Below are 60,948 nucleotides of genomic sequence, written 5' to 3'. Positions count from 1 at the left end.
GGACAGGTAAGGCTTTCGTGGTCTGACTTCTGCCTGGCTCTCCATCTCTAGCGCCCTCTGTCTGTCCTTTGCTCTGCTGTTCTGAGCTGCTGGTGATGCCCTCCTCACCTGCTGTATTTCACACAAATATTGACCCTCTCGTGTGCGTCTCTCCCTTCCTTCCCAGCCTTGCGTGCTCTCTTCCTTTCCTGCCCTGCATTTCTGGGAAGCTGGCTGACCTCACTGTTGAAGTCTCAACTCAGGCATTCTCCAGAAAAGCCATCCCTGACACCTTTTATCCACATTCTTCTTTAAACTCCAGTGCCTACTGCTAAAGCAGGAACTCAATAAGTAATTATTGAGTAAAATAAATAAAGACTGTTTATACAAAGGTACTTTTAAGAGTTTGTCCTCTACAGCATAGGAGCAAAGAGAATAGACATGTAAAGAAATAGTTTACAGTTCAGCTGGTGAAGATACACTAGAAAAATCTGTGAAGTACCAAGGTAGCTCCGAGGAAAGAGATCCCTGTGTCTCCGTGGAAAGACACCTGTAATCAAGGAGGACTTCACAGAGCAGCTGAGTCTTAAAAGAGGAAAAGGAATTTGTCAGAACAGTAGAGGGAAGCATTTCAGATTAAGGCAAGATAAAAGCATAAAAAGTAACTGTAATTTTGGAAACCATGAATAACATTGCTCTTAAAGCTTGGTATGTTGTTAAAAAGGTACTGTTAGGAGGTAGAGAATAGAGTCTATCGTGACTTTGTATATTTCTACTGTAGTTTTAAATTTTGTTTTGTTTCTCTTTGTTTTGCTCAGGTCTGGTGGATGAATTTGTGAATGAAACTTTGAGATGTTTGTATGCCTTTAACCTGGTAACATCTAGTATTTCCCAAATATTTTGTTGAAGTTTTAGATAATTAGAAGTATTTCTTAAAGAGGTAAATATCCAGCTAAAGATTAAGCTTAATTTAAACAGCCAATTGATGAAATGCTTTTTATCTGTTTTTATAAAGATGATGCCTTTCATCTAGCTGTTCTAAGTAGTGAATTTTAACGTAGCATATTCATTTTTCAGCAGACCTAGACTTACAAAGGGCATCTGAGGAAGAGCAAGAAAGACGTGATGGGAGTGAAAACAACCTCTCACAGGTATGTGAAACTGTAAATTTGAATTTCTGGTTTAATACTGTTTTCTGTGCTTTAATAACATAGTTCAAAAAAAATTGCCTTTCAAACTAGACTTTTAGAGTCAATAAATAATTATTTAATATTTAGTTTTTAATAGCATTTTATCTAGTTATAAAGCTTAAAGTATTGTTAGGGTCTATAATAATTTGTAGTAAACTTTATCCTTGGAATTGAGGCAAAAAACCTTCCTGAATATTGTTTACTTCTTCCATTTTTATAACTTCCTCACGTGATAAAGAAGGTGATATCAAATATTAAATCATGTGATTAAGTAGTTGAAATTGTAAGCAATATAGCAGTGATGGCCACCGAGTTAGTTTCATGTAAGGAACAGTCATTCCCAGTGGTCCAAAATTTGCAGTTTCAAATTGCAAGTCATTGATGCCAAGATGAAAGATTTCTTCTGTCTTTGTGATCTCTATGTAATTGATTTCAGAATCTACAATCAGGGAGAGAATAGGGGTCATAGAGTCAACCCAACTGCCTAGTAAGAGAATCAAACCTTCCAGGATTGGACCTTTGCTGTTAGGGAACAAAAACTTTCTAATTTATTTCATTTCAGGATAGGAAATCAGTAAATATTATTAAAAATTCTTTTATTCACTCTCACTAGTGAATATTAGAGTATGATATAACTGGATGGATGCAGAGAATACATATTGAGATAGATCACTGTCATAGTATATCGTTTGCATTAAAATTTAGGAATTTGTTCCTCTTTCCGATTGATGTCAATTGATTTTGGCACCTAATAATTTACAGTTTGCCTATTCTCCAGTTATTAGTCCTTTTAAAAAATCTTTACATGCACTGGAGGGGCTCACTATTTAGGGTATGAGGTGAAATATTTTTTAGTGAGGAAGCCTTTGTAATGTTAAAAACCTAATCTCTAATTCTTGGTAGATTTAACATGTATGAATTGTTTAGTTGAAACAAACAGTGACAAAGTTAGGTTTCTGAGTTCCTGTTTTTCTCCTATTTCAAGGCTAAGGCAAGTTATTTTTCACTTCTTAGTTTGTGAGTAGCCAAACGTAGATTAAGAAGTTTGTTAAATTTTAATTACTTTCTAATTTTTACTTACCCGTACTTGACTACTTAAGGATAAATGTGTTTTACAAGCATGTACTGTGAAAGAAAAGAAATCTGAAGATCAAATCAGGCAGAGTAATCTTTCACTTGTGCATCTGCAAAAAATGCCTGGAGAACCAGGAATGAATAAGGAACATGACAGAAAGGACATACCTGTATCTTCAAAACATTCTTGTGTGGAGAAGCATGAGGACACGTGGGTCAAAGAAGGCAAATTAGACTGGAAAAATAATATAAAGTTTATCACAAAGAAGTTAAATCAGAAAATCAGTAAAACCCGTGAAAAATGCAAAATTACTGTTCATTGTAAGGTAGTGTCACTACATGACAACTCTGAACTACATGGTGACTTAAAGGAACTACCTTCCAATGTGACAAATAATATATTTGATTCTGAAGAAAAAGATGCACCTGGAGCCTCTGTCTCTGTAGGATTCCAGGCGTTCCCTCAACACGAAGAGCCCAGTCTTGAAAGTGTTTTTCCATCTTATTCCAAGTCTGAGTCAAGAAAGTATGGCTGCCAGTCATCTCCAAAACTTTCTTTAAATGAAAATAAGTTAAGTGAAAATGATAAACTGGACACTGAACATGTTTTTAACAAAAATGAGGAGGGTTTTTATACTGATAGAGCAAATGAAGTAAGGAACCGAGTTCCATTTAAAGTAAAGAAGACCAAGAATTTGATACAAAAAGAAAACAAAAAAGGAACCAGAGTGCTCCCTGGAAATCAGACACTGGGCACGCATCTCAGGTAAGTGACCCAGAAAGCCTTTCTGGCTTGTGGCCTTCCTGCCCTGGTGAGATGAAACACACGATTCAGATAAAAAGCCACGCTATGTCTGCTGTTTCAAATACTTATAAGAAAGCCAAACCAATACAAGACCAGCTCCAGAAGCCATTGCTTGCAGATATCTGCGGTGCTAGTAACTCTAAAATCATGGACCCCGAATTAGGAGATGTGAGTTCTTCGCCGTCAAATGGTAACAGAACATCCAAAGTATCTAAAAGAGTTACACGAAGATATGCAAAGGTTTAAGAATGAGGTAGACATGTTACAAGTAGAATTCCTGGCTTTGGAGAAAGAAAATTCAGCTTCAAAAAAAGGTAGAAGTTTCTTTGCTGCTACTCTGGTTTTTCTCTTTATCAGTAATCTCTTCCATTCTGATCCATATCTGATCTGATTTTCCACTTATGAAAATAGCTTATGTATAAAACGGGGTCATCTAAATATGTAATCGTGTAGAAACAGACTATTTCTGCCATCTAAGTAACAGGAACTCAGGGAAGTGTTTTCCTGGGTTTTGTTCCTTAATCAACCTAAGTCTCTGTGCCAGTCTTCCGTATGAAGTGGGAAAGTAATTCAGCTGTGTGCCACGTGACCTTCTGAGCCGGAATAAACGCGAGTGAAATGGCTTAGGAAATACAGTAAGATCAAGGGTTTTGTTTTGTTTTCTTTTGTTTTAATCTATTGGCTTAAATATAAGTTGCACTTCCATAGAATGGGAAGGAAGCAGTGACTGAGAGAAGGGATATAAGCACACACTCCCACTAAGCTGAGCTGTGTATTGTGCGTTAGTGAGTGCGGGCTTATCTGTCTCACTGATCACTGGGCACTCAGAATTCCATCATGGCCACTTTGAGATATTCTTAAGAACAAATACATGTGCTCCCACTCCCACATCTTCCTGAATCACCACTCTTGGGTGTTTCTGTTGAGTCAGACCCTTACTTTATATTATTTAATATAATGTACTAAGTTTTGACATGTATGATTTTATCATACAGGTAGTATGAACCCTCAGCAAAAAAAATTCAGTATTTATCTCCAAAGGAGAAAACTTGAATTTTGAGATGCACTGGATGGGTTTTTTTTACTTCTAGTAATAGATTTTTAAAATGTGTTTGTGCTTTTGTGTGAGGTGCAAAGAGTGTGAAAGATAGACAGAAATCTGAAGGTGTTCTCCTTTAATAGAAAAATGAGATGAGCCCTGTCCCCAACTTTGCCAAAGTCACACTTTTAACTTATCTGATCAATTTGATGAATTTATTTGGTAGCGTATTAGATTCAGTGTTACAGAAGTGTATCATCTCTTTTGACACCGTGAAATGCTGGAGATTGCTGCTTTAGGGGCTTTGGACAAATCACTTAACCTTTCTTGGTTGTGTTCCCATTATCAGTAGACAGTGGGGCTAAGGTAGATCACTCATTACTCCTATGCTGTCTAGCTATAAAATGGTCGTGGTTATTGAATGTGAAATTGGGGAGCATTATTCCTTTTGCAGAATTCCACACTAACTGGCAATTCATCAGTTTCACTCTGCTCCTTTCAGTAAACTTGGGTTTATATGTTTTATTGAACACCACTTTTTTGATACCCCAGGATCCAAGTGAAACAAGAATTATAAAAAGTAGTGGGGGAAGGATAGCTTTAGCACAGAGAGAAGAATGTTTCCTTTCTGTTACTGAAGCACCAAGGTGTGACATCTTCTAAATCTGGCTGTTTAATACAAAATCTAGGTGGTAAAGACAGAAGAGGACAAATTTTATGCCTTTGTCTTTTTATTTCTCTGTCTCTGCCATTCACGTGGGGAAGAGTGGATGTAACAGCACAACATTCAGAAAGTCCTTTTTTAAATTTTGGAAATTCTGTTTCTTTTCCTCAAACAGAAAGAAGCAGAATTTACAAACATTTCAATGACTTGAAATGATAAAATTAAAATAAGCACAAAAATATTTTAATCAATTGAAATCAGGGCAAACTCTGAGTCAAATGATAAAGTGAGCAAAAAAGTCTTTACCATGAATAAAGTAATAATTACCCTTTGTATCAAACTTTCACTGAAGGTTGAAGTAGAAGAGAACAGGAACAAAAGTAGTGAACTGAAAGGATCAGAAACCATGTGTGATGGCAACTGTTATAAAGGACTAACTCAGCAGAGGAAGAGGGGAAAAACTGATGACCAGCAGTTTCCTGCTCTGCAGAAAGGAAATTCTGATAGGTAAGCCTAGATCAGTATTCAACAGTAGGTAATTATTATTTTCCTAGATATTGTTGAGAATTTCTTCCCAGACTCATCTCTCTACTTGCTTCCATGTATTTTGCACTCTTCCAGGTTCCGAGGACACACCTAGATGCCATGTGCCTAATCTTTGTGCTCACATTCTCGTCTCTTAAGTAGAATAATTTCCTCCTGACCTCCTGTTTTGCTCATGACCTCCTGTTTATTTCCCCTCTTCTGTAAAGCCTTCCTCATACTCACTTACTACTTTCCATATGTCAGCTCTTGCGTATCACATTGTATCATAATTGTATATCTGTCTTTGAAGCAAGAGTTTGTGTTTCCTTGCCTATGGTTGGCACTTGATAACCACTTTGTGAATTAAATGACTGAAGATGGGTAAGATTTGGAATTTTACAAAAATTGTTTTTTTTTCAATTTATCAGTAGAATTATTTTTAAAAATTGGCTTTTTAATGGATTGTTTTAAAGTAGCTGTCCTGGCTTGCATATGAAGGAAGTAAAGAAAATGAAAGTGGAAAACGGACGTTAAAAGCATCTGTGACTTCACATGTATTTGAGAAGACTGCCTAACTAGCTGGTGGTCTGCTACCCATGAATGACAACAGCCGTTTAAGTGAAGGAGATCAAGGTGGTGGCAGGGAAGATCTGCAAATTCTTTATTTGTAGGTGAAGACGTATTAGCAGTGATTACCTTCTCTGGAAATAGAACAGCAGCATATGTGCAAAGGCCAAGGCAAGAGGATTCTCAGCTGTGTGGGAGGAACTCTGCCGAAAGGCTAAGATGAGGACAAGTGCCTTTGACCAGAAGTAGTTTCAATAATACGTCTCCATGGAAGCCGGGCTGCAGTGAATCAGTGTGAACAGCCCCTTAGAGAACATTCCCTGGGAAGGCAGGAGAGGACTGGGCGATAACTGAAGGGGAACGTGGGGCTCGTGGGGGTTCCCTTTCTTTTCTTAATGATAAGATGGTAGTTTGTAGAGCACGTCTGTATGCTGTTGGATGTGATTCCATAGAAGACATGTTTTTCAATTTCATCTTGTTTGCATTTCCGATATTAGAAAGTGTATTAATTGTATTACATTATCTTTAAAATATTGTAGTAAACTTCTATTCATGTATGGTTTTGTTGTAAGGGCTTATTCATTGGTTCTGAAGCGTAATATTCTTACACAATTGAATATGCAGATAATGACTTTAAAGTTACACCATTGTACATAGATTTTTTTAAATTGTATGCTCATAATAACTATACAAACACTTAGGCCATACTGAATAGGGTTTAATCATTCCTTGATGATTCTAGATATTATAGTGTCTTTGACAGTATCATCATGGGTGGCTATGGTTTTGTATGCTATTGTAAACTATCAGATTATATTAACTTAATATTTGTTTAGATTCTAGGAAGAAGGGGAAGATTTTGTTTATATACAATAGAATAATAAACTGTTAACAATCTATCACAAATGATTACTTTTGGATTACTAAGTTCTAAATTACAGAAGCCATTATTCCTGTACCAAAAGTGTCTTAACATGTTTTGTTTGCTCCATAAGGACATGTCAAATGCATGAACAAACAGCTGAATGGACAATGAATGCCACTGATTAATTTCTTTAGCAAAAGCAAATCTTTACTGAAAGTAGATTTCCAGTATTGCCTAGGTCTTAAGTCTTTTTATTTTTAAAAAATAGGTGTTAAGATTCAGAAATTATTATTATTTTAACATTTTTTATTGAGTTATAGTCATTTTACAATGTTGTGTCAAATTCCAGTGTAGAGCACAATTTTTCAGTTATACATGAACATACATATATTCATTGTCACTTTTTTTTTTCGCTGTGAGCTACCATAAGATCTTGTATATATTTCCCTGTGCTCTACAGTATAATCTTGTTTATCTGTTCTACATTTTGAAGTCCCAGTCTGTCCCTTCCCACTCCCCCATCCCCTTGGCAACCACAAGTTTGTATTCTATGTCTATAAGTCTGTTTCTGTTTTGTATTTATGTTTTGCTTTTTTTTGTTTTTAGATTCCACATATGAGTGATCTCATATGGTTTTTTCTTTCTCTTTCTGGCTTACTTCACTCAGAATGACATTCTCCAGGAACATCCATGTTGCTGCATATGGTGTTATATTGTCAGTTTTTATGGCTGAATAGTATTCCGTTGTATAAATATACCACATCTTCTTTATCCAGTCACCTGTCGATGGACATTTAGGCTGTTTCCATGTCTTGACTATTGTAAATAGTGCTGCTATGAACATTGGGGTGCAGGTGTCATTTTGAAGTAGGGTTCCTTCTGGATATATGCCCCAGAAATTATTATTTATAATTATACCTAGACATAGAATAATAATAGAGATTCATTTACTATATTAGTTAAAAATACTTAAATAGTACTTTCTTAGCATATTGTGAAATGCAGGTATTGAAGCCAGATTGCCTGGGTTGGAATTCTGGGCAGACATAGGGGCTTCGGCAAGTGACTTTGCCTTCCTGTGCCTCATTTTCTTCCTGGGTAAAGTACCTAATGTATTACCTACCTCCCAGGATTGTTGTGAGGATTAAAATGTCTTTAAGACATGTAAAGTGCTGATAGTAATGCACAGCAGTTGCATACTCAGCCCTTGAAAAAGCTAATATCATGGTTATTGGAAAAGGGTTCCTTTCATATAAGGACTTAAGTAGTACTTTCCAAATAGGTTTTAGTGCCATAAAAGCCAGTTTTTATTGAAAATGACAACGAGAAAATCCTGGTATATTTTTTCCTATCAAATAATGCAGGTAATGTTATATTTTTCCTTTTCCTTTGCTTGTCTGCTTGATCTAAATTTAATACTTTGTTAATAATATAATTGGTATACTTTCTTTGTCCTTTCATGTTACTGTTTCCATTTTTTGTTTAATACCTTTTATTGAAAATTAATTATTAATGCAAAGATTTTATATAAAAAATAATAGGTTTACATATTTCTTGTATTTTCAATATTTAGTATTTGGCTGAAATGAATTGCTTTTTTTTTCCTTAGGTCTTCAAAGAAAACGTCTACTAAGAGGGACAAGGTATAGTAAAATATTAATTATAAAAATATTATCCTGTAGTAAAAAATAACTTATAAAAGATAGAGTGGAAAAACAGAAAATTCTCCTTTGTTGTAGACATTTACTTAAAAGTAATTTAGAAACACTATTGATAAAGTTAGCCTTTTGACAAAAATCGGTTCTTTGAAGAAGTGTCTGTGTTTTTGCTCTCATAAAAAGATGGATATTTATCACTTCAGTACACTGAGCATATTTTATAACTACGTTGGAGACACTGTGAAATAGCATTATTTATCTGTAGGTCACAGAGCAGGTGAATTCTGTGGATGGCCTCGATGACTTAACTCTGTCACCGGAAACGGCTTCCGAGGACTGCGAGTCGCTTTACCCTAACTGTAAGAACATCCTGAGGCTAATCGAACGACTTGGCCTGGAGAGTAAAGGTAGGACCCCCGTATGACTACACAGCCTTTTTAAGTATCTCGTGGTAACGTGTGCACACCTAGTACTGGCCCAGGGAGCGCGGCTACGTTACAGTCCACTGCGTCTCAGAAACCTGCTTTGTGTTAAAGCAGAATCAGACGTGTTGTGCGCTGCCAGCCGGGGGCTGTGACCGTTCCCTCTCCCTGTGCTTTCTGTTGACTCTGCTGCTCCTACGCCTTCACCCAAGGTCAGGGTATCACTACTTCCCTCCTAGAATGCTGAAATCACCTCAGGACTTTCTTCTCCACTGTTCCACCTCCTGGAACCTTGGTCTACACCGCAACCATGATTACTAGATAGTTTTTAAAATTCAGATCTTTGTTACCCCCTTGCTTAAAATCCAGCTCCTGCTTCTCACAGCTCCGTGGTTAAAGGCCACAGTCCTCTGGCTTCATCTTGTTTCCTTTTATTACCCTTCTTTCCACATGAATTTTAGAACCAGCTTGTCAATGTGAAAAAATAAGAGTCTGTTGTGTCCTGGAGATTAGATGTAGATTATGTTGAATCTGTAGATTAACTTGGGGAGAATTGACCTCTTAACAATATGGAATTTTTAACCCCAAACAAAGTTTATTTCTCCGTTTATATAGCTCTTCCTTGATTTTCTCAGTAGTATTTTAGAGTTTTTAGTGTCTGGGTCTTTCCGTCTTTTATGAGTTTACCTGTATTTCTTATTTTTCAGTGCGGTTGTAAGTAGTATATTTTTATTTGTTTGTTTTAAAATAATATAATTTAAATTTTAGTTTCTGATGATAGAAATACAGTTGATTTCTGTATACTGACTCTGTGCCCTCCAACCTGACTGAAGCCACTGATTAGTTCTAGTAGCCTTTTTATGGATTCTCTCAGATTTTCTATGTAACCAAAGGTGGTCAAGCTTTTTCTTCTTTAAACTACTGTCTTACTAAAGATAGTTCACATTTAAGACTTGCAGCCAATAAATACATTCTCTGTCACAGCTAATCAGCTCTGTCACTGTTGCAACAAGAGTAGCCATAGACAATACACAAGTTAATGGACGTGGCTGTATTTCAGTAAAACTTTATTTACCAAAGCAAGCAACCCTGCCCACGGGTTGGAGTTAGCTGACTTGCACCATGTAATCATATTCCCCGCTGATTAGCAGATAGTTTTACCTCTTCATTTCCCATCTAGATGTCTTTTGGTTCTTTACTTTGCCTGATTGCACTGGCTCCAGTACAGTGCTGAATAGAAGGAGTAAGAGAAGCCATTCCTGTCCGGTTCCTCACCTTCTGGGAAAAGCATTCCGTTTTCCACCATTGCATATGGTGTCAGCTGTAGGGTTAGCACAGATCTTTGCCATAGTGAAGATGTTCCCTTGGTTCCTAGTTTGCCGGAAGTTTTTATCAGGAATAGATGTTGAGATTTGGGAAGTGCCTCTTTTTATCCACTGACATGATCATATGGTGTTTCTTTTTTAGTTTGTTAATATGATGAATAACATTGATTTTTACGTGTTAAAACAGCCCTGCACTCTTGGGATACACCCCACTTGGTCGTGACGAATTATCCTGTATTGTTGGATTTAATTTGCTAACGTTTTGTTTAGAATTTTTACCTCCATTTTCATGACATTAGTTTTCTTTCTTGTAATATCTTTGTCTGGTTTTGGGTTCAGGTTAATGCTAGTTTTATAGAATGAGGACATACTTCTTCCTCTTCATTTTTTGAGGAGAATTTGTGTAGAATTGGTATTAAATTTTCCTAAAATAATTGGGTAGAATTCACCAGTGTAACCATTGGGACTGGAATTGTCTTTGTGGTGAGGTCTTTAAATAGGACTTTCGTTTTGGTGTTTAAGATACAGGGCTTTTTAGCTTATTTGTTCTTTCTTAATTGAGCTTTTGTAATTTCTCTCTTTCGAGGAATTTACCCACTTCATCTGAATTGTCAAATTTATTTGCATAATGTTCATAGTATTACTTTGTCATTCTTTTAATATCTGCAGAGCTTAGAAGAATGTCTTCCACGGAATAGATGCTCAGTACCATCTGTTCAATGTATGGATGAGTGAATGCGAAATGCACAGTCCTTTATACACAAAAATTACTCATACATTATATTTCTATTTTTGCTTTCTTCCTAATGCAGATTCTGTTAGGTTATTCAAAATTCAGAATGCAGTTCATTCATTCAGAAGATTAATAGAACATAAAGAAGCTGACTATGAATTACTTAGAGGAAGACTTAAAAACATGGAAAATAAGGTTAACAGGCTACAAAAAGAACTGTTGGAAACGAGAGAAACGAATTCACAGTTGGAACATCAAAATGTGGCGTGGGAACAAGAGATCTGCAATGTGAGGTACTAAATTTCTTGGTTTTAAAGAAATATTTGAACTCTTTATATTTAATACCGTAGATACGTAGGAGAAGTTTTATCATTGCTAACTGACCTTTTGGGATTTTACAGAGGAGAAAATTTCATTAATATTGTGGAATATGAGACTCTTGGAAATAATACAGCTATATATACACACATATTCTCATTCTATATTTCTTTAAAAAAAGATCTTTGATCCTTATCTCTCAATTATCCTCCAGGAAGTTTATATATTACTTTACATTCCCACTTGCAGAATTATGAAATGACCATTTTTCTCAAGGCAGAAACTTAAAAAAAAAAATTATGCAGTTTTATTCTTAACATATGAATGGATGAATAAAAAGTAAAGTGGAAAGTGATTGCTGGTTAGTTTCTTCAGCATCTCTCTCATGCGGAGATAAGGTCAGTTCAAAGGTCTATGCTGAAAGCACGGATTACTCTTTATTGTGTAATTACTTACTATGGATCCTGCCTTGTTCCAAAAGGGATTTAAAAATGATTTACTAATAATCAACAAGGTAAGTTCAAAGTGTTGCAAAAGAAGAAACATAAAGTGTAGGGCATCAGGGAGTAGACTCCCCAGCCTCGCCTTGGATTATGCTAATTAGTGGGTCTGTGTGCTGGAAAAGACGCCTGCGGATGTTACCTTCCGCTGGAGATCATGTAGGAGTCCCTGTAATACTTCATGAAGTTGAAATTTTATTTCTCATGAACTTACAAACTTGTTTCTAAACAGCAACTTCTCTTTTAATTAGTAACTAAATTCTCTGTCCTAATGAAGGAGTAATTTATGACTATGTGGGGAAAAAAATGGTAATTTTCAACTCAAACCTTACTGAATAATTGCAAAATTTCTTTCCTCCACTATCACCAGAGTTACTCTTGACTGAAACTCAGTAACATTATGTCTCTTCATTGCTACTTTTCAAATATATATATCTTTATGAAGAGACTGAAGTGAGGAATTTAAAATGTGAGACTTGGAAATGAAAAAAAAAATTGAGAACATAGAAATTCCATTAGGGTAATAAATCGGCATGTGAAGAACCAGATCATAAAATGAACTTTTTATTTTCTAACAAAATAAATTTTAAGATAAGCATATTTCACTGCAGATTCACATTAAAACAAGAAACAAAGAAAAATGCTTACATATTATATGAAAAAATTAAGGAAGATTTAAAAAGAAAAGAGAAACAATACAATGAACAAGTTTACCGGAAACAGCAACTTGAAAGCACTGTCCGAGCACTGGAGTTTGAACTGAAGAGCATAAAGAATAAACCAAATCAGGTAAATTAGTCTTAGGTGAAGTTTTCATTATCTCTAATGCTGTTTCATCAATATTATTTATAATATGCCTTTGAATTAATCTATATTTTCATTTAAAACAAATAAAAAAAATTATCTCATCCTAAATATGAACTATGACATTTAGAGCTTAACTTACTAATTTCTTGGTGTTCTTGGCATCTAGTAGATGCTCTGTGTCTTTTCTGAATGAAGGAATGGAAGGTAAATTGAGCTTAATCATTAACATAAGGATTGATGGTTTTGGTCCATTCAACAAAGTAACAGTCTTAATTCAAATGCCTTATAAAGAAATTTTCTTTCACTGGGATTTCAAAATTTGTAGATACTGACAGGCATATGCAGAATAGCTAAACAAGATTAATGCTGTATGGCACAGGGAAATATATACAAGATCTTGTGGTAGCTCACAGCAAAAAAAAAATGTGACAATGATTATATGTATGTTCATGTATAACTGAAAGACTGTGCTCTACACTGGAATTTGACACAACATTGTAAAATGACTATAACTCAATTAAAAAAATGTTAAAAAAAGTTTTTCTTTCACGATACTACATCCCTTGTGTTTTTGCTCTGTAATAAATTTAGCTGTCATTTATATTAGAATTTGAGTTATTTATGTGCATTAAAAATCCCTGTGCTTATTAAAAAGGCTACTTCTTTTTAACAGTTTAAAAAAATTTTTTTAAAGATTCTCCTTCTAAGCTTTTTTTGAAATTTTTTATGTCATAAAACCCGAAACCTAACGAAATATGTCTCCAGGTTTTAGAAGAGTGAAATGATGCTCAGAGGCAACTTTCTCAAAAGCAGAATGCCAGAGTAATACAAGACGAAATCCTGGCCCATCATCTTTCCCAACAAAAGGAGGCAGAAAAGGCTAATAAGAAAATGAATGCTGAGGTATTTAGTCATTTTCAAATGTGTGTGTATGAATTTGTATATTTACGTATTTTAAAAACCAATACTGTATGTACAGAAAGTATAGAGGGTTTTTAAAGCCTATATATGTATATATTTTTTTCTGGGGGTTTCATTTCTGGTCCATTGGATAAAGTAATATTTTGAATTCAAATCCATTTGCCTGCAACAGTGACGTAGTGACATTCACAGTGGCCTCATCCAAGGAGAGGCTGTTAATATTTTCCATAGGAATTGATGAACTTTCCATAATCTCAAAACTGTTGCTAGTAACAGCAGGCATTCTAGTTTCTGGCAGTGATCTCACTCCCTTGATAGATGAATAGAGAGGTTACTTTATCATTTCCACTGATGGTAAGGAGAAAAAGCATCAATTACACCTCAATTAAAAAAAAAAAAAAAAGACCCAGGGCTTTAGAGCCGCTCAGCCCTGCACAGGGGCTTACCAGAGGGACCCTGACTTAGAAGGCTGCCACATGGGGGGACTGGCTCACACCCACCCTCTTAATGTTTTTCGCTCTGTATGGGCCTAAAGCTCCCTGTAAGAACCCCAGAGAAGTCAGCCCTAGCTGCTGGCCCTCCCACAGCTCGTGCAAGCTCTGAGGTTTTAGTGTTTTCCTTCTGCATTTGCTCCTAGTCAGTCATGTGGCTTCATAGTCACTTCACTTCTTTTAAGTCATCTTTTAAGGTGCAGTTCATATGCTCCCTCCTCCAGGAAGTCCTCCCTTAACACCCCTCCCAAGCACAGACCTTTCCATAGGCTCCTATTATATTTGCATAAATAACCGTTTCAGTCCTTACTATTGTCATATGCAAATTATTGTCTATAGTTTCACGTCCCCTTAAGTTGTGAGCATCTGGAAAACTGGACTAGAATCTTTTTGGTTTCTGTTCTTATAACTTTCACCTTAATACATTTTTGTTGAAAAAATTAATAATAGTCGCTAAGCATTGCGTTTCCCAAGCTCTTATTACACATACACATACACGACGCACATTCCATGTGCATCATTTAACATAATAATGGCAAACATTTATATGGTGCTTGCTGGATGCCAGGCCCAGTGCTGAGCATTTTACATGTATTTATTGACTTGAGGGGTAGGTGGCCCTGTTATCACCACTTCGCAGGTGGCAAAATGGAAACAGAGAGGTTAAGTGAGATGCTCTGGTTCACACAGCAAGTAAGTGGCAATGCAAGGATCTGAACCCAGGCTATTTGGATCCCTGTCCAGGCTCATCCACAACTTCTGTACCACTTTTCAAGTTGTAGAATAACCACAACAACTTTGGGGTTAAAAAAAGTTGCTCACCGCAAAACGCTTAAGAGTCATCCTTGGTCCTGTCTCTCTCTCACACCCACATCCAATGCAACAGCACCTCGGTCCTCTCTACCTTCAAGATGGAAGCGGACTCCACTGCTCACTCCCTCTCCACACCTCCACTCATGCCCCGTCCAAGACCAGCATCTCCAAAAAGTCTCTTATCAATTCCACCACTAGACCCTTTGCAAGATCATTAAAAACACGGTCTATGCACACCCTCCCATCAGTTTGTACCACTTTGCCTTATCCTTTGCCTGAAGTTACTGAGTTCCTCAGGTTTAAGCCATATGAGCAAACTCAAGAATTTGTGCTAAGAGGGGATAAAGGAAGTTCATTTCATCCATGCATCCTACCTCCTCCATTTCATTTCTCAATTAATTTTCACCCAACCTGAGGCATGGGTCTTTGCAAAGAAGTTTTAGGTTCGCAAAAGACATTTGGATAATGACTGGTGGATTATAAATAAAATACAAAATAAAATCAGGGCATTGAAAAGCATCTGCAGCTGTGAAACCATGAATGTCCGACATTCTGGTTTGTGCGTGCCTGACCCTCCTGTGATCTTTTTTGCTGGGGGGGATGAGGGACAGATGTGGGGAGAATGCGGCCGGAAAGCTAGAGCAGGAGAGGCAGCCGGATGCCAGAGAACTCTCCACTGAAGCCAAGCTCCCGTATCTTTAGCATTGGACCTGTGAACCATGGCATCACACGCCTGTCTGAGAAGGGCCTGAAGTCAACAAAAAGAAGTTCAAAAACCACTCCATAAACAGTTGGAAAATCTGCCCTTCACTTTGTTTCCTCTGCACCCTGAGGAGTTCTAAATCTTCCTTCATTCCAACATCCAGCCTGAGACGCCAGGCTCCCTAGAACTGTCTTTTGTTCTACGTTACTTCTGCGACATTCTGCCAAGCATCGGTGGGTCTTTAAAGGGACTGTGAAAAGGTAGCGAAGACATGTCTGTATGGCAAAGACATGTGGCACAGGGAAGACACACATGAATCAAAGCCAGAGAGAAGCCTGCTAGCAACCTGGAAATCAAATTGTGTCCAGAGGAAGGAAAAATAGGTTAGAAAGGCACTGAACAAGAGAGAAGAAAGGAAAGCAGCCCTACCAAAATTAATGAGAGGCAGAGGAGGCCTGGAGAGACAGCTTGAATGAAAAGGCTCTCGCACCTCTTAATGATGGGCGAGTGTTTCAGCAAGTGATGCTAACTCCTGCTAGGATAATGCGATGGCCGTCCATCTCCTCTCCTTTTTTTATGTGTTCCTCCACTCTCAGACCAGGGCTCGAGGCTCTGAAGGACATGCGAGGAGGAAGGAGACATGAAAGGGACGGGAGAGTGGGCACAGGAATTCAGATGAGCCCGAAACCTCTTCTGCAACATCCTTCAGGTGACCTCCAGCGCCCAGTCCCAACTTTGTAACTGCAGCACTGAGTGCGAGTGGGGCTCTCCAGACTGGGATGATGGAACCTGCCTCACAAGTTGTCCTGAGATGATGTAAGCAAAACGCCAAGTGCAGGCAATGGCAGAGTGGGGGACTTCACAGAGGATGACTGTCATTAGTATTAAGTAAAATTCAGAAGCAGTTGTGAAACCTCCCATTTTCGTCTGTGACATTCAGGCTCTGAGTGTCCTCCTAGTTCCTTCTCTCAAAACCCTGTCCTCCATGTCTCTCCTCTCCTCCAGGCCCTACACTCCTCTCTGCCAGTAAGACTCACCTTTGTAAGAAGGTGAGAAATGTCCTCCCATGGTGATGGTGATGATTCTAATCAGACTTCTTGATCCTGCATGGTCCTCAGGGAGCATGTATGACTGAGAGGGGACACAAATCCCAGTACACAAACTCGAGTGTTCTAGAAATTTAACTTCCTGTAATTTCTCAGCTTATTTGTATTTCAAAACTCCATTCTTCCCGGTGGCAGAAACTTAATCTAAGCCCATGTGGCATTCTGTCCCTGACCCCTGAGTAATAAGCATCAGATGGCTTGTAACGTCAAGGCTCTGTGCTTGGGCAGCTGTGCGAACCATTAGGTGGTCACGCATCGGAAAGACTTGATTCTTCCAAACACACGGGGAGGTTGTAGTTCCCTGCACGTCTGAAGTTAAGTGCGGCTGTGTGATTTGCTTTGGCAAATGAAACATGAGGGCAAGTGGCATTTCCGGAAAGAAGCTTTATGTGCCGGTTCCTGCTTCTTCCATTCTTTCTTTTTCCTCTGCTATAGAGACAGCTGTCCAGAGGACAGTGCTCACCTGGCCAAAGAGCTTTCAGCTGATCTGCAGGAGAACAGTGGTGTGAGTCAGAATTGAGGCAGCGTTGTTTGAGGCACTTAAACTTGCTTTTAGAAAGCCTGAGGAGGGCCCTGGGCATGGTGTCTCCCCTAGAGACTGGAAGATCTTTGAAGGCACAGACCATTCCTTCCAAGTATCCTGCAAATCTCCAGACTGGAAATTTAACAAACCCAGGAAGTAGTTAACTAGCAAATGACGAGTATCTTCTCATCACACTTAAGCTTTCAGCCGCAGGATGTGCTGTCTCGTGTCAGCCACTTAGACCTGAAAAGGGAGTTACTTTGCCGCCTGGGTGCTTTGGAAAAAAGCAGGGTGTAAATGTAGATCCCACGGGTTCTCGATAAGAGAGGACACAAAGCACTCAAAAGCCAATGCCTGAATGGGATTCAGCTCACGTAGTGACCTGGGAGGGTTTCCCAGGGTAGGATGAAGCAATTTGTAAAACAGTGGCGTCCCTAGCTCACACGTTCGCCGCCTGATGACACTCATTTTTCTTCTTATCTAGGCAAACCACTGTGTCTTGGTGTTGCAAAATGGGACAAGCCAAACCACTGCTCGCCTCCCTTAAGCCCTTTCATCCGGCCTTGCTAAGGCAAACAAACCTTGGAGCCCGCTTGCAGGTTTAGAGTCGGTCACCCCAGGCCCCAGCCCTCAGCTCCTCCGCGGGCGGGGCTCCAGGGGCCCGGCGGCAGGGTGGGGGAGGCGAGGCCTCTGGGCGGGTGTGACGGGGACGGGGCCTCAGGGGGGTGGAGTGACCGGGGCCAGGGTGACGGGGGGCGGGGCGGAGAAGAGTCCGATCGAGGCCTGGGCCCCGGGATCCCCGATCCGGTTTTGCCCGCAGCCGCGAGCGGTGCACGCGCAGCGGCCCGGCTCTCAGCAGCGCCCGCAGCCCGCAGCCCGCAGCGCTCGGCCTCCCGCGTCCGCGCGCGCCTCTCGCCGCCATGGCCGCCGCCGGCGTGCGGGCCTTGGGGGCGAAGGGGCCCGGCTGGCTGCGGCGCGGCCCGTGGGCGCCGCTCGCCGCCGGCTTCTGCAACCGAGGGCCGGCCGAGGCCGAGCGGCCGGAGCCGGGGCCGCGACCCACCAGCTCGCGGCAGCGGGACGGCATCAGGTCAGCGCCGGGCCGCCGGGCGCCCAGGCCCTCCGGGCCCGCGGGCGTGGGGGCCGCTCCCCGGGGGGCTGGCCGGCTGGTCCGGGACGAGCCGGGACGGGGGAAGCCGGGCCGCCGGCCGCGTCCCGCCGCGCGGAGCCTAGCGGGCTCGGCCAGCGGTCAGCTCCGCCCGCCGCGGACCCCCGTGTAGCCATTGCAGCCGATCGCGCTGGCTGGGGTGTCCGACGGGAGGGAATCCGCGGCTGCCGTGCTGGCAGAGGTCCCGCGGCCGGGCTCGGTGGCCTTTGGGACCCCGCGGGACTCACACGGAGGACTTAGGTGGGACCTCCTGGGACGGCGCCAGCACTTCCCCTAAACCCCCGAGGTCGGTGTGGGCAGCCCTGCTGGTGGCCCCAGCGTCGCTGTGCCTCTGAGAAAGCCCTTGCAGTGAGGGTTGTGTGCTCACAAACTTGACCTGGCTCCAAGCCGAGATCAGGCTTAGCTGAGCTGCTCCTTGGCCCTCACCCAGAAGTGCCCTCGTGGGGGCGGGCAAATAAATAGGACGGAGAGCACACTGTTCTGAGCTCTGCCCTTTGGCTCAACAAGCCAAAAACTCTTCAAGCAAACAACAACCCGGGCAGTAAGTGCAGAAGGGCCCCAGCCCCCGCGTTGGTCTGGCCAGGGCAAGGGTACAGGGGGAGGGGGTGGGGCAGGCTAAACAATGTGTCTAAGTACTTAGATGTTTCAAATCAAGCTAACTGCAAAACATGTTTTCTCCTCCCCTGACAAGCAGGCCTTCATAAACCTGGAAAGCTGTTTGAATTTAGGATCCTCTGGCTCCTAGGACCTCCCCCAAAGCGCTGGGGAGCCAGCTGCAGCCTGCAGCTCTGTTCTTTTCTTCCCACCCTGTGCTTGCCCCCTCTCACCTCTCTACCCGTCCCTCCTGCTTCTCTGCCAGGGGCTTGGCACACAGGTCTGCAGACGCCCCATGCAGCAGCATGCATGTAGTCTAATCCTGCTCCCCCTACACACAACTGCTCTTGGCCACCTGGGTCTAAGGGCGCCCAGGGAATCCCAGGGGCTCAGGTGACTGCAGCAGGGTTTGGAAGAGGGTGGTGATTTCCAGGTGATACCCCCGTCTCAATACCCCAGTGGACTCCTGGCTCGTTGGGAGGGCCCCTCTGGAAGAGGGCCTGAGCAGGGCTCTCCAGGGTGGTAGTGACGCTCCAGATGCAAGACATCCCGTGCTTTGAGCCAAGACAGCCACCAGGAGAGTTCAGGTCCACGAGATGTTCCGGAGGAATCCACCGGGGGTGGTGACCAGCTGAATGAGAAGGAGGAGAGGGATCGGTTCTCAGTGAGTTGAACAGCAAGCTTGGATGGCTTTCTGAGATCAGCAGAGAGGGGAGGGGCTGGTTTGGTCCCAGGGGGAAGATGCCCAAGGGACACCATGGCATCCCCGGAGAAGTCCAGGAGACATGTGGATGAACTTGTGGGTCTGCAGCTCAGGGAGAGTAGAAGGGAAGTAGTAGAGAAGTAGGGCAAAGGCTGGGCGGCGTCAGCACGGAGGTAGCGGTTGATGCCAAGGCCATGGTGAAGTTGCCTAAGAAGAGTGTACTGGATAAGCAAAGGCAGAAGAGGGAACCCTGAGGATCGCTGGCATCTGGGGGTGAGCAGAAGGCTAGGGGCCCATACAGAAGTCACGGAGGAGTGGTCAGAGGAACTGGGAGTGGAAGAATGTACTTCCAGAAAGAGCGCATGATACAATGGCCACTGGATTTGGTTCTGGCAGTTAGGAGCTTCCGGTCTTAACAGTTTTAGTGGAGTGGCAGGAATAGAAACCTTGTTACGCTGGGTTAAAGAGTGAACTTGGCAATTCAGAGCACTCTGGCAGGGTCAGAGGTCAAATGGGACATGTGAAGGGTCAAGGGAGTTGAGGGCTGGCATCTGTTTACACAATTTTGCCTGAAGCCTCAGAATCTAAACATGTCACCAATGGGGTGGCAACTTTTTAGGTTTGCTACAGTGAGCACACTCATTTTATTGGAAGGTTGGTTTCTCAGCAGTCTCTCACTACCACCCCCCACAACAGAGGTTTCCGGGTCTATCAGCACGTCAGCTACAAGTTACTCCTGTATTTGGGAGAGAACCTGTTATGAGAAACAAAAGGACGACTGTCACAGCCACCTGAAGATGGCATTCCCAAGAAAATGGTTATTCTTACTGCACCGAAGTCAATTCAGTCACCAAAGTGGCTTCGCAGAAAACAGTGACACGGAAGGCTTTGATGGAGAATCCGAGTTGACACACAGCAGTGGGAATGTCGTATTCCAGGAGGACTGAGGGAAGCTGAAAACATGTGGGCACAGACTGATGGGAAACAGACAGAAAGCACACAACTATCATCGGGTGTCTGGCTCGTTGCCCGGGCCTTGTAAGAGCAAAAATAAGACACTTCTGCGTCCAGGCAGTAAGATGACAATACATGTTGTTATAGTCAGCATGTGGGGGACCTTGAAACAGTGAGCAGGCTCTGAACACCCGCTTTGGGGGGGTGACGTGGCCAGGAGAGCCCTCGCGCTGTACAGTCCTGTCACTTTGTTTTTCACATATCGTCCTGTTCTCGGGCAGCATAAATTCTGCAGAGTTACAGGATGCCATGACAGAGAAGATGGGAAGATACTGTCATGCATCTGTATCGGCAGCTGCACCTTGGCCGCCTCTTCCGTGGGGCGGGTGGGAGGAGATACGGGGGCCTGTTTTTGTTCCTGGCTCCTTTCCTAACCTTATTTTTTCCGAAGAACAATGGAAGTAAGTTGAAGGTAGCACCGTGTGTCATGTCCCTCCGGTTCCCGCAGACTGACAAAGCTCGCAGCCTTGCAGGGTGGAGGGTAATGCTTTTGGAACTGCTGTGACTTGCCCTTCCTGTGGAGGTGGCAATAAGGGTTGTGACAGCAAATCTAGAGAAAAAGGGAAACATATCAAGGGAAGCAGGAGAAAACCCATCCGTGCTTCTGGCAGTCCCTTTGTTTTGTTAGCTGTCCCTCCAGAGAGTTGACAGACCCTCTCACTGGCCTCTCAGCTCCCACAGCTCTCTTGTCTGATGTTTTAAAAATAGCCCCCAAATTAGAAAGGAATTTCAGGGGTCCTCTCTTGTCTTGATTGGTGCACGACCCAGTAATTATAAAATGATCTTCGCAGGAGCATTGTCTTAAGCAATCCAAAGAAAAGAAACGCACTGTCGCTGGCGATGCTTAAATCTCTCCAAAAAGACATTCTTCATGAAGCCGAGAGCCAAGATCTGAAGGTCATTGTCATTTCAGGTATTTATCTGATGTCCATCCTCAGTGTTCTGCAGAACCCAGAGGAGGTGTCTCAAAATTCTTTGGTTAACCGGGGCATCTTCTCATTCAATGGGAGAATTGTTTTGGAGCTCCTTTACAAGAAATTAATTATGGAGAACTTGTGTGTAGTTGGAACTGTGGTCCTAACACTGTTGGCTGTGGAAATTACAGCGAAGATTACCATGCAGTGAAAATATGTGTCTTTTCCTTTTTGTCGGTTACTAAACATTGCCCCACGCGGTTCTGCTGGTCTCCCCATCAAAATCAGAGAGTTGATTTCCTCACGGACCTTCTCCAGTGGGTTTACACCAGTCCCTTTGGTGGACTGCCTGGAAGCTAGGACCAGGCTGCTAGGGCACTTGATTGGTTTGTCTCTCGGTTCTGACCAAGCTTTCAACTGAGAGCCGCAGTCTTGAACGGTGCCTGAAAGCATGCCCTATTTTACCCATTTCTTTCCTTGCTCTCTTTCCAGTAAGAACTTTTATCAAATTATCTGATGATGATGGCGGTGGTATAAGTAATAGTAATGTCAGTATTTTATTTTTATTATTTTTTTAAATGGAGGTGCTGGGGATGGAACCCAGGACCTCGTGCATGCTGAGCACATGCTCTGCCACTCAGGTCTTCCCCTACAATGTCAGCATTTTAAAGCATCTACAGACAAGAAACATGGATGATGCTCTGTGATGCTTTTTTTTTCTAATTAGGGTTCAGTGCTTTTGGAGAATGTGACCATCTTATCAGTGGTGGAACATACACTTTCAACTGTTCTATGTGGGGAAGGGAAAAGAAACAGAGCCGGTAGAGGTCAGGTCAGCAGCTGGGGGTGGGGGGAGTGGGGGTGTAACCCGGGTGCGGCCAAGGCAGCTCACTTCCAACCACACCGTCTCCTCACTTGTTTGAAGGGACCAACGCTGCCTGTCAGAACCAGGCCACCAAAGGAAACATGAGAAAGTGTTATCAGCTTATCAGTGGAATTACATTTTGTTGTTAATGACAACCGTGGCAATAAAACCACATCCTCCCATTTCTTGTTTATAAAATGAAGGGACTCTCTTCACGCTTTGACCTTCCTGATGCCAGCCTGAGGGGTGGCCGCGTCTGTAAACTAAATGGCAGGGCCGCTGCGGAAGGCTCGGTGGTTTACATGGCCCTGGATGAGTCCACACACTCAGGCCAGGCCGAGTCCAAAAACAAAAGATTGACACACCAAAGGGACAGCTCTGAGCAAAGTGCAGCCTTGGTCACAGCCTCCTCTTTGTAGACGCGCGCTGCCCCTGGTTTCCATGACTCCTACGCTGTCATCACAGGATACTGGCCATAGCTCTTTAAGCTGACTGGAACTATTCTTATCAAAATCTGGCCATTAACTCTAAGTGCCCACAGCACGCGTAGGCTCGCTCCCTCCAGTTACTCACTGGACAAGGAAGTGAACATCCACACTTGGGTTATTTACATCTTTTTCTTTTCTTTTCTCAATTGGAAACACTGGCAGCTGAGGGGCCTGTATTTTCCTCTGGGCATGACTTAAAGGAACTGACAGATGAACAAGGCCCAGATTATCACGCTGAAGTATTTCGAACCTGTTCGGAGGTAAGCCAGGGTGGCGGTCGACATCGCAAGCCTGGGAACAATCATCATATTAAACATTGCACTAGCCCCCTAGTTTACAGATAAGGTTTTAGCCAGGAGATGTAACCACTGCAGAACTGTGACACTCCTGTAGTCATTGGTGAGCCCTTCATCCAAGCAACTGTTTGGTTTGGACTTTTCATTTCATGCTTTCTATGTGCCAGGTAATATTTTGAGAACTCCAGATATGCTAATTTCTGTAATTCTCATGTTCTGTAAGATGGTTATTGTGATTATACCCATTTTACAGATGTTAAGATTGAGGGATGGGCAGCAAGGAAGTGACAGATGGGGTAGCAAACCCCAGCAGCCTAGTTCCAGACCACCGTGCTGATATTTCTCCTGGGAAATTTCATTGTAATGAGAATACAGCATTCCATGGCATGGAGATGGTTCAGTTTATATAGCCATTTACTTGTTTTTATATATTTATAGTTTTCACTATTATAAAATAATGATTTGGCAAGCGTCTTTATCCAGATAGCTTTTCACCCTGTTTCAGATTGTTTCGTGGAAGGAGAATTCCTAGATCGAAGGTAGGGATATTTTAATGCTGCTAATACAATGGATTCCCTAAGTAGTTCCCACCAGCTTGTGTGGAATCCCAGCCCCTCCTGGACTACAGACAGGAGACAGACTGTGTAACCCAAGTCACAGCCACAGCTGAGCCATACCTTCAGCTGGCTAGGTGACGCATGACACTCAGACCCGACACAGACCTTTTCTGTCTTTGCAGGAAGGCTTTACACGCCCCTGCGCTTCTCCTCGGTATTGGAGGTCCGGTGAGAAGGGGTTTCGCCCCTTCCCCTCCCCCTCCCCTACACGCACGGCCCCTAAGCCCACCAGCCCTTTGGGGTGCGGGTGTGCATGTGTATGTGCATTCTCCTCCGGGAGGGTCAGTTACCAGATTCTCAAAAGGCCACCCTCCAAAAAAGTCAAAAATATACTATATCCTCACGTAGATAGTTGGTCACTTTATAATAAAGCTGGCAAACACAGGGGTTCATGAACACAAAGATGAGACTTCTTCAGGCAAAATCTTCGAGTCCCTGAAAGTCGTTTTTCTTGGCATTGCCGCGTGGGATGCCAGCCCAGAGGTGGTTCCCGTCCCCCTCCCGCCAGGGTCAAAGGGCAACCATTTATAAACTGAAGTTACCGTAGCGGCACAATCTGCTTAGAGTGTCAGGGAGAAAAATGGAGACGTTAGCCAATTTATTTCATCAGCTGCAAAAATAAGTCACAGTGCTGGAGATCTGGGGGGCGGGGGCCCCACATGGGCCAGCTTCCGGCTCCCCCTCTGTGCCAGTGGCTCTGTCTTAGGAATCCTATTGATTTTGATGACAGCAGGGTGTTCCCCTCATCTTAATAGAACTGAGAGCGTGTCCATGGTGGTGATTTGAGAGGTAATCACTAAGGAAATTGTTGCCCAGTCTTTTTCCACCTTAATTTTTCAAGGAAGTACCCAATACCAGTTTCTGACTTTTAATGCCAGAGCTCCATGCAGGGATGTCAGAACAGAACTGCTTGTTCCCAGAGGTCAAGGTCAGCCCTCTGCTCTGGCGGGGTCGCTAGGGGAGCAGCAGTGGGGACAGCATCCTCGTGGAAGCCATGCTGGGTGGACACGCGGGGGCCTGGAGTTGGACAGAGATGGCACAGACCCCACAGACACCCCCGCAGATCTAGTGGGCTTAGGGGGTCTCTTCCCCTCTGAGCCTGGTGTCCTGGTTCCTTCCTCCTGGGTCTCAGGACGGCCAAGCTGTGTGGTCTGGTTCACAGTCGCTATTTAATGCAAGTTAATGCTCTCTGTGGCTTCCTCTACCCATTTTTCATAGTCTCAGACACACCCATGCATTGAAAAGGGCTCTGAGAACAGCAGAGTCACAGGAGATAACAGGCATTAATGTCGCACCTCACGCTTGGACGGACGTGAAGCCGGTGTGTTTGCTTCTCCAGGTCATGATGATGATCCAGAATCACCCGGTCCCCGTCATCGCCATGGTGAACGGCTTGGCCACCGCAGCCGGGTGCCAGCTGGTGGCCAGCTGTGACATTGCTGTGGCGAGTGACAAGTCCTCCTTTGCCACGCCGGGCGTGAACATCGGGCTCTTCTGCTCCACCCCCGGGGTTGCCTTGGGGAGAGCGGTGCCGAGAAAGGTAATGGAACTCACCGCACGCACCCCGCTGGTTGTGATCCTCCAGTGCTTGGGAGGTCAGTTCCAGGACTTTCTGGTTCAAGGTGCCATTTGATTCAGAACAGCCTGAAGCAGAGCTGGCTGATAACTCCACGTGTTCCTGCTCTTGTGTGGGGAGGGATGGCCAGCTTCCTGTTCCTCTGTGGCTCCTCCCAGGGGTCTGCAGTTTGTAAATCACAGCATTTCACTCTTACCTGCCCCTCAGTACAGCTGGTTAGGTTTTTGGATTTGCATTGTTTTCCCAAAGGTGCACATTTTTTGCACTCATACTCGAAACGCAGTTGAGAACCAGTTTTATTGCACAGAAAGGTGGGCCATGAGATATAATAGCCTGGTGACATTGGCCAGGCTGGGACACTAGTGCCACTGGCTGATTGCTGACAGTCCGCCTTATTCCCGAACGGACTGAAAGTAGCCGATACACTGAGTGTGTGAGGTTTGCAGTGGTTGCAGGAACATCCTGTTCATGGTGTGTTGGCCCCAGAAGGAGCCACATTGCCAAAAGCACTGTCATTGCTAACCAGAGTGAAGTCCACTTTCTTCACAAAGCTGTCCTCTTTCCTATAACATCGTTAAAGGTTTACTGAGCATCTCTTAAGTGGAAACTGGTGGTTTCCTTGTTCCAGAAAAATACGTCCTTGTTCTCAACTGGAAATCTGTTTTTAAAGGTGGGGACCAAAGTCATAGCAAGTAGGGAACCTAAATTGCTTTCTAGAATACATTATCTATTTTAGCATCCACTAGGAATATTAGCAGCTGCTCCAATGCCTGGGGCACCAGAGAAATGAGACTGAGGGAAATCAAGGCACAGGACTAAGAAGAAAGTTCGGGGAAGCACTCCTCCCTTCCATGTGCCTCCTCATTCGTTTTTACAGAAATGTGTGTTCGTGAGAAGATTCTGCAGACAAATACCTACAAATGCACACACTTATGGAAACCAGCCACACATGGGCGCCATGTTGGAAAAGGTGACCCTCAAAACTCAACAGGTCACTCCAGTGTCCTCAGACTTGGGGGGGATTTGGATCCTGCCCGGATACACATTTACCTTAAATGTTACATATTAATTCGACAAATACTTCTTAAGTCCCTACTCAGGGGCGGGACATTAAATTAAAGTACATTACAAAGTTATTGTTGGAGCTTATTAATGAGCTGTCTTGCAATTGTGCAAATCAAATCTCTTGAGACCTTTTGCACATTAAAGGTGGTTGTCAGCCTGGCCTACCTGCTGCTGTTCAGTGTCAACACCTGACATTCTGGAAGGTTCCATGATGAGGCATTTGAAACTTTTAAATCAGCCCTACTGTTGGGACAAGAATCCATTCTTTCTTAAAACAAACTTAAAATCAAGGCTTAGAACTGAGTCCTAGAAACTTACAGAATGTGTTATATGTGTCCAATTTTAAATTCATTTTTGAGAAGAAAGAGGGAAAAAATATGACAGGAAGAGGCCTTAAAGTCCCAGAACCATGTTGCAGAAACATCGCCTGTGTGGTCCCCTCTAGGAGGAAAGCTAGGGGTTCACAAAAATCTAAACCTGACAGAAATGCACCTGCCTGTGGTCATTGCTTGGTCACACCGCAGGGACAGGTCCATACACGGCCCGCGACCCCGCGCGCATCCCCGGGAGGCAGAACAAGCAGGTGCCTTTGCCAAGTGGCCTGGCCAGGAAGCTCCACGCCTCTCACGCCAGCTGAGGTTGCAGGCGTGGGTCACCAGTGTCCTCTGCTGGTCACCTTGGGAACTGCTCGGCTGTGCAGGAAGTGCTGCCTCTTGTCCACTGGGAGCCCTTGTGTTCAAGCCAGACTGAGCCTGGGCATGAATAATTTCCCGCCGTGTGAAGTGCTCCCTCCCCGTGAAGTGCTCCCTCCCCAGGAGTTAAATATGCATCTTCGCTGCACCGTATAAACAACCTGCCTGGTGCAGCTGCTCCCTTCCCTTCCCCAGTCACAGCTGATGTTGCTTGGAGACGTAGAGCCAGCCCCTCAAGCAGTGGGTACCTGGGGGAGCACATCAAAGACCAGAGCCCCCTCTTCCCAAACCAGTCAGGTCTCCACGCGGGAACACCTGCTTCCACCTGTTTACCTGCCGTAACTCTGTGCATCTGGGGAATCTGATTTCCTAATCGTCTCGTTAGATCAGAGTACAACTTCCAAGCTGGTGAGAGTGTTAAGTGAAAACCTTGGTCCTCAGCCTGTGTGCTGGTCACCAGAGAGTCTGGGGAATTGAGGGTCTCAGGCCCCCCGACTGGCCGCATCAGAATCTGCATGTAACTGTTAACGGTGATTCACGCGGCCACCAGGGAGCAGGGTTCAGCACCACACCTCACAGGAGGGACTGGGGGTCTTGGTGACTCACCGAATGTCGCCCAGCTAATTGGCCAGTTCCTTTCCCTCTGAGTCCTGCCGCATAGCAGCCCCTGATGCTGGTTCTTGTCCTGCGTGGGACCTGAGGGGACCCAAAGACCACTCTGCTTTAAATGACCCCCCCCCCCCATTCTGGGGCTGTGATACCTGAAGCCAACATTAGCGGGTCGTACAGATTTACAGGGGGAAGCATGCTAATAACAGCCACTGCACTTGCTAGGTGCCTGCTGAGTGCCCGGCGCTGCAGTCTAAGCTTCACACAGATTTCTCCGTCTTCACAATTCTGCAGGAGGAGGGAGGTCTTGACTTCCATTTTTCAGATGAGGAGATAGACTTAGATGCGTTAAATCGGCCCCTTAAGGTCTTGTGGTTAGTGCGTGGTCAATCTGGGGTTAGAGTTTGGGGACACCAGCCTCCGGGCCCAGCCTTGGCCTCAAGCACTTTTTGTTGCTTTTAATGCAAATCTCCCGGGAAGAGGAAGCATGAAGCCGCCACCTTCTGTCAGGGGGACCCAGGAGGTGCCGCCCTGCCAGGCTGCAGGAGTTGCTTATGGAAAAGGGCGAGAGGAGGTATTTTATTCTCTTATCTGAAGTTTTAGGGGAAACTTAAACAGTAAGTAAAGGTTGTGCTGATTCACAATACAATAGGCTTTCCTTTCCTCAGGGAATGCCCATCCGTTATTTAATCTGGGTATGACCCCTATAAATCTACACGTGCGAAGTAGTGTGAGCCCGCCAGGCGGGTGAGGCCCCGCGGCCGGAGCGGGGCACGTGCAAGGCGGGATCGCGTAGGAAGCTGAAGGGGGGCCGGGAACACGGGTGCCGGGAGAAGGGGCACTCTGCCGATTCCTGGCCCCTTCCCCTGCACTGGGGCTCCTGCGAGCCTTCTGTGGGGTCCTACTCGACAGCCCTGAGCCAGCAGCACTGGGCTTTAGCTCCCCTTTCAGACAGGGCTTCAGCCACGCTTCGCAGTGATGAATCTCTTCCTGCTCAGTTACAGAGTAGTCCCTGAAGTGGTCCACAGGCAGCAGTTCCTGCCGCCAACATGTCATCCTCAGATTATCAAAACTGGGCAGCACTGGGTTTAGTCCACTGCCCTGGCTTTGCAGAGGAGGAAGTGGGGCCGACGTCACCTCGTGCCCGGTGGCCAGCCTGCTGTGTGTTCCGTCTGCGCCCCTGCCGGCTCCTTTCCCAGCAGGCTGAGGGGGGTGGAAAGTGGCCCCTGCAGTGGGTGATGGGAGTGGTGGGCTCACTGCCACAGCGTTTTCGGTCCTTGCTCGGCCCCCTCAAGAGGCAGGTGATGGAATCCTCTTCCTTGGACAGAGGCCAGGGCCCCCGATCTGGGGAAGGAGCAGGACACGAAGGGTCCTTCCCTCTCCTGGGCACCCTGGGATTCCCGTCCCTGGCGGGAGTCTGGGGCCTGAAGGCCTTAGGGGTGTTGGGAGACACGGAGTTTGAGGGGCAGGTAAATGGGCCGAGGCAATGGGCTTGGGTCCCGGGACACTCAGTGCCTTAATAATCGTACCTGTCTCCTCCCTCAGGTGGCCTTAGAGATGCTGTTCACCGGGGAGGCCATGTCTGCACAGGAGGCCCTGCTCCACGGGCTGCTGAGCCGGGTGGTGCCGGAGGAGCGGCTGGAGGAAGAGACCATGAGGATAGCAAGGAAGGTGGCCTCCCTGAGCCGTCCTGTGGTGTCTCTGGGCAAAGCCGCCTTCTACAGGCAGCTGGCCCAGGACCTCAGGACCGCCTACCACCTCGCCTCCCAGACCATGGTGGACAACCTGGGCCTGCCGGATGGGCAGGAGGGGATCAAGGCCTTCCTCCAGAAGAGGAAACCCGTCTGGTCACACCGAGTGGCCTCATCAGAGGACCCGGGGCCATAAGCCCAGTGGGCAGTGCTCAGGAGACCTGCTGGCCCCGGCCTTCAGATCCCCAGCCACCACCACTGTCTGGTGACTGTTGCAGAAGTCAGCCTGCTTTTACCGCATTAGTGATGGTTACAGGGCACGTGGTCTGTATTAAGAGCCACGATCCCCTGCGGAAGGGGCGAAACGGAGACTCGGGTGCTGATGTGAGCAGAAGGGCCGGGGGCTCCTAGGCTGGGCCAGCAGTGTTGGGAAGCGAGCTGTGATGTGCCCCTGCCCAGGCCCTGAGGTGCGGGGTTGCCCTCACAGGGGAGGAGGTGGTGATAAACCGAGGCATGAAGGAAGGAATTCAGCCTGACTGTTACCAAAAAGTGCCTCTAACGTGAGGTGGGGCCACTTGTCCGCTTCAGGTGACACATCTCAGATCTCCACGAGATACTCCCCACTCTGAACATCTTGATTCTGTTGAGAAACCATCACGCCTATGGCTTTGGGATAATCTTAGGTGATTAAAGTTTACATATTTAGAGAGACTCCTTATCTTGTCTTCCCAACCAGACTGTAAACTGGTTGAAAGAAGAAAATCAAATAACTCTGATGCCTGGACTGTGGACGTCTCACAGGTGCCTGGTGCTTCTGTGATGAAGGAAACCAGACCCTGGATTCGCGGATGGAAGCACTGGGGAGGGGAGGGAGGGAACGCAGAACACACATTGTACCACGAGGTAATCACCTGCTCCGCTTCTGGCAGATTCCAAACCAGCATCAGCCATCCGAGTTCCTTAACTGACGTAGTGTTTGGATGAGGACCTGAGCATCTGGCTTCCGGTCCAGTGAAGCCCCAGAAATGTCCTGGATCTCTTGTCCTCCAGCTTGCACCCTGGGGCTGATCTGTTTTTCTTTCTTTCTTTGTTTTTTTGACTCATCTTCTTCCCTATGAGGAGAATGTGGCCATAAATGTGAGGAGTGCCGAGACAGAGAACCACGAGGCTCCACGCAGTGGTTCTCATTCTGATCGTAGGGGCAGGCAGCCCCTGCACGGGAGGTCTCGAGGGTTTCTGTTGAGACTGGCCAGAGTTCAGAAGAGTGTTTTCCTGGAAAGGAGGTGCAGGAGGCTAAAAATGTTCCTCCAGGAGAGGAAAGGCCGTCAGAGCCACCGTTCACTGGCCCCCAGGACACTCCAGGCACCCGTGGTATTGACTCCAACATTGAACCCCCATCAGAGTCCAGCGGGGCAGGGCCCACTGTCACCTCCAGTCTGAGACCCATCTGTCGAAGGTCAGTCAGCGAGAATGGGGTGAGTGAGGGGTCCAGGCTCCGTCCACCCCAGAAAGCCGTGATGCCCTTTCCCCGGCCTCCCGCCTTGTGGGGGAGCCTGGGCTGCAGTGAGGCCAGGCTGAAGGCTTGACCCCTGCACCATGCAGCTTTCCAGACCCAGGGCTGGACCAAGAGAGCTTTTTACCTGCCGGAGAGCTTTTACCTAGATGCTGATAACCCGCTGGCTGAAATTCCAAACCAAGCTGTGGAGAACGGAGTTGTGGCTGTCTGCTCAAAAGTAACACCCTCAGTGGAGTCCCCAAAAGTAACAAAACCTCATGCATTTGGCAAACCAGAGGCTGCTTCTCTGATTCCTGTAGGAGCTGCACCGTAGCCTCGAACCAGGAAGTCCTGGGCCTCTAGGCTGGCTTCCCAGCCTGTGAGCTGCAGCCCCCTCGGGGACTCACCATAAATCTTAATAATTGCCGGCGCTGAAGATAATCCAGAAGGAAAACCTGCTACCCAACCAGCAGCGTCATACAATTCATCCCCAAGGCAAATACCAATTTGAGGTTAATTTGCATCGCTGCTTCCTTCCACTGGGATAGCCGATGAAGACGTTCCGATGACCACATGTGACAACTGCTTTTGGAGAACCTCGTGTGTTCATCTCCCTGTCTGCACTGTTTACTTCTCAGGGAGCTTTGCTGAGCTCAGCCCAGCAGACCACGTGCCAGCAGGGGCAGGGGCTCGAAAGTCAGTGAAATGGGCATTTCCGCTGCTCAGCCTGGGTGAGAGATCCTTCTGAAGGCCAGCCTGAGCCCCAGAGAACAGAAGTTAAGGCACTGGCTGCAGTCGGGCCAGCATGCGGGTTTGGATCTACATGATTCCTGACCACCACACTGTATTGCTCCCAATGTACTGAAAAGGTTACCATTCTAGCCTGGAGAGACCACCACCAGTGCACTCAGAGGAAACCGATCAGAAAGGGCAAAGCCAAGGCCGCACAGCTTTGCTTACCAAAGGGGATTCGGGGGAGAGCACAGATCTGACCTCAAAGGAGTTCAAGTGCCAGGCCTGCCATGAACTTAGCTGTAAGACTGCAGGTGACGGGACCTCTCTCAGCGCTCAGGTCCCCTTCTGTAAAAATGACCCCCTTGGGCCCCCTGGTCGTCCTCGTTCTGGCATTCCAGATGCTACCATGCTGGGATTGGAAACTCACTGCAAAACCTGAAACAGGTAGCTTTTACTCAAAGAAAATGCTCTTACAAATGGAGAAGATGGGCCTTTTACCTGGAAAGTGTAAATGACATTGGAGAACGAGAAATCGTTACAGATGCCCAGAGCCTGGGGGCCACATCTGAACCTTTAGAAGATGTCTTCGGCTGGGAAGGCCCTACCGTGGGCAGGGCTCTACCCAAACCGGCAGCCCCCCTAGTTTGGTCCAGGTGCCCCCTTTCTTCGCTCCATCCTCTGAGAACCCACTGCACTAAGTAGGGTTTCCAAAGTATGTTCCCTGGGTGACCGGGCTCCTCCCCAGACTTGCTGAATCACAAATTCTGATTTCTGGGACCCAAAATATGCATTTAAAAAAAGATTTCCAAGTGATTCTGCTGCACACTAAAATGTGTGAACCCCTGCCTCAGGGTGGAAGTGACAGGTATCTCCCCAGCAGTATCTGTAGTTTGAAAGGTGGAGGTGGTGTGGCTCTTGTGTTGAAGCTGTGGGCAGTTACTGGAGAGGAACGTGGGGGCGGGGACTTGAGCAATTGGGCAATTTCAGGGCCTTCCTAGGAACCAGGTGCTCACATGTCACATGGAACATCAGAATACACTCACATCCTGCACTAAATGTCATTCTGTTTAGGGAAAGGGGTTGAATAATTTGTTCTGAAATGGCTTTAAAATATTTGATTAACAAATGATGGTTATTTCTTGGCAGTCATCAAGAGGTAAGAGTTCAGTTCAGCCTGACTGGTGTTGACCTGTTACAGTTAATAAAATATAAAGTTTCAGTCTTGTGTCTTTCTTTCCTGTTTTAGAGCCCAAAAGATATCTTTCAGGTTGCAAACAGAGGCCCGGGAGAGGCTGCAAGCTGTCCATGCTGGGCCCGCAGGGTCTCTGGGTGGGATGGTCCCGGCCCTCCGGCTCAGGTGGAGGGGAGGAAGGAGGCTGTGGGGTGAGTGAGTCCAAGTTAGGGGATTAGGGCCCCGGCATGGCCGTCTTCTGACATCCTGGTTGATTTCACTGCAGTGTTTCCTTCAGGTCCCCCTGCTCTGCCCGGGAATGTCCCTGCACTGACCCCCAGATCAGTTTGCAAGTATTTGTTTACACATATAAGAACTTTCCCCCTTATATGTTGTATATTTTCAATATTTACCTTACCAAATTCTGTACTGAGATGGTACTTGACAGTTTTAGAAATTTCTAGGAACGTAGTGCTGGCGGCAGCGGCACGTATACTAAAGCTGGAACGACGCAGAGATTAGCACGGCCCCTGTGCAAAGATGACGTGCAAACTTGTGAAGTGTTCCATGTTTTTAAATGGGAGTTTGGGATTTGCAGATACGCATTACTATATATAAAATAGATAAACAACAAGGACCTACTGTGTAGCACAGGGAACTCTATTCAAAATCTTGTAAAAACCTACAATGAAAAAGAACAGGAAAAGGAATATATATCTGTAAAATGGAATGCCTGTGCTGTACACCAGAAAATAACAAAATACTCTAAATACACCATACTTCAATTAAAAAAATAAAACTGGAATAAAATCAGTCTTTACCATTGTAAAAAAAATTCTAGTTATTTAGAAAAAGGAAACAAAAATGAATTGGTCAAAGAGGAGTTTGATTTAGAGCTTATTAAAGCTTCAATTCATGTAGTGATTGCTCTGTGCCAGGCACTGTTTTAAGCATTCGATGGATGTTAATACGCTAATCCTCACAAAATCTCTGTGCAGTAGGCCTTACGAACCCCACACTACAGAAGAGAAACTAAAACACAAAGATACTAAGTGACTTGCCCGTCATCACACAGCCAGGAGTGGGCAGGGCTGGGTTTAAAACCCAGGGGGTCCAGTTGTGAGCTGGGCTCTGCCCCAGGCCACCCTGCTTACTGGCTCTATGTGACAGCGACATTCCATCACTTTGTAGACACTTCTGTTGTGCAGGAAGCACACTGAAGTATCATTTTTACATCACAGCCTAGTGCGTCGAGCTCTCTGCCCCCCAACAGGAGCGTCTGTTCCTGCAGGGCCACATCAGTCCTCGTTCCTGTTTCGTCCTCAGGCCTGGACACTGCCCAGCACAGAGCAGACCTTCCAGGGGATTCTCTGGGTCCAGTTCAGTGTTGTCCGGGTGCAGTCCACCCCGTACGGACTCACATGTATACAGACATGAGAAATGGCTCCAAATCCTCAGACCACATCTTCTAAGTCAGTTCTGCAAAGGTACATAGCTGAGTAGAAACTGAAATAAGTCCTTGTTTTCTCTGTAGATCCAGGGCCATCAGCAAGTGGAGGCTTATATTCGGGAATCACGTTGATCCATGTGGATGAAGTCAGGCCCAGGGTTTCCAAAAAGCCCGTTTCCTTTCCTTAAAGCACAGCGGTGGCCTGTACCTGCTTACACGTTCTTCACGTAGAGAGGACACACGGCTGGTAGGCAAGGGGTGAAGACAGCTAACAGATTTGCTCTTGATAGAATCTGTCGAAATGGTTAATATGCCGATTTAAACCTGAAGCCAAATTTGGTCCATTTCTTACTGCCATCAGGGTTATTCCTCTGATCCTTTGATAATTATCCCGTATGATAGCCAGTTGGTCTGTCCAGCTTTTCACCCATGAAGTTTCTTCAAGGCCCTTAGTTCCACATCAGCGGCCCCTCCCCGTCCCTAAGGGGGATGGACAGTTGCCAGCGTCACTCACTGTGCCTCGCACCCCCAGCCCACACCCCACAGGGACCCCTCACACCATCCTCCTCCTGGGCTTCCAGTGGCGACCCCTCCCTCACAATTTACCATGATCCCAGGGAATCAGATTCAACTTCCTTTATTTTAGTTGCTTGGATTTTTTTTCTGAGTTTAAAAAAAAGTCGAAAGGACTTTTAAAGATCCATACATGCATTTATTAAGTGCCTACTTAACTGCAAAGCACTGTGCTGGGCACTGTGGGGTGGGTTTTCTTAAGTATAAGACCGTTCCGACCCTCCGGGACCCAGCAGAGCCAAGCCCACCACCCGCAGCACCGACCTGCTCGTTAGCACAAACTCCATCTGTTTTCCTCCTCCCACCTCACCTGGCCCTCGGCCCCCGTCTGTGCCTCCTGGGGTGACTTTCCCAATAAACCACCTTCCCACGAGTCCTTGATTGGGGTCTGCCTTTGGGGAACCCAAACTAAGCCAAGGGACAGATTCACATCAGCCACTCAGGGAACATGCCCTCCCCTCACACACACACACACACACACACAAAGTGGAAACAAAGTTGAGCAAAGGAAGATATGTTACAGTGAGGCCACAGGACTGGTTGCTAAATGAACCCCACAGGCAACAAATATGACAGAAATCGAGAGGAAAATTCCACTCCGACACGTTCGTGAGCAGGTGGAACTGTCTGTGGGAAGCTTTGGCTTTTCAAGCCAGACGAGATCTCAGTGCCCAGTTAACTTATATATTGTCACATCACACAGACAAGGTCTAAATGATGAAAAAGATACTGACCTAGCCAGTACTGGTACCCAAAACAGGATGCTCTGACTGAAAGCTGGGGCACCCTCCCTGGTGACTGTCAGAGTGAGCTGCCCCATAAACGTTCCAAGCTTTCTGGAAGTTTACTCAGCAGCGTTCAGGAAAAAGGAGAAGCAGTGTGTTGTCCCCAGACTCCCCTCTGGAGGCCCCTGGAGAAGGAGTTTATGAGCTGCTACATCTCTGGTTCCTTCCTTGACATTCACTGGCTTTTTGATGAATGTTAGAGCAATTTTTCTGTCAACAGCTTCTCATTAGGGTCCTGGTGATGTTCTTTGTGACCGTTATTTTACTCAGTATCATTCCTGGTCACTGTGAGGAGAAGAGGTTCCACTTAGAAACCATCCATCTTGGCAGCAGCAAAGAGCTCAGATAATCCCACTTAAACACTCCTGTGCTGACAGCTGCCCCGGGGCTCGCACACAGAATTCAGATGAACGACCAGCCTTGAGTTAATGGCGCATCTTCTGGCTTGGCGCCTCCCCATTCCTTTAAAGACATATTTCAGGTTTGATAGTCTCTGTTTCTTTAAAAAATGAATAATGGATAACTTGTTGGTGAAATAATTACCAGGACTTACTTCTTAGAGATGACAGATTCTCACCATGAATGACAAGTCTGCCTTGAGAAAGTCTGACAAGCAGGTGTTGGAAGAAGGTGTCCAGTTTCCTTAATGGACTGTTTAGCTCACCCCTGAAATGCACTAATTACCACAGTGGTGCCTTAGGAAGACCCTCGGAGACGTCCGAGGCTCCCGCCACGCATCAGCACCGATGCCAACCTTCCTACTGCCAGATACATGAATCCAGCCTGGAATGGCTGTTTTCCCAAAAAAGTTTGGTTTTTGTTTAGTTTTGTTTTGTTTAATATGAGCAATTGCAAACGGGGAAATTGAGAGAACATATAATAACCTACCACGTGCCCCTGGTCCAGCTTTAACTATCATCAGTGGATAATTCATCCACCACCATGGCCAATCTTGTGTCATCTGCCCATCCCCACTCCTCCCACCCCACCCTCCTCCAGACTATTCTGAAGAAAATAATACAAATGAATATATATACAGAACAGAAACAGACTCACAGACATAGAAGACAAACTTATGGTTACCAAAGGGAGGAGGGGAGGGACAAATTAGGGGTATGTGATTAACAGACTCTGACTACTATATATAAAGCAGATAAGCAACTAGGATATACTGTGTAGCACAAGGAGGTACAGCCATTATCTTGTAATAACCTGTAATGGAATATAATTTGCAAAAATACTGAATCACTATGCTGTACACCTGAAGCTAACACAATATTGTAAATCAATTATACCTCCATAAAAAATACAAAATAAAGTATAAATTTTGGTTAAGTAATAAATTCTAAGTCAATATTTTGTGACAAATGTTTTCCAAAATCCTGTGACTGCAGTTTAAGGAAAAAAAGAGCTCTGCCTATGAGGAGCTTATAGTCTCACTGAGGAAAAGGGATTGTGTGCATAATGAAATCTGACACGGCGAGTTGTGTCACAGTGACAAACGTGGCATCATGTCGTTATCAAGCAGTGGAAAATAGGCAGTAAGGACAGGGGGAGCCAGCTGGAGGGGCGGCAATGAAGTTTGACAAGGTTTGCCGTAGTTTTTGAGCTCGGCTTTGAAGACGGGGAGGGGAGTGCGGTCCACACGTGGCTCCCACCCAAGCAGAGCATTAGGCTGGATGAAAGGGCTTGTATGATAGAAAAGGAGGTTGATGAGACAAGGTGAGGCCGGATTCCAGAGACACTCAAAGCCCTGTGTTCTTACAGGCTGGCAGTCTAGGTTAGGAAAATGAAAACAGCCAACTCTGCCAGGCCTGTGGTCCCAAAAGGCATCCAGGATTTCAGAAAGTTTAATTAGGATCTTGCAGTTCACTGGTGGATGCTGCACTGACTGTGTTTTATTTATTTAAAAAAAATTTTAAAGTTTTTTTGTTGTTATTGGTGGGGGAGGTAATTAGGTGTATTTAGTTTAAATGGAGGTACTGGGAATCGCACCCAGGACCTTGTGCATGCTAGGCATGCACTCTATCGCTAAGCTATACCGCCACTCCCTGAGTCTTTGTTTTATTTTTAACATATTTTTTGAGAACAGAAAGCTTGGAAGAACATGAACTCCAGGACCCCAGACTACTTTCACTGGCCTGCCAGATCAGCTCCGTACGATTGTGTCTAAACGTGCATCTTTGGTACCACGAGGGGTGGGAGGTGTCAGAGACTGTAGGTGTGAAATGGGAGCTGGGGCTGAGAGCTGTGTTGTCGGATATGTTGTGATGACTAAAGCACAATCATTTTCAGGGCGTTAGTCTATGAATTACTTTTAGGGGAGAAATGAAATGATTACTGTAGTCTGAGAATGTTAGTGAAGCCCTAATTAAGTTGAAGAGCAGAAAAGAAAAACTGCCCATGCTCCGTTTCCTTTTAACTTATGGACTGGGTTACCAGAACAATAGAGAAGAGTCGCCAATCACAGCTTCATCTTCTGGGTAATTTCTCATTATAAAACTCATTTTTGGGAACGCACGTCCTTTCCATAAAAATAGGAATTAGCACAGAACCAGGTTGAAAACCACAAAGGGAAGACTCCCATCTTCTTTGAGTAACTCGGAGCAGAGCGCCTGTCACTTCAGTACATGTTCAAAGGAAGGTTGTCAGGAGCCACTAGCACTAAAGCTAACAGCGGTTATTTTGTGTTTTCTGATTATTTCATCTAAGAGTGTATATGCTTCATTAAAAATGGCTCTTCTCTTTACTTTCATCCACTGTTTAACCATAGGAGAAGCCCGTGTGTGGTAATGAGCAGCAATGACTCAGAAACAGTTCCCACGGTGAAGGTCCTTCATTTTTAATGTCCTTGAAGGTGGAGAAAAACTTATCTTTTGTGGTCCGGCTGTTAAATCATCATACTGGGATTTCTCAGGGTATAGATTTAAAGATCATTTCTGTCCTAAGACTGTTTTTCTAGGTTTGGGAACAGATCTTTCAGAAAATTCCTGTGAATGGAAATCGAAGAGAAGAGATGATGACAAGAGTCGGATGTTGGTGTGGACACAGATCTGGCCCAGAAGGTGGCCCGATGTGGGGAGGGGAATATTTTTCAATTCCTGTTACATTTTTCTTCTTACCTTATCTGTGGGCTAGGACTTAAAATACAATATAGAATAAAGAGTGGGGGGTGATGATGGGAGTGGTTTTAATGTTTTACCATTAAATATGATGTTTGCTATTTTTTATGGATATCTTTTATTGGGTTAAAAAGTTTTTGACATTTATGAAAGTCATGCATAATGTTAAGTTCATCCATTGCTTTTTTGTCATCTACTGAGATGACTATGATTTTTCTCCTTTTTCATAAGTATTTTCTCCTTTAATCAATTTATGTCATACTTTCCATTGGAAAATTAATGTTATCCCAACCTTACATACTTGGGACTAACTCATATTGGTCATTATTTGCTTTCTAGGCCCAGCTTACTAAAAATTTTGTTTAGGACTTTGCACCTGTGTTCATGAATGACACCAGCCTGTAATTTTTTCTTCCTCATACATTCTTTCGGTTTTGGCATCAAGGGCTTAATGGCCTCAAAATGAGATGAGTTTGTTTCTACTTCTCTTCTCTGCAAAAGTTCGTGTAAATTTAGAGTTGTTTGTTCCTTGAGTGTTTCATTGAACTCTCCAGCAGAACTTTCTGGATGTGCTGTTTTCTTTGTCATAAGATTTTTAGATACCGATTCATTTTCTTTAATGATTATATGACTATTCCGATAGCCATTAAAGAAATAATCTTCCTTTTATTCTTGGATAAGCTCTATTGAGATCTTCTTCTAGGAATTTGTCCGTTTCATCTATGCTTTCAAATTTACTGACATAAAATTGTTCATAATACTCTCTTTTCAATACCTGTGACACCTATAGTTACATTTCCCTTTTCATTTTGATACTGTCTATTTTTTCTGGATCTGTTCTACCAAAAGTTTGTCAATTTTATTAGCATTTTCAGGACACTGAAATTTGAAATTTAATTCTCTATATTGTTTTTCTGTTTAGTTTCCCATTCCTATTTTTTCTTGTCTATTCTGTTTATTCTTTCATTTATTTTTTTTAATTTAAAAGTTACTTACTTGGTTCATTAAATCCCAGCCTTCTTTTCTAATATTGTAAACATTTAAATCATGTTTTAGCTGCAGCCACAGGTATTGATATGTAATATTTTTACTTTCATGGAGTTCTAAATACTTTCTACTTTCTAGTAGTATTTCTACGAGTTACTTAGAAATATAAATTCCTAATGACTACACACATGGATTCTTCTGATTGTCTTTGGTCCACTGATTTCCAATTTAATTGCTTTATAGTAAAATAATGTGTTTTCTGATACCACCAGTCTTTTGAAATTTGCTGAGACTTGCTTTCTGGCTTAGGACGTCATCAGTTTTCATACGTTTTCTATGTGAACACGAAAGAATATGTATTGTGAAGTTGCTGCGTTTAGTGTGTTGTAAATGCTAATTAGACCAAACTTGTTAATTGTGTTGTTTAAGTCTTCTGTATTTGCAGTTTGCTAGATCTATCAATCATTAAAAGAGGTGTGTGAAAATCTCCACTGTAGTGGTGGGTTTGTTAACTTGTGTTATTTATCTTTGAGGTACATGCTGGTGACCTGGAATTTTTATCATTTTGATGTGATCCTCTTTTTTCTAGTAATTCATTTTTGCCTTCATCCCTTTTGTCTGATATTATTGTAATGATTCCAGCTTCCTTTTTAATTAGTATTTGCCTGGGAAATCGTATTTTTTCCTTTTGATTTCATTTATTCTGTGTCCTTCCCCAGCTCACATAAGCAACATCCAGCTGCATTTTAAGAAAAACCCAATTTTTGTCTTTTAACTGGATCATCTTCCATCACATTTATTCCAATTACTCAAATGCTTGGAGTTGTTTTATTTTTTTGTCATAATTTGTACTTTTTATTTGTCCTATCCTATGTTTTTGTTTTTTGTTTTCTTTTTTCTTCCTCCTTTTGGAATTTATTTTTCAATTCCACTTATTCCCTCCTCTGTTGTGGACACTGGATACTCTATTTCTATTCTCTTAGTGGTTTCCCTGGAAATTTTAACATGACTACTTATAAAATTAAAAAGTTAATCAAGAGGGGAGGGTATAGCTCAGTGGTAGAGTGTGTGCTTAGCATGCACAGGGTCCTGGGTTCAGTCCCCCATGCCCCCATCAATCAATAAATAAAATAAAATAAGTAAATAAATATAGCTAATTACCTCCTCCCCAAAACAAAACAAAAGTTTACCAATATTTTTACCTTCCTGCAAAACTCAGATCACCTCCCTCCCAATGTATGTGCTGTTGCTATTGTGTATTTTAGTTCTTCCTTTTTAATTCTAGAGGAAAAAAACCTACTTTTTCATATGGTCAGTACTTGTTTAGATGTACTCACATATTTACTACTTTTTTATATCATCATTCTTTGTTGCATCTTATATGTTCCATTTGGGATTTCTTTCCTGAAATATAAGCCCTTTCTCTGTTTTTAATGGGGGTCTATTGGTGGCAGACTCCCTCTGTTTTTCCTTACATGAAAATGTAAACCTTTAATATTTTCCCCTTGTCCTTTTTTTTCTCTACAAACATATTTTTTAAATCAGGTATAAATTTTCATCAGTTATTACCTTTAGCAATTTTATATACATCTATGTATGTATTTAACATATCTTGGATTACAGGGAACAGAGAGCTCCTAGAAATATGCATTTCCCACACTCTTTTGCCCTTGTTCTTGAAAAACATTTTTATAGCACACACAACCTAGATTGATAGTTTTCCCCCAACACACTGAAGATATTCAACTGTGTGTGGTTTTCATTGCTGCTATTCTGAGAAATCAGTGTAATTATCACTCTTTTGAAAATGGTCTGCCTTGTCTTTGGGTGTTTTTATCACATCTTATTTAAGTGTTTGAGTAGGTAACACATTCACATGGTTGAAAAAGGAAAGGCATATTACAATGGAATACTACTCAGCCATCAAAAACAATGAAACTTTTGCCATTTACAACAACATGGATAGACCTGGAAGGTATTATGCTTAGTGAAATGATTCAGACAGAAAAAGACAAACACTCTATGCTATCCCTTATATGTGGAATCCAAAAATAAAACAAACAACTGTATATAATGAAACAGAAACAGATTCAGAGATACAAACTAGTGGTTACCAGTGGGGAGAAGGAAGGGGAGGGACAAATTAGGGTATGGGATTAAAAGATATAAATTACTGCATATAAAAATAAATACACAACAAGGATATATTGTACAGCACAAGGAACGTAGCCATTATCTGTAATATATGTAGATGGACTATAATCTATAAAATTTTTGAATCACCATGTTGTACACCTGAAACTAACATAATATTGTAAATCAACTGTACTTCAATTTAAAAAAAAGGTAAAGGTATTTCTATTTCTAAAAACTCTCCATCTAACTCTTGTCTTCCATTTTCCATCCTCCGACCCCACCCTGCTCCTGGGATTCAAACTCCCACGTGTCCTCACTGGCATCGGACTTGAGTCTGGTCTCCCCCCAGGGGAGAAGGAACTCCTCAGGCGAAGCCTTCCCAGGAGAAAGGCAGGTATTCCTGACAAGGGGACAAGGAGACAGAGACATTTGTTTCAGGGGCGGCGTCTCTGGAAGCCACGAAGCTGTCTGCATGAGGTCCCCGTGCCGCTCTGGCCTTGACCGTGAGGGGCTCCCTTGTCTGCGCCTGGAGGGGTCAGGCCCCATGAGACCAGCTTCCCTCACTGCGCTCGCCCCAGATGAGCCGGACGCCAGAATGCTGGGCTTGTCACTTCAAAGGGGAAAGAAGGAAAGCTTCTAAGGCCCCGTGGTTGGAATGTCACAGCACAGGTGGGCTAGCTCCAGAAATACAGAGGTGACACCAGTCTGGCAAATCTTAAGTCAACACCGCAGGGGCTTTTCCCCTTCAGTCAAATTACCGAGACAGCAAATCAAAGACGGCAGTCATCTTTCAAAATAGCAATCTGCTGTAAGCTTGAGCAGAAAGCATTTTCCCAGGTTCCTAACGGACAGGTCATGGGGACGAGGCCCTGTGGGCAGCAGCCAGGGTCATTTCTGTCTTCATAGCTGGAGAAACTGGTCCAGGGCCACTCCATGACCTGGTAACCACACTGTTGGAAGCAGAACACTACCTCCCCTGCCCTCACGGCTTTTCCTCCCCCACCAGCTGTTACATCAGGAGAACCTCAGGTTGAATGAGGCACAGCCAGGGCTGGTCCCATTGTTCTGGAAGCAGTGATCAGTCAGCCTGCCTGGAAGTGGTTATAGGCTGTCAGGAAGGCAGGCTGCCTGGAGTGGTCTTTTCTTCTGTTTTCCTGCAAACTCACCCCAAAATGGTCCCCATTCTGACCCTGGGTAGATGCCTGGCATACGCAGAGTGTGAGGGATTGCAACACCTCACACCCGAAGGGTACTTGGGGAGGCTCTCTGAGCTCTGAGCTGCACTAGTGGGATATCAACTTGCCTGTAGTAACACAGAGACCCACATAATATTGTCTTAAACAAGATGAAAATCTGTATCTCTGTCAAGTAAAAGTTCAAATGTGCAGAAACAGCAGGGCAACTTCACAACCATCAGGGACCCAGGTGCTTTCCATCTTGTGGCCCAGAATGGCTGCTCCAGTTCCTACCATCGCAATTGCATCCTAGCCATGAGAAAGGTGTCATGACGAAAGTCAAAGGCACACCACCTCCTCTGACAGACATGACCCACAATTTGCACACAGCTCACTTTCACGCATGTTCCAATAGCCAGAACTGTGTCACGTGATCAGAGCCAGCTAAAAGTGAGCTTAAGAACCTAGCGACTCTAGCAGTATGTAACATGCAATAATAATAGCACCATGGAGCAAATGCACATTGCGGCACCAACCAGCAATTCCGCGCCTGAGCAATGCGTTTTAGCTGCTTGGAATTCACAGGAAATTTTTTTTCTCCAGCACGAGCACCTTCAGGTCTAAACTGGACCCAATTTTCTCTGCTGGATCTGAACCAGACTAGACCAGTGTCTCCTCCCTTCAGCCTCTCTCAGGATTCCATCCTAACATCCCACACCCTCCCTGTTGTCTCATTCACATCCTTTCTGCCCCCTGGGCTCCTGCTCTGTCATTGGGCGGGGTGAGGGACACTGCTGGGGCACCTCCTGCACATCAAGGCTCCTCCTCCATCTGGTTGGGAAGGGTGACAATGGAGGGGTGGTCCCCCGTGAGAGCCAAGCCTCTCTTGGCCAACAATGATTTCTGAACCAGCCCTCAGGGCAGCCTGGGCTGTGGGCGGGAGCCTGAGCCAGCCCTGCTGGCAGGTGGGGAAAGGTAACGATCACCCTCACCCACGTGTGGATCCAGGGTAGGTGGCAGACGCCCGAGAACAGCAGTGGCACCTGCCCTCAGGGGCCAGGTAAGGGGCCAGCTGCACCCCTGCCTTTCATTTTCAGCTGAGCCATTTGGCGCATCCTCTGCTCTGAGGGAGACGCCATGCGGCCTCAGACACTGGGAAGTCAGGACTGCTTCGGCAGAGCACAGACACGTGGAACTCGAAGCCCTGTGTTTGTCATCTAGTGGTAAAGAAAGTAACTGCAATATTTTCGGTACCTGTAACCATATTAGAGAAACAACCTCATGTAGTGTGCTGCTTTATAAATTTCAAACCCCTCCCCTATACGTCACTCAGCTCTCACAAAAGTGCTGTGAGGTCCCCATTATTATTACATCTATGGTGGGAAATAACAATGTACAACATATACATCCATGCATTGTGTTGGCTCCCCAGTGTCTGCCCATCTTACTTTTTGTCTGGATGAGAATGACAGTCACAGAATGCTACCCTTCTGGTCACAAGAGTCAGTTTATGACCCCCAATGTCCTCACCCACTCGCCTCATATGACAGGACGGAGCGGTAGCTTGTGGGCTGAGCGTGTGGCTCAGACTGACCTAGTGGGCAACTCCTCGGAGATTTTCAAACATGGATGATTAACAGAAGGTGTTTTTTTCTCTTCCAGTATAAGCTGTATGTCTGTCTGTCCAGTGCAGTCCACAGCATGTGTCCTTCTATGTGGTGGAGCAAAAATCAGAGAATAAAACCTCCCTGCAGACAGCATCAGAGGAAAGAGACCCAGAGCCCAAACACTCACGGGATCCAGTTTTGTAATCCTGTCGCCCCCTCTGTCTTTGATAGAGGCACTGTCTTTGTTGTCCCTGTCATGTGGTACCCGGGCCAATTAATTTTTTCCCTAATGTTCAACATATTGGGTTTCTGTGGTTTGCAATCAAACTATTCCTGCAAATACAAAAAGTAAGCAAAACACGGCCTTGTCTACGTTGGCATACGTGCGTGAGGTTTGAAGTTGAGGTACGCAGACAGCTCTTTTGAGAACAAGTAGCTTTTAAAAATAAGATTGTGATTGTTACCCCCCCCCCCCAAAAGACCTGGGGAAAATATTGTTTATGTCGGTTCAGGTCTTCATTTATTCTATCAGAGACCAAGGTTTTTGTTGTCCCACCATCCTTGGAATGTTGGATTGGATGCTACGTTTGTACTCTCAAGATTGCCAGATGAAAGGAGAAATAAAGAAAATGTAAAAGTGGGAGGGGGCAAAAAGGGCAAAGTGCGTTCACTCTTTATTTGCGAAAGGAACCTGCCCCCCCGAGATTTCTACCTGCATCTCATTGTCCAGAACTGAGTCACACAGCCTCTGCAAAGGAGGCTGGCAGTGCTCTCATTTCCCAATCGTATAAATTCGATAATAAAAGCTGACAGAGGGGAAGGAGGCTGTAACTGAAAGCTGATCCAGCTAATCCAGCCTGGCCAGATTCTGCCAAGCTTACTCTTCAACACGGCAGACTAAGCATCATTGCTTACTTCCTCTTTTTTTTAAGATTCTCAATTAAAAAAAAAAGAAGCTATAGAAAACATGTAAATTAGTAATAGAGCTGAAAGAAGTCAAAGGAAGAAATAATAAAAAGATTCATTTGGACATTCCAAGAGATGGATGGGCAACGGGGAGCAGATAACGAAGACAGGCCTGAGTCAGAAACCAAAGCAGTAACAACAGCCCCACACAGAGAAAAGAGCCGCTGCAGGTCTAAGACCTTTCTTCAAAGGAGCTCTTACGACATGGAGTAACTCCAAGGACTGGTAGACAAGAGCAAGGGATCGGACTGGCCATCGGGTAGTTAGAGGAAGAGTTAATAAAAGGACTATCAGCCATGCCCCCTCCCCTTGGTCCTGTGCCTTCAAAGTGGTGGGCTGGAGAGTTTGTCCTCAGCCTGAAGCACTGAAAAGTAGCGCTGGGAGCAAAGTAAGAGAACTGTGGGAGGATGAGGGGTCCAGAAAGCAGGCCTGAGGGTGGAAGATAAAGAGAGATAACAGAAGAGAAAATTCTAAAACTCCAAAATAGTATGGGGGGTGGGGCAGGGAGAAGACAGCCCTGGCTATTAATGAAATACACTAAAATTCCCCACAGTGAACGTCAAGTTTCTTTATACTGGCAATTACGCACTTCCCCAAATTCCTTTCTTGCGTCTCACCCGAACGCTGTCACAGAGAACCTACCTGTGTAGGCACTCAGCTCATGAGCTGTAGAGGCAGCAGTCAGCTCTCTGTCAAAGGGAATTAGCATTTTGCAAGACAGGGTCAAAAAAATTGCCCAGAACAGAGGAGAAAAGAGAGAGAGACACACACAAGAGCTGAGAGGAAAGAATCGTGGAGAATAGATGGAGCAGATCCAAAATCCATGTAGCACAGCTCCCAGGAAAAGAAGGAAAATACATGATTATGTGGGAGGGGTTAGGGAATTGTGGAGGGGAAAGTAATCATTGTGACTAAGTCAAGAATTCATTGAAGAACAATTTCTACAAACTGAAAAACTAGAACAAATCTTGACAATAAAGTAGATCTTTGAACAGCAATGAAGATAAAAAATTAAAAGACCCTTACCTAAACATATATTTTTGAGCTTATGAACTAGAAAAAAAAATTTAGGGAAACAAATCGGAACAGTTAGCAGAAGATTTCTTATTGAAAATCTAGCTGACAAATGTCATTCACATTTTTTAAGATGAAGGAAAAATTATTTGAAGTTAGAATTTTTTATCCCTCCAAATCATGAGAGAAGAACATGTAAAAGACTCAAAAATGTCACCAGCAAGCGAGCAGGATATAGCTCAGTGGTAGAGTGTGTGCCTGACCTGCAGAAGTCCTGGGTTCAATCCCCAGCACCTCCACTAAAAAAATAAATAAATAAATAAATAAACTTAATTACCTCCCCCACCAAAAAAATGTCACCAACAAAGCTGTCTTAGGAAAAATAAGTATCAAAGATCCACTGCAGCAAAATAAAATGTAAGAAAGAGAAAGAACCAGGGTTTAAGAAACAGAGACAGTCAATAAATAGTAAAAAGCAATCATTAAATCTTAAAATGTATTTACAATATAGAAGTGAAGATTACTGATATTATTCAGAAAAAAATTGCCTTTTTTTTTTTTTTAAGAATTGCCTTCTGATGCAAAAAATTGTCTATAAGTGGAATCATATATTTAAACGATGGAAGTTATGTGGGATGACGCTCAAATATCCTGGCTTGTTCGGAACAGGGAGTCTATATATATTCCTCATTTTACTGTGATGCTTGAAAAGACGTTAAAATATGTTTGGGTAAGCTTTCATTGTGACCATTAGAACAATAAAAATAAGATTCAGTACCTCCAAAGACTGGAGGAAAATGAAGGAAAAATATCCTTTATTTTTCACCTGACAATTATATGTTCTTTATATATATTATGTTCACATAATAATTATAATATCACTATGAACTATTAGTATCTCATTTCACATATGGGGATTTATGAATTATAAGTAAAAAATAATTGACAATGGATAAGTACAAACACATGAGTATTCAAAATAGTTGTAAGGGGTTACATTCCTACATTGAGAAAAAAATATTTTCAGGTTGAGAAAAATAAATCCAGCTATATTCTATTTGTATGATAAAAACATTTAAATAATGCTACTGGAATATTGAAAGTGAACAACAGGAGATTATTTAGCAGGAGACCCATATCCCCAGCTTTTATTATATCACCAAAGGGTCGAGACTATAAACACAACTCTCATTTTAAGAGTTATTAACTTTATCACATTGGGACTTTGTGACAATGCTGTAACATAAACATCCACCTCTCCATGGCCCTCGAGAGCAGTGCTCATTGAATACGAGGTACTTTTATTCATTGTGCTCTGGGAAGGGCTATTCTGCTTCTACTATTTGAAACCATGCTCTTGGAACCTGGGCCAAGATAGTGAAATAAAAGAAAGCCTGCTTCTCGGTGCCTCCCTTTGTGGAGGTCTGCTGTCTCCAGGTCTGTGCTCCCAGACGTGCGCAGTCCACAGCAGAAAATAGGATGCTCAGTGAAGCTGCACTTGAGAAAGCCAGTGTTACTTTTCTTTGTATTAACTTGCTCTGTAAGAGACCTAGATCATACTGTCTCCAAGACACAAAGGGGCTTAATTTACAAAATCTTCCAAGTAACTGATTGCTTTTACACTGTGGGTTTCAGAGCTGTATGATCAGCACAAACACACTTGCTGGGGCAAAAAAAAAAAAAAAAAAAAAAAAAAAAAGTCATTTCATTTCTCTGTCTTCTGAGAAACAGAAAAATAAAGGCATTCATGGGAAATGAGGAACTGTATGATATTAGGCAACTATCAGGTCATTATTTTGTGACATGCTGTTTAATAAGCACATATTGCTGCCATCTCATAACATATCAAGCTCCTTTTTTTTTTTCTTAATCAGGGGATTTCTCTGACTTGTCAGATGTCTCTGTTGGAATGAAGCAGTAAGGAGGCATCCAGAAACTCCAGTACCTCTATACTCATTCTCTTGATTAAATTCAAGAAGAGGAGAGCATATCCTTCTTAAATGAAAAAGAGAGAAAAAAAAAAAAGATTAAACTGACTGCTGCGTGAACACATATCTTGTGTAACAAGAAGTCGATTATTATGGAAAGAAAAGTGTCTCTTTAATGTAAAGCTTTGTTCTTAATGGGAAAAATCTCTCCTTTTAATGAAAAAAATAAAACCATCATTATTTTAGATCTAAGATAGTTCATCTGCCTTACAAATTTTCACTCATGGGCTGTATTGTAATTTTCAGAAATAGGTATTCCACTCACCCTTACACGCACATGCACATCCCCCCCGAGATTCTTTTCTGTTCTAATTCTTTGACTCACCTTACACAATGAACCCAAGCTTCCAAGAATCTACTTTCAAAACCATGTCCCTGACTTGCAATCTGACCCAAAGCTATTCTCCGTATGTCCCAGATTCTGGTCAGGAAACTGTTTTTGACACGTTCTCATGGAACCGCAGCGCTACTCCAAGCACTGTTAGGTGCATAGCCTTGTTCCTCCAGGGCTGGCCTCTCTCTGACGTCGGGGTACTTCTGACTCCTGCCCTACCATTCTTCATCTTGTCCCCCAGCTCTGGCCCATCAGAGAGGTTTAAACATAAGGCATAACAGTTCTCACAGGACTTTCCCTTCATTCAAGTTTCTGCATTTTTTCTGGGTTCTGAATGATCCACTTGAGTTGATAATAAACTGTATTTTTGATGAGTCCTCATCTTTCTTTAGGTATTGGCTGTGACAGATTCTCAGGTATTTTTGGTGTTGATGACTTTGGTTTCTCTACTGAACTTACCCTCCTACACACACACACACACACACACACACACACACACTGTACTCTTTGGAAGGAAGTGTGTACGTGCAGCCTACATTTAATTAGTAGGAGTTACGTGTAAACTCCTGGAGGGAGGAGTAGCTACACAAGTTGTTTGTGATTATTCTGCATGGAAGATTTGTATGCTCCTTTTATATATATATATATATATAATTTTTAAACCATTAATTTCTATTAAGAATGTATCAACGGATACTAATTTTAGGTAGTATAAATACTACTTTATTTATTCTGTTGCTCAAATTTTCCCATCTTTGGCCACTGAGAATTCCTTCACTTGGCACTGTGTCTCTTTGCCAAACCCCCATTATTGTGGGGGTTTACTTTATCTTGGCTTGTTTTGAGTACATCCCCACCTGCTGGAACTACATGCTGTTCTAGGATCGTCTTATCTATATTTGTCATTCCAGTCATGGATTTAGCTATTTTTCTAAGGAGTCATGGGTCCTTTTATTGAAAAGTGGTGTTAGAAACCAAGATCTGGTAGGTATGCTTATTGCTACAGGATGTCACCGCTTCTAGGCCCTCGCAGCTGACAGAGGAGGTTAATATACATGTGTATGCTAATCCCTGTTTAGTCAAACTACAGATATAGTTACTTATAACTGTAAATACAGGTAACTATTTTTTGAATAATAAGGTCACCTCACATAGCACTATGCCTCTTCAGGTCTGGTGCAGGGCCTTACAACAGAGTATCCCAAATTCTCCCCACCACCGTTTATGACACTGCTAATATAAATATACATCTATGTATTTTTGTATGTATTTAACTATAGTTTCTTGAATCTTGAACATGGTGAAGACCTAAAGTAAATAAAATAAAGACGCCAAAACTTCCTTGGCATAGTATTGAGCTGCAGTCAGAGAGTTCAGGAAAGTAGATATATTAAAATGGTTTTCAACTTAAGACCTTTAAACATACTATATACCTATGTTCCCTTGAAGGACCTGGAGTACATTCCTTTCATCATCTTCAAGGGTTATGGTTGATGGTTGAAACACTGTGGAGAGCGGGACCCCATCATCTAAATGAGGGCGACAGGATGCTGGCGTGGCGGGGATCAGGCAGCACGTAACTGCCACAGGCGCAGTCGCTTAGGAACCATTACGATCAGAAAGACATGATTTGCAGCCAAGTGTCTTGATCTGTAAAGATCTGTGGTGAAAGTTAATACATCGGTGGTCATACGCATGAGATAAAGGGACAGTGGACTAGAGGGCTACTTAATTTGCATAATTTAAAAATTCAAGCCCTGGCGAGCAAAAGGCTTATATCAGCTGCTACAGTGGCTCACTGGCATCTTTCAATCAATATCCAGATCTAATTCCATTCACAGAGCTGTAACCCATTGGTTAAAGAGCACGCTGGCCACCATGATGATGGTCACTAATATCTTCGTTCAATGTTCCTTTTATCTTTCACAAACAGGGTCTGAGTCATTTGCAGGTTTTCTGGTAAAAGTGGGGATAGGTTTATGGAGGTGATAAATAGAATTTGGCCACAATCTATCTTACAGCGAGTCTACTAGGTTCATAGACCTACCTGTGGTTATTTCCTCCTAACCCAAACATATAATTGGAGCAGATAAACTTAGCACCTGGCAGAACCCATATTGTGGTTCCGTGACCTATGGAGTAAGGGTCATAATTTTAATGTGGCCAAATGGAATCCCATGAAAAAGCCTCCTACCCACCCCAGTCAGAATAGAAGCAATATTACATCCCGGAAGACTTAGTTGTGTGCATCCGAGATCCGGACTACCACGGAAGAGCTGACGGACTCCTGAGTGGTGATGCTCATAATATCTCTTTCAACATATCCATTTAGTCCCTGGGGAAAAAAATCAGAACAGGGCAAATGATGGTGAGTTGCTGGAAATTAGCCCAGGCCCTGGGCTGATTGATATGGTTTATAGCACTTTATATGCTGTAGATCTGGGGAATGAGTTATGTATTCTCAGCCGCAGGAAAGAACAAAAACTACCTGTTGGAGCAACATGAATCAACTCTCCCCCCCTCAGCTTTGCTGATTGCTGCACGCTCTGTCATGAAGCTGTCTCGGGGACTTGGAGCACCTTGATGCTCCAGAGAATATTGCACGGGTCCGCTCTGCCCGCGAAAGCATGCTGCTGGACTTGGTGAGTGGAAAGTGTTGAGCGCCCAGCAGACCGAAGGTAGCAGATGTATACCAGGAAGTGGCCGACAGACATCGCAGAAATGTAAAGGCCAGTCAGTTAGTGAATGTTTTTAAGTGTCCAGTGGTTTGGATTTTGTCAGGATATCACCTCTAAGTTATGGACAAGTAATAGCGGCTACTCACATCTCCTGGCACTGAGAAAAATACACAGCACTCCGTGAGTCTGTCACAGAGGATACCACACATCAGATATGGCCCTGACGCGTCCCTTTTTTGTGTAATTCAGAGGCTGGCAGGTGTGAGTGGGGCCCATGGCTAGAGAGGTTCTGCCTGAGTTCCAGGTTTATTTATTTCTTATTATTATTATTGATGAAATAAAGAGTTTAAATAGTCAAAATGTTATTTTTGATAAAAATGTATTTAAGAAAGAAGCCACATCTGGAGGTAGGCAGTTCTGTGCATGCTCTAGTGAGCCCTGGCAAGGATGGATTACAGAGAGACTGCACACAAAATGCTCTAGTTGTTTAATTAATAAATTAAGGGGCCATAGTTATTAACTTACTAAGTTTCACCATATAAGTATGGAAAAATAAGTGTTCATTTTCAAACAAAGCAAAGTTTTACTTAGATTTAAACATCCAAGAACCATATTTTTCAGGAAAGCGCTAACATAGTCTGTTTATAGAATTAAATATATGCATTGACTTTAGAGCAAATGACACACTTGAACATATAGATGCACCCATGACCCAGAATAGTAAGGAATGTTTATTCTCAGCAAGGAATTTTTGTGACCAATTCATACACATGCAAAGGAAAAGCCAAAGCCCCTTTCTTTTGATAAGACATCCTTCAGATTTTAACAAAGGAAATTGGAAGCATTTGAAAGAACCAAGATTATTCCTGGTGGCTTCCCTCTCTCGTTCCTAACCTCAGCCATACCTGACAATTGAAATGCACAGACTCATGGGGAAAGGAAGAAAAGAGATTAAAAAAAATGATTGTTAGGTTTGACTAAAAAGATACTTTCAATGGTGAATGGCTGCTTGAAAAATAATTCATTGATTTCATTAGAATAGGATTTTTATAACTTTATTCCATAGAAGTCAAGGAAAGATACAGTTATAAAAAGGTCTTCTGCAGGATTGCATGAGTACCTCTGAATGGCTCACATGCAAATTCTTTCAGTTTGACTCAAAAAGAAGCCAGAGACATTTTCAATCAAGAGTATACTCTTGGTTACATATGGTAGACTCTGCCTAGAGCACCAGGAAGAATATTAGTGGAAAAAAAAATCTGACCCAAGAATTTTTTTTCAAGTTTGAATACACTTTTTCCCCTTCTTATCAAAATTAAATGAAAGGAAATTTTGAGCTGATAAGAAGTTTTTATTTGGCTTTCTTTTTCTTTTCTTGCCTTAATTCTTTATTTACTATCTTAAATGGATTGATCCATATATCCACAGTGAATATATTTTTACTTCATTCAGCAAGTTTTGTGTTTGCAAGGCAAACTTTGTTGAAATATTTACATTATCAGAGAGTCAGCTTAAAATTCAGAAAACTGCTACTAGGTGCATAGTGCTGCTTTGGGTGTTGACAGAATCAGTTAACATGTCAGATTTTCCTTGAAATTATCATTCTGAATTCTAGCTCACCTTTCATGTTCTCTAAAACAATAGAATGGATTCTTATATTGCATGCATTTTAAATAAATTTTTTTCTAACAAACATCAGCAAATAAAAAGTAAAAAGTATGAGATCACATTATTATTCCAATTCCTGTCCAACCTCCTAGATTTATTTTTCATTTTCCTGCTTTCAATACATGTAACTCCCTCTATGTGATGCAGGAAAACAGACATGGGGCATGAGAAGGGCCGTGTCCCAGGTCTTGGTTGAGCCCCTGGGATGTGCCCCATCAAGTGTGGGTCCTTGGCTTCGCACAGGAAAGAATTCAAGAGCGAGCCACAGTTGAGTGAAGGCAGATTTATTCAGAGAGATACACTGAAAGGCAAGAGAAAGGCCACAAGGTATGGGGGTTGGGTGCTCAGATTAAAAGTAGGTACACACTCCATAGACAGAGTGTGGGCCATCTCGGAAGAGGGAGAGAGAGGGGCCACCGGCGAGGCGCCGTGTTGCTGGTTTCTATGGGCTTGGTGGCGTGGAAGGACCAGTCTAAGGGGAAGGGGCTGGGATTCCCAGGAAGTTGGCCATTTCCCACTCTTTGACCTTTTGTGGCTAGCCTTGGGACTGCCATGGTGCCTGTGGGCATGTTATTCACCATGTTAATGTATTACAATGGGCGTATAATGAAGTTCAAGATCTGCTAGAAGGTAAATCTCTCATCATCCTGAGCCTCAAGGCCTCCTGGGGGCTGAATCTTCCATTTTTATGTTAATGGCTGTGGCATTCCTTGAATGGCTGTGCCTTGCCCACTTTCATCCTGTCTCATATGGACCATAAGACACCTGATGCCCATTATCCTTGATGTATTTATGTATTTAATCAACCTCTTTTTTCATACATTCTTGAGCTATGAAGATGAAATTTGTCCTACAAGTCATCATAACAAAATCTGCTGTTAAGAAAGCAGTCATTATAGGATATGAATGAGCAAATGTATTCAATTATCTCGTGATGTTATTTAAAATAATACTCTCAAGCCTATTTTATAGATGAAGAAGTTGAAAAAAACAGAAGGTTTGGGTTCTTAGTGGGTAACTTTAAAAAGGCGGGGATGGCCACACCAGCGTAAGACCCCCCCTCCCCTTATAAACTGACTCCTAAAATACTATGATATAATATGTGAACATTTTAAATTAACTAATATTAAAATGTAATAATATTTCTAGAATTTGCTACCATTTGAGGAAGTGAGCAAAAGGAATGGAAATATAGTTCAGAGCCTCATGACTCTTATAGAATCATTAACCCTTTTGAATTCTCAAGAGCAATATCATGCTAATTTAAGAAAATAAAGCACATATTATACATATTATATCAAGCATTTTTGTGCCACACACTGTATTCATTGTGCCCCTCAAAGAATGCTATTGTGAGATTTTGGTTAAAGTTCTTATTATTAAAATTAAATGAACACACGTATCTTTAAAGGCATTAGAAAGGTTATAATCCTTTCTTTTTCTCTACTCTCACAGGAAAAACAAAAGCATAATGGCCATAAAACATTATTAAAAACAAGCAGCACTGTTTCAGTGTACTTTGTTTTATATGCTACAAACTTACTTCTTTCAACCCTGATTTCTTCCCTTGATTTAACTAACCTAATAAGTCTTAACACACATACTCTTCTAACTAATGTACACACAGTTTCCTTAAATATCTGGCTTCAGTTTGGTGGGTTTGAATACCATACATTCACAACATCATTATCAAATAGTCTATAATTTAAAATATGAATGTTGAGATTATCAATAATTTGGCTGGTACTTCCCATGGTAAATTTTTCAGAAATTTCTAAAATTCACTGCCTTTTGAGGAAGTGAGAAAATGAATGGGAATATAATTCAGAGCAATGACCTGGGTTGCTTTTCCAGGGGTGCTCACTTAAAGTTAAGAAGATAGTAGCTGACCAAAGTCACATTTAATCCAATCTAATGTCATTACATGGAAAACCAAAGGAAAACTCCAAGGGAAATTTTAATTTTTAATTTAAATTAGCAATCCAGTGAATAGATCATCTCATAATCAGGTTTTCCTTTATTATTTTCACCCAGGACATGGATAACTAGAAAAGAAAATGACAACTTCCTTCTTAAACATTTTTCTTCCTAAGCCTCAAGAATGTAGTCCCCTCTTAACTCTCCTACACTGCTGGTGGGAATGCAGTTTGATGCAGTCACTGTGGAAAACAGTACGGAGATTCCTCAAAAGACAAGGAATAGACTTACCATATGACCCAGGAATCCTGCTCCTGGGCATATATCCAGAAGGAACCCTACTTCAAAATGACACCTGCACCCCAATGTTCCTAGCAGCACTATTTACAATAGCCAAGACATGGAAACAGCCTAAATGTCCATCAACAGATGACTGGATAAAGAAGAAGGGGTATATTTATACAATGGAATACTACTCAGCCATAAAAACCAACAACATAACGCCATTTGCAGCAACATGGATGCTCCTGGAGAATGTCATTCTAAGTGAAGTAAGCCAGAAAGAGAAAGAAAAATACCATATGAGATCGCTCATATGTGGAATCTAAAAAACAAAACAAAATAAAACAAAACAAAACATAAATACCAAACAGAAACAGACTCATAGACATAGAATACAAACTTGCAGTTGCCAAGGGGATGGGGGTGGGAAGGGACAGACTGGGATTTCAAAATGTAGAATAAATAAACCAGATTATACTGTATAGCACAGGGAAACACATACAGGATCTTGTGGTAGCTCGCAGTGAAAAAAAGTATGACAATGAGTATATGTATGTTCATGTATAACTGAAAAATTGTGCTCTACACTGGAATTTGACACAACATGGTAAAATGACTATAACTCAATAAAAAAAGTTAAAAAAAAATGTAGTCCCCTGTTTTTCCATATATATAACTGGCAGTGCATGGTTAGTGAGAAAGAAGGACCAAAGTCTTAACTGTGGGTGTCTGCGTATGTGTCTCCATTTTGTTTTAATTTTGGGGGTAATGTAATATCAAATTTCAAATTAATTCTAACTTTCTGTGTTAACTATCATTTATGAGAAGTTTACTTTTTAACTTCATGCAAATACAGTAGAGAAAAAGAACCAGTTGTAACTGCTTTTGGTAGGAATATCTTGGAACGTTATCTACTCGACTACATTCGACAGTCATTTACTTTAATACCAAACGTCCGTTTTGTGGTGCACAATAAACTAAGCTACAGGTGGTGGTTTGTCAGTCCTAACTGCACTTTGGGATAACCTAGAGGGATCTTAATACAGGGCATGGGTATGGCCCCTTGCATTTAGGCCCCTCTGAAGGGGTAGCTCTCTATTTCAACTTACAGATGGTTAAATGGAGGTTTGGAGACCATATATTTAATGAAGAGCAGAAACCAAACCAGATCCAAAAATGTTTGGACTCTGAGGCTGTCATGACTATTCCATGCTAATAATAGTTCAATATTCCCTGTAGGGCCAAATGATGTTGATCATTATATTTGTGAAATTACACTCTGTTTCAAAATTCATCAGTTTGAGTCCTGGCTCTGAGGTACCCCAGGATCCACCAGTCAGAGTACTTGACCGTATTCTGTTCTAATTTTCCAAAGTTTTGTGACTAATTAGGGCTGTGTAGACGGCTCTTCAGTATGTGAACATCCAGCGCTGAGGAGGTTAAATGTGTCAAAGTGTGACAGCCCACTCTCTTTCCCCAGGATTGCGAGGTTTAAGCAGTAAATACCTCAATATGAGAGAATGTTGATGTCTTCAAATAATCTTTTGAGTTTCCCTTGCAGGATATATCTCAAAACTGCCAAAAATGAGACAGTGTGAAGAACAGAAACCAACGCCATGAGCGGCCCCGGCTGTATCCCGTGATGGCTTGTCTGTGAGCGGAAAGATGAAGGTTACTCTCCTGAGCCCTGCACGTGCAAGGCTGGCCCAAATCCTTCCCGATAAGCATCAAACGGAGACAACCAGCTACAAGAAATCCCTCCAGCAACAGAATAACTATTGGCACGCCAAGAAATAATCCATCGATGGGAAGAGAGGCACTGAAAATCATCCCGTGGGTAGTCAACCCCAAGTTCAGCAGCAAATCCTCATCCTGACACAGTCAGGAAGATGTCAAAGCACGTATGATTCCAGTCAATATAAAAACAATTACCCCTGGGCTTTGCCTCCTGTTGGCAGTTCTGTGCTTTTTCATTCATTGCACCAGAGTTGTTCTTGCCACATATTTACTCTGGTACTAAAGTTGCTTGAACTGGGTTATTTAACTGAGTCACTGGGTATTTTCTGACTGGCCAGTGGAATAGTTTGCATAGCCCCACCCCAAGATTGCCTGGAGAAGTTGTTTTGCAGGGGCCACAGTCCGCTGTCTGGTAGGAGGCATGACTTTTCTCTGTGGAATGAAGCATCGTAGTGCAGCAAAAATAGACCGACTAGAAGTCAGGAACCCCCAAGCCCTGTCTCAGCATCTTCACAGTGTTGTGCGGAAATGAATTTTGCTTTGCCAAACTCAGGCTGCTAATGTGGGTAGAACATGGTATCTTGGGGGGAACCGCTTTCAAGATGATAAACTCATATGAAAATGGGCATTGGTATTAAATGTACATGCTTCATGAAAGCTATTTTTATGAGACTGTTGGCGTCATTTCTCTCTGAAACAGACAGTATCATTTAAATGGTTTTGTATTCACGAAGACAGACGGGTAAAGAGCTTGGCCATTCCCTCACAATAATCCCATGGACACTTGCAGTTACTGAGCAATGACATTTTTTAGCCGTTTCCTCTTGTTTGCAGGCCTCTCCATGTTTTTGGGCCGCTTTTACGTTTGCAGCCAATGTGATTAAGAAACTTACACCACAGAGCTAGCTTAGACTTTGCCCCCGGACAATAGGGACAACAATGGAATGTGAACAACCCCAGTCTTTTCTTTGAAGCTGTAACTATTATTCAGGTAAATAAAATAGTTTAATGTCTTGGCCAAGACAAAAATGACATTTGTGCCTCCCCATCTTATACTAAATCCGACTGATTTATGGTAAGCATTTAAATATAGTCTTTTAAATATTATTTTATTGGCTGTGGATAAACACTCCTCTTATTTCCGTGCCCATGGGCCTTGTGTCATTTAAGGTCCATGATTCCTCGTCTTCACTAAAATTAACATGCCAGCCAGCAACTAAGAGGCAGAGCTGGGACAGGCACCCAAACCCAAAGTTTTCCCAATATGCCGTCTTCCCCTTGTAAAAATGCTTGTTAGAATCATGCCATCCTCAGTGATGGCAGTGAGACGCCCTAAGAACTAACCTTTTTTCCTATCACATGTCATTTTGACTCATTTTCCATTAAATAGTAAACACTGATCACACACATTGAGGGAGTGGCCTAATTCATGTCACTTCTGCTCAGAATGTTATTTTGTCACCAACCAGCTGGGAACAAAACAGGGCTCCACCTTTCCAGTGAGTTGTACGTAGACAGACTAAATAGAAACACACGTCGGCAGTAAGTTAAGCTTCAGGAGCAGCTGCGTTCTCATCCGCTGTATCTGTAAGGACCCATAAGGATGCCTTTTAAATGGTAATTTGCTAGAAATGAACTGTTAAGAGTAGGAAGCTGACTGGGATTACTCAAGGTTTAGTGTGGAGGACGGTGTGGAATAATTGTATTGTAAAGATCATTGACCACACAGAAAACAAATTCTTCCAACAAATTTTAGAAGGAACGCTAACCAACCTTCAGCTCACTATGAATCTTGAAAATTTCACTCAGCATGTTTTAAGTACCCTGCTCTTCTTGAAGGTTTTGAAACAATAATTTCTCTCTCGGTCTCCTGTCTCTGTCTCTGTCTCTCTCTCAGCTACTCCCTCCCAAACAGAATCTTACAATGTCACCCACCCAGTTTCTGTCAAAGTCAGAGATATCTGTGGATCCGAGGAATGTTCTTTTTTACCTTTTTTAATATCAGTGTATATATCTCAAATAAGAACTTAGCCTGCTAGAATATCCAAGTAGTTCTATTAGAAGAACTATGTTTTGCTCATGAAATGTTTTAGTAAGTATGCATAACCGCCTGCTGTGCATCAGCAAATTCCCTGAGAATAAACTGTGTCAGTACTTCAAATTTTGTTGCATCAAAAATAGGGAAATCATTTCAAAATTGTAGAATAGATAAACAAGATTATACTGTATAGCACAGGGAAATATACACAAGATCTTATGGTAGCTCACAGAGAAAAGAATGTGACAATGAATATATATATGTTCACATATAACTGAAAAATTGTGCTCTACACTGGAATTTGACACAACATTGTAAAATGACTATAACTCAATAAAAAAAGTGTTAAAAAATAGGGAAATCAGCAAGGTGGATGTGGAGGCTGAAGAGGTACCAAGTGTCAGGTATAAAATAGGCTACAAGGATGTGCTGTGCAATGTGGGGACTAGAGCCAATAGTTTATGTAATAACCATACCCTGACCTTTAAAAATTGTGAATCACCGTATTGTATGCCTGTAACATATATTGTACATCAGCTATACTTCAGCTTAAAAAATACGATATTATAAAATAAATGCATAAAGTTAAAAAATAAAACAAAAAATTAGGGAAATCTGGTAAGCATTCCACTTTTCCACTTCATGGCACCTTATGCTAGAATCATCTACCCTTCCGGAACTGTCCATATGGAGCGTCACATCAGCTTTGCCTGTATTGTTTGTAAACTGTCACTTCATCTGTGATCTACTCTGTCTAATTTCCTTTGCTTTGCTGTGGATATTCACTCCCACAGCTCAGCACCCTAAGTCCTTCTATCCCATAAGACATGCAGAAATCTGGGTTTGCATTTACTGTGACCTTGGTCATATTAAACACCATTGCCAACCAACAGAGAAGAAAGTGGAGAAAATCAGTATTTAATATTAACTGAGCATTTTAGGAAGTTGACCTGAATAACCAGTAGAGGTCTCTGCTGCTCTATGTAAATGTCCCTTAAGGGCAAAGCAAAATGTCTTAAAAAAAAAAAAAAAAAAAGGAGAAGAAAAAAAGATAAGCCTTTAAAAGAAGCACAGGACCAAGCTGTAGGGTGGTCACCTGGAGTGTATTAGAAGAGGAAAATGTATTGTTTTAATGGTGGGAAGAGGAGAATAAAAGTGAAAGCAGAGCTCATGCCAGATTTTGGGGGGAGGGAGTGGCAGCTTCTGATGAGGAAGTGTCTGTAAGGCGAGGTGGGAGCTTGAAGCAAATTTTATGGGAGGATTTAAATGCCAGGCTCTGAGTGGGGAATGTCATTAACTCAAGGAAGTCCAGCCGAGATCGCATCAGGGCGGTGGGGATTCAGTGCTGGAAATAGCCCGGGAGGCCGCTGTGGGAAAGCCTGGTGCCTGGTTTGCAGACGGCCAGCTACCATGTTGTCCAGCTTCAGTAATTCTGTCCCCGGGAACAGCGACGTGGAGCACGCAGCACAGCAATTCTGAAGGAACTAGGGCGCCACTGTGTATCGAAGCAGGACTTAGACACACAGGAACAAATCAGGGACTTAACTATGGCCCTTGTTCTATAAAATTAGGATCCTGTTATAGAAAGAAACGCCGACATCAGTTGTTAGATTTGAGTGTAAGATCAGAGCCGCACTGGCTAAGATCCACCAGAAGCTGAATCACCTGAATGACATATCTGTAAACTCCCTCCGCGTGGGAGTAAGACTGAATCCTGGGCGTGTGGGAAGCCTAAACCTGCATGGGTGCGTGGAGTCGCTCCAGCTGTACCAG

General features: G+C 43.2%; 2 protein-coding genes and 1 non-coding gene across 8 annotated transcripts; all 3 read left to right on the top strand.

Moving 5' to 3' along the window:
• The first annotated feature begins 913 nt into the window (after positions 1-913).
• On the top strand, positions 914-13,363 carry LOC105093578 (ankyrin repeat domain-containing protein 26-like). 3 transcript variants are annotated; one of them, XM_064479329.1, is made up of 8 exons: positions 914-1,130; positions 2,270-3,009; positions 5,104-5,258; positions 8,318-8,351; positions 8,632-8,773; positions 10,926-11,139; positions 12,276-12,453; positions 13,237-13,363. In XM_064479329.1, exons 3-8 carry the CDS (start codon positions 5,158-5,160, stop codon positions 13,249-13,251), a joined length of 684 nt encoding a protein of 227 aa, XP_064335399.1. In that variant the 5' UTR covers positions 914-1,130; positions 2,270-3,009; positions 5,104-5,157; the 3' UTR covers positions 13,252-13,363. The 3 variants fall into 3 exon arrangements, with proteins under 3 accessions (XP_064335399.1, XP_064335398.1, XP_064335397.1); XM_064479328.1 differs by lacking the exon at positions 2,270-3,009; XM_064479327.1 differs by lacking the exons at positions 914-1,130; positions 2,270-3,009 and having other exon boundaries at positions 4,101-5,258.
• Positions 13,289-32,766, top strand: ECHDC3 (enoyl-CoA hydratase domain containing 3). Of its 4 annotated transcripts, none has more exons than XM_064479326.1 (5): positions 13,289-13,374; positions 21,296-21,417; positions 22,934-23,031; positions 25,024-25,224; positions 29,172-32,766. In XM_064479326.1, the coding sequence occupies exons 1-5, from the start codon at positions 13,367-13,369 to the stop codon at positions 29,511-29,513; spliced, it is 771 nt and encodes a 256-aa protein (XP_064335396.1). In that variant the 5' UTR covers positions 13,289-13,366; the 3' UTR covers positions 29,514-32,766. The 4 variants fall into 4 exon arrangements, with proteins under 4 accessions (XP_064335396.1, XP_064335395.1, XP_031300358.2 ...); XM_064479325.1 differs by lacking the exons at positions 13,289-13,374; positions 29,172-32,766 and adding exons at positions 17,796-18,115; positions 26,138-26,489; XM_031444498.2 differs by lacking the exon at positions 13,289-13,374 and adding an exon at positions 17,799-18,115.
• Positions 32,767-33,189: 423 nt separating this feature from the next.
• LOC116150599 (U6 spliceosomal RNA) lies at positions 33,190-33,293 on the top strand. Its single transcript, XR_004134332.1, has one exon. It is a non-coding gene; the product is annotated as a U6 spliceosomal RNA (small nuclear RNA).
• Positions 33,294-60,948: the final 27,655 nt, after the last annotated feature.

The sequence above is a fragment of the Camelus dromedarius genome, chromosome 26 (assembly GCF_036321535.1).
Source record: "Camelus dromedarius isolate mCamDro1 chromosome 26, mCamDro1.pat, whole genome shotgun sequence".
Taxonomy (NCBI): domain Eukaryota; kingdom Metazoa; phylum Chordata; class Mammalia; order Artiodactyla; family Camelidae; genus Camelus; species Camelus dromedarius.
This window is presented reverse-complemented; position numbering and strand designations above follow the sequence as displayed.

Coding starts and splice junctions, on each gene's coding strand:
- LOC105093578 (XM_064479327.1), top strand. CDS start 5,059: ATGAATAAAGTAATAATTACCCTTTGTATCAAACTTTCACTGAAGGTT. Junction 5,259..8,317: donor CAGAAAGGAAATTCTGATAG/GTAAGCCTAGAT, acceptor TTTTTTCCTTAG/GTCTTCAAAGAAAACGTCTA. Junction 8,352..8,631: donor CGTCTACTAAGAGGGACAAG/GTATAGTAAAAT, acceptor ATTTATCTGTAG/GTCACAGAGCAGGTGAATTC.
- ECHDC3 (XM_031444498.2), top strand. CDS start 17,949: ATGGCCGCCGCCGGCGTGCGGGCCTTGGGGGCGAAGGGGCCCGGCTGG. Junction 18,116..21,295: donor CGGCAGCGGGACGGCATCAG/GTCAGCGCCGGG, acceptor TGATCTTCGCAG/GAGCATTGTCTTAAGCAATC. Junction 23,032..25,023: donor TATTTCGAACCTGTTCGGAG/GTAAGCCAGGGT, acceptor TTGCTTCTCCAG/GTCATGATGATGATCCAGAA.